Below are 72,089 nucleotides of genomic sequence, written 5' to 3' on the forward strand. Positions count from 1 at the left end.
TGAGATTAATACTCAAAAATACTTTTGTGTGGGTCAGTTTGAACTGGTCATTCAGAGTCAAAACATATGAATAATGCTAGGGGGAGGTTGCCCCTCACCCTTTGTAAGGATCAAATGAACTGACCTATAGCTTTCAAGGAACTGGAAAATCATTAACCCTGGACCAATGAAGACCTCACTAAGTGTTATCTGTACACTATATACAACCATGCTGGCTTTTTGTTCTACCTCTCATTGATCCTGGCAATGTGAGAGCATGGCTGCATTCATTGAACCTGGGTGAACCCTATAAGGAAGATTTAAAGTATTCTGTGTTTTTATACTTTCCTGCTTTATTTTAAACATCTTTAATGTTTAACAATGGCTTGCTGTAAAATCCTGCAATATTTTGCAATTAAATACATTGTGCGTTGGAACCACAACAATCGCATTGGACAATGTTTTATTGGTAAGCGATAAAATGACTTTAATAACATAGAAACCCTTGCTTTTGCACAGAGATCCTCTTTTGCATATAGATCGCCTTTTTTCACAGACATCCCTATACATTTGCACAGACACCCACTGGGGCCTGGTTGCAATTGTGATGACTGCAAGTTTGTTGCTGAAACAATGTGTTCTATTGTTTCTATGTTACATTACTGGATTGTAATGCATGCTATGCCTCAGGGTTGGTTATACTTGCCACAAGTTTATATTAAATTTAAATCTAAGCTTTGCCTAGGCATTTACAGGAAGTTAAATAAATGGTCACTGTCTACAACACATTCTTAATTTAAATGTCTCAGTGTTACCTTCAAGTCTGACATAACTGGGTGCCACTGTAATATGCTAATCAGTGATTGTGTCGATTATATTTCGAGACCTTGGAGTTTTATATGCAAATACTGCAGTTTAAAATAATGTCGGAAAGAATGTTGAAAAAGCTAGTGTAACTGATTTTGAAATGAAGATTTTTTTCCCGTGCAACAAAGAAAGATAATGAGAATTTCTGACCTAATGAGGCTAGAATGAAAGCTTGTTATAGCAAGTCCATTAGCAAGGTCTTGGAAATCAGAGACATTTGAACATAGTATCTGCAGTATATTTTGCTTCTTCTGACTAATTCACTAAACATATACTAAGGGTCAGTTTGTTTATTGCTGTGTCTGTTTTAATGTGGATTCTGCTGAATAACTTGGTCAAATATTATGTTAATGTTTTGTAACAGTAATTAAATGAGGGGAAAACGAAGACCATGTCTTGTAACCCTTGTACATTTTCACATTCTGCTTCTTTAAACAGCCATGAATATAGTATCATCTTTCAGTGATCTCCAAAACATAGTTTAGACTTTCTCTGAAAGAACAATTTTATGAAAAATAGTACACAATAAATTAATACTTTTTGCAGCAAAACAGTTATGATGTACTATGTAGATATCAGATATTACTTTAAAGTGCGCATAAAATGTGGGTGTAAGCATTTATATATGCTTGTATCATTTCATGTTGTCGGAGCGCAATGAGGACCCTTGCTGATATTTCCCAATAATAAAAAACTTAACCCAAGTGACATCAATCAGTGGCTTATTGTGACCAAATTCAGCAAGATAAGGTCATTTGGCACCCAATTTGAGTGGCCAGATAATTTTTGGATCATATGGAAGCCTGTTAGTGCAGTAGAAAGATGCTTTGTGTGCTTACAGGCATGCCCAATAATAATCTGACCTGCAATAGCGTATTGTATGTAGCAATCTTAAATGCTTACACTTATAAAAATACCGAGCTGGAGGTTCTAGTGTATTGGCTAGATAGAATCATCAGAATTGTGTCACTGAGGGAGGGATTTGCCTAAATATTTGTTGAGTATTCTCAAATCTTTTTAACAATGTTGAAAAATAAAGGAACGGTTGAGGTAATCCTTCCTAAATATAGAATATTCTGCATACCTGGAATAGAGTATAAAATAAATGATTAGGGACTCTAACAAAGATAAAGTGCTGTCAACAAATTCAATTGTAACCCAAAGTGTGGTTAAAAGCTTGATTAGCTAATCAGTATCGGCTAGCTAGGCTAGCTAGTGTTAGTGATCATCTTTATCTTCATTGTCGTGTTGCAATCATCACGGCATCACGTTGCAGTAGGTGTCTGCGCCTGCACCTGCAAGAGACACAGTTCCTGACAGATGTTTTATGCAAGTGTATTCAGGTGTGCATACGTGTCCACTCTCCCGAAGTGCCCGGGAGAGTGACGAATTCCGGGTAGGCCTCCTGAACTCCTGGGAGAACAGGCCATTCTCACACATCCTGCGGTGAATTGCATCAAAATGAAGAGATTCAGCATGCCCTCCCCCACCCCCTTCCAACCTCACACTTCACCTCCCCCCCAGGCATCTCCTGGAGGGATTGAGTGAGGAGTTGGCAACTAAGCCTTACTGTACTCGGTCTACACTCTACTGCCTCTCCCCTCCCTTTTTCCATCTCTCCAAGCATAAGGAGTCGGAAGTGTAAGATGCAACCAAATCTGCATACAGACGTATGAGTATGCATAGTTTGTGCACATGCACAGTATGGATTTGTACATTGTACATAAATAAAACAGACAAAAAAACTCTATATGAGCCCCTACATTTATACACGTACACATGCATTAACATGGAAACCACACAAATGTCTCCTATACAGTATACTTGTAGGGCCCGAGTCATTAAGGAGAGCAAAGCATAAAAAGAGAGTAGCTTTGAATCTGGGCAAAACCATGTTGCATTTGAGGGGGAGGTAATGTTAAAATGTAGGCACAGATTTATAATTGGGGTAGGGCATGTCCTAGTTCAACTTTAAATTTCAGTGTAAAATTAAAGTTATCAAGTATTTGTGTGCTAGATGAAAAAACAGCCAGTATTTATCTTATGTGCAAAATAATAAATTAATTTGCACCCCTTCCATTGTAACATGGTTTGTCCCGGAGAACATTTACTCCTTTTTCTTGCCTTACTTTCCTTAATGACTCAGGCCCGTAGAGTACATACTTAATTTACAGTACTGTATTAACACTGCTACATAGTACCATCTGTAACAGAGTTTTTAGTAAAAAACTTGATAACTTCTCCCTAATCGCTCTGTCACTTCAGCTGGTAAATGTAATTCTTTATGGAGCCAGCTGCAAAGGCTCTAGACATTCGCTGCCAAATCACAAAGATACAGTATATTGTTCTAGTTGCAATGAAGACTTGTCAGCAACAGAAATGCTTTTAAAATTCAAACTCAGCCTAAACTCACTTATATAGAGGCTGATAATGGCTCACTTATATAATGGCTGCAGTTATGTGTAGCATTTGTACCTATATTCATTTTTGTACTACTGACACTTTGCTGCAATGCAATGTACTCTGCCAGTGATCTCTCCAAGGTTGTCAACTATCACTCTCATCTACTACTGTGATCACAGGAAACAGAGAATTTAGACTCGCGTTGGAGGGAAAAGACCAGTGCACGCGTTGCATGTTCATTAAAGATCTGCAATGATTCCTCGTCAGGGCATGTAAAATTGCTGAGAGAATACAAAAATGGAGGAAACAGTGGAAATGCACTGCTCTTACTGCCAAATTTGCCTTAAAACATAGACCTCTTTGTTCCCAGTCTATTTATTTATTGGCTCTTCAAGTCAAGCATTTATGGAAAATATAGTTTTACCCATGTTCCTTTTTAGAGATGCTAGAGAAGTGCTTTCCCCCTTCCTATATGTGACATTTTCTTCCCCACCATTCTCCCCTTGTCCCCTGTGACAGAAGCCTCTCCCTCACACACTCCAGAGATTCCTACCTGCTGCCGTGTCTAGTGGAATTCAGCCATGGTCTTCACAGCTGCTTCTACCCATGCTGCTCCATTTGGGAAACAATTTTGTAGAGAACACTGCTGATTTCCACTGATGACATCATTGACGTTCTGCACAGACTGCCCATACCATGGACCAAACTGCTGCTGTGTAATACAGTGCAGTACTTTAATCACCTCCACTGCAAAGCGCAGCAGAGTAAGTACAGCTTCTAGGGGCTGGTTAGGAGAGCAGCGTGAAGTGTGTCATACCACCCAACTGTCTCAGAAATCGGTACACAATTCCTCAAAGTCATTACTGTTCTGCCAGCTGACTGCAAGGAACAGTCCCCAAAAATTGTGACTGTTGGCAGACTGTACTGCTCACCTACCTGTTATTGTAGCTTTGACTATATGCGGCTGCTGCTGAAATCTTAAGCTCTGTTGGTGCTTAGCCCGATACTGTAATGTTGTGGCCCTGTTTGAAAAACAGATATGTACTATTCATCTCCTGAAAAGCCAAATACTCCAGGCTTTCCTTCCCCAACCAGCCCCAACATTAAAGCAACACTATTTAATAAATAGACCTCCATCCTCCCAACTAGTATTGTCATAAAATTATTAGGTCCCACATTTGAAACAGAGGGAAAGCATACTGCATTATTAATCCTTAAAATATATAAATAGCCCCTATGAACTCTACATTACATTAATAGCCCAAACATTTAATGAACAGAGATTTCATATTAAATTAATATCCCCAATCTGCAGATAGATTAATGGAATAACTCTCACATTATAGAAATAACCCCCACTAAAAAAACCAGGAAGCACCCAGATAATATCCATGCAAACACACAGTGAACATAAAAACTCCACACAGTTAGAGCCCTAGTTGAAATCAAACACATGACTGTGAGGGAGCTAACCAAGGGCTGTGAGGCAGCAATGCTAACTGCTGTGCCACTGTGCTGCAGTAATTAACGATATTATATTACTACCATCTACATACACATATATTATATTAATGCCATGTCTACACTTACTTGATTTGCAGATGATTGTTGTACTCATTCACATGTACTAAAAAGTGTAGAGGGGACTTGTCTATGACAATTGGAGGGAGTGAATGAAATAGGAAGAGAAGGAAAGGAAAGTGAGACATAGGAGGGGAGGGATGAGAAGAAGAAGAAAATGAGAGGAAGAACAGGAAGGGAGCCAGTCAGTTCATCAAAGAGGGGTGGACCAGTCCCCTAGCCTAACTGGCTGTGCGCCATGTCTGTAAGCCTAAGCATCCAGTCCTAGAGTGTCAGACTGGGAGCTGTGCTGGCAAAAACTATACATCTAGTTACTAGAATATAGAAGTTGCATAGTACTCAAGTCAATAAAAAACATACTATATGGAGATGGAAAGGTGATGTTCTTGTTAAAAATTTGCAATCAAATATCACTATGTGACTTTGTTATTACATGACCTACAGACTAAAGGGCTCATGCTGAGTTGGGCGTTCGCTTGATTGCTTAGTGTAAAATACATAAATTTGCACTGCACATCTCCATAAACAAAAAGCGCACACCTACGTCTGTATGCAGATTTGGAGCTTGTATCTCTTTATGCATGGAGGGGTTGGGACAGCAAAGGAAAGTTGCAATTAAACGCAGACCGAGTACAGTAAGGGCATGTTTGTGTAATAGCAAAATGAGACAGACCCGCATGGAGAAGCATATATACACCTGTCAGTAGCCATATCAATTGTGGATACCTGAGGGCTGGGGCAAATACATGTTTCTAATAACCATCACAGTCGCCAGCACTAGATAATAACTTCTGATTGGCTAAGACCCCCATTGTTGTTGGGTTGAGATGCATTGAGATCTTGTTAGGATCAGTGACTTTTCCTACATGCAGATTTCTATGTATATAGGTAACTAAAGGTAGCTCATACAGCTTAGTTACCTTTGTCATTATATATTTTCATTTGCGCAAGTTCCTTAAAATGAATATGGAGTCCAATGTCTAAAACATTTTGTGTGTTAATCACAGTTGTAATTTATTTCTATGGAAGAAAATCACTCTTAGAAAAGATTTAAACAACTTAGAAATTCCTCTTCACCCTTGAAGTGCAGCAATGTCGTGCTATATTGCCATTGAATTATGTGACAGTGAGCAGTTTGTGTCCTTTACACTTGTTACCACTGCAGCGTCCACATCTAGATTAACTATCATCAACTCATGACAGGTAAATTTTTCGAACACTTTACCAAAGACTGTTAGCTTAAATCTTCAGGAGAGGCACGAATAGAGAGTAGCAGGCAGTCTTTGAAATTTATATACAGCCAGTGAAAAGGTTAGAAGGGTAAGGATATAAATTAGTTTTACTACAGAAAAAAATGCTAATAGGGCACCTAGCCAATAAAGCCATGGTTGGGGTCTAAATCTGTCCAAAACGTTGTATTGGAAAATGGTCTCTAGAGATGAATAAATATAAATAATAATAAACAATGGATACATAGCTCACATTCCTTACTTTATGTGTCAAAGCTTTAACTATTTATTATTTTCTAACTGAATACTATTAAAATTAAATTGTAATTAACAAAATAAATCTTTCCCTCTTGACATGTATTTACCTGAATAACTGTCTCCTGCAGTGTGTGTCACAAACATGATTACATTAAAGCATTTGTCATTGGTGTAGAAACATAGAGGCTTATTCTGAGTTGGATGCAAGCCCCAATTTTATGCTTAAAACAAACATATTCATACTACTACCTGTGCTGTCATCTGTATTATGATTTTTGAGTATCCCAGACTTTTGCCTCGTTACAGCTGGAAAGGCAGAACAGAGGAGTGTAGGGGTGTGTAAGTGTAGGCAGAGTATATTAAAGGTGTGTTCACGCAAAGTTATTAGAGATGGACATACCTGCAGATACACTTGTCAGTAAGTGTACCTGTTGTGGTGCTCGACCCCTGAAGCAAAGATCTGTACTGCTGCTGATGGCCATCAACATGGACATTTGCAATGTAATATGTAATATGTAATAAAAATGATTAAAGAATTAAAAATGGTACCCACCCCCTCAAAAGTGGTCAGTGCTGTTGGATGCTGCAATTGTAGGGAGACAAACTGCACTGGTTCCCCCTGCAAATAGAAGCATCCAGCACCAGTCTATCACAGACAGGGTTGGTCCTATTGGTGTAGGGACCCCCTGTCATACTGTAACACAGCCCAGCCTGGCCAACACAGTGCTTAATTTTCTGGGAGAATTGGGGCCACACAAAATAAAACACATCCCTTAAAAAATGGCCCTGGGGTTCCTCCCACCACCTGTATGCGGTTGGTGTTGGAGTAATAGTGTTAAATAGTGTGTGGGGGGGGGGAAGCATTTTTGTATATATGTGGAACTACTGGTCCCAGCAGCCCTGGCAGCCATAAACTGCTGGATGTGCTGGTTCTTATAGAACTACAAGTGATAACATACTCTTGAATACCAGAGCATACTGGCGCTTGTAGTTTTACCATTTAGACTGTAAGCTCCAATGAGACTGGAGCTGATGTAAATTCTCTGTGAAGCGCTATAGAGTTAATGGCACTATATAAATAGCTGATGATGAGGCCTGTAAGCACAAACCAAAACAAAGCGTCTTCACTCTAATTAAAGCACGAGAAAGCCACTCTGATTTGTTAGTTGTGGCCAAACATCATGCGAGGTCTCAATGAACTTCATTGTTGCAATAAGGTTGATTCATATCATTTTATCATTGCTACAATGAAGTCCTCTGAGACCCCAGTTGTGGGTAGTCACAACTAGCCAAACAGTGTGGCTTTCTCACATTATATGCAATTAGAGCAAAACTGCTATGGATTGATTAGTTGCGGTCAGGCCTCCCAGCCTGTTATTCACGTCAGGGATCCACAAGGAGCAATTCAGCATTGTTAACATGTATTTTTTTTTATTCCCTTTGGATTGCAAGAAAAAATAGGAAGATAGGAGAGGATCTCTTTGGATTGAATGTGCTATAATGTAGTGAATGAGGAACTGGGAGAATATTGAATTGGTGTCTGTCTTTCCAATATGACACTACAGGTCCAACAGCCTTCACTTTGTAGGGCATCTTTCATTACAGTAGCACTCAGATTTGTTGGGGCACATAGCATTATACTGGGGGCACTATCTACACTCTAAACTAATGTATTAGTAGACAAACACAGGGAGGGGACATCCTCAACCATACCTCCTCATTAATTCATTGATTTTTATGTCCACTTAGCTTTTTGTCCTCCAATAAGATCCTAATATGGTCACTATTGGTTAAACATATTTCCATATATCGATTTATCTCAATCCTTTCAAAGCACTTTCCCATATTCAGGTATAGTAGGTCTGGCAGGAGAATTTGGGAGATCCTGTTAAATCTACATCTGCCTTCCTGGAGTTCTCTTTTGAAAGCATTCAGTCATGGCTTCACATTCGCTTTGCTAAACCTCTGTGGTCACTAATAGTAGCAGAAGCCCTAGTAGATAATGTTTGGGGTTCCCAGTTTCTCATTTTAAAGGACAGGAAGAGTCTGCTTCTGAGCTTCCAGCTTACATTTAAATAAAGAAATGCAAGTGCCACAGAGACAATTTTGAACCAACCCAAGCAAAATATAAAAGTAACTAATATATTATCGGAGTATGCCCTAAATGTAAAGTGTTATCTTTTCCATAATTCAGTTGTTTAACCTTCTTGGAAACGAAACCATCCTTCAGTAATTCCAAACAATTGCCACATAAATGCTTACTAATTACAATGTAATACCTCATAAAAACAAGTGAAAACTTCATCACACATTTAAGTTGGTAGATAGGTCTTTCTCAAATTGCACTAGGCTTTAAGATGTATAGATAACTATTACATGAAATCTATTTTTCTGAATGTCATAAGCTCAATCTGTCTTATCTTCTATAAATGTGCATTATTTTTCTGATGATATGGACAGCTAAAATGAGGGCACTTTGCTTTTATTGCTATATAACTGTTTAGAGAGATCAAACTGTAGACAAAGAAATATAGCAAGCCGTGATGAGGCCACGAGTCTGTAAAATTTTTCTTTTTGGTTTAATAATGTCAGAATGGTCTTTTCTTTCAATACTTCATTTACCACCTAATGATGCCAATTCATCCTTTGTCAGAAAAAAAATGATCTATCATTGCAATTTTCCTTTCATACGCTCTAACAGTTCCCTGACAAAAGTTTTTTGTACCGGCTGAATATATGGATGGCACTTCTTCTCTTCAGGGAAGCACCCAGACCAAATGTCTTAGACAGCTGTACAGAATCTCTAAAGCTTTTAAATGCTGCTCTCTGACATTAAGAACTCTGGAGCTGGATTACCACGGGGAAAAGATGTAACTACTTATTAAGAATATGAGAAATGTCACTGGTATCGCAAATCTGGAAAACCCCTTCTTTAGTGGTTGTTTTATACTTTGTTGAAAAACACTGTTGAGATCATACAGAAAGTTTCATTTTCTTCACATGAACAGTTAAAGGCATTGTCATTTTTTATTATTTGCAGCGACTACACATAGCATAAGCAACAGCACTATCAACAGTTAGTTGGCAGCTTAAAAAATAAATGTCTAATTTCAGCTTTTTGAAGACAGGAAACTAAAACTAACTAATTAATTGAATCCACCATTTAGGTTACTGTTACTGAGATAAAAATGTATTGATTGATAATAATGTTTGGTTAGAAGCACTTCCCTTCACTTATTTGAACTCTTCTGTATTATTAATTAATTGTTCTTTTTCCCATTTGTAGTCTGTGTATACCTGATTAACATAGAGTTGGGGCTTTTTACTGTTTCAATCATGTTTATTAAATTGTATTATTGCATGTGCTTATTAAATTTACTTTTTTTGAAAGTATATTTACTGTGCGATGTGTTTCTTGGAAAATTTAATATTTTTGAGAAGGATGACGAGGGAAGTGGTTGATATATGCATGTGTGTGTTTATGCATGAATATATGAGCGTGTGTATAAACTTATCCCCTTTAGCTGTCGTTCCCTAATCAATGTAGACAACCTCTTTGAGTAGAGTAATAACATTTTTTTAAAGGACACTATCTTTGTAATTATGTATAATTTACATTCCTATTTTGCATACCTCCTTTTCAGGAGATGGGCAAGGTTGATTTGGATAGAAGTGGTGGGCATGACTTTTTGACGCAATTTGCATCATCAAGTGGCAGAGCAAGGCCTACTTTGCTTGAAGGCACGCTTTATGTCATCATGGCACCTTCCCGTTCACCATGCAGGGGAATTGCCTGCTCTCCTGGAAATCTGGGAGATAACATCCTAATTTGGGAGTCTGAAGGGGTAGACATATTTGACTTATATCTATGTTTTTGGGCAGCACAGTAGCCTAGTGGTTAGCACTTCTGCCTCACAGCACTGGGGTCATGAGTTTGATTCCCGACCATGGCCTTATCTGTGTGGAGTTTGTATGTTCTCCCTGTGTTTGCGTGGGTTTCCTCAGGGTGCTCCTGTTTCCTCCCACACTCCAAAAACATACTGGTAGGTTAATTGACTGATATCAAAATTGGCCCTAGTCTCTCCCTGTCTGTCTCCCTTCTCTGTCTTTCTCCCTCTCTGTCTGTCTGTGTCTGTGTGTGAGTGTGTGTCTACATTAGGGAATTTAGACTGTAAGCTCCAATGGGGCAGGGACTGATGTGAATGGGTTCTCTATACAGCGCTGCAGAATTAGTGGCGCTATATAAATAAATGGTGATGATGATATGTTTAAACTAGAGATGAACCAATTGTTTAAAACTGTTCCATGAGATATTCCCTTCATTCAGCATTTGGGTGAGAAAATTGACATGGAATTTGACCATAATCGTTTTTGTTCTACCTGGAATTCCCCTATCATTTTAGATTAACTCAGACATCTCCATTCTTGTCCCAGCTCTATTAATAAACTATAAATTATGTAAAGTGCAGAATTTGCAAATACAGTACAGAATGATATTTTATATTAAAAAATAAAATCCGAAGAATGCATCACCTTAACTTTGCATGCCTGTGAAATGGCCTGTTCCATTTGATCTGAGCAAAGATCTGCAGCAACTTCTATGGTTTAAGCCAAGCTTTAAATAATAATATATATTTTAAAATATTGTCTCCCAATATGTGGCTTCAGTGGGTTCTTTTTCCAACCTATATCCTTCTGCCACCTGATGGGCCTATGTCCCTGACATCACCACCCTTCAACAACCCCACTACTCTCTCACCCTACCATACTCAGTCACCCACTGGTCCTCTGTCCCCTCTCACCCTTCCATACTATGCCACCCCTATTGGGCCTCTATCATGTCTCACCCTTCTATACTCTGCTGCCCACTGGGCCTTTGTCACCTCTCACCCTTCCATACTCTGCCACCCCCCGGGCCTCTGTCTCCACCACTTCCATCCTTCAAAAACCCCACTATTCTTTCACCTACACTCTCACCCTAATACACTCTCCATCACCCATTCCTCTAAGACTAACCTCAGTCACAACTTCCAATAATGTTCACCCTGTCCCCCTCTTTCCACCTGTTCTGTACACTCTTGTGCCCCCAGCACTTCACCGTCAACAAGAACAAGACATCAGTCTACAGATCAACAAGGGATCACATACAGTGATCCAATGCAATGCATGGTTAAGCAAAATCTTTGTCTATTATAACTTTTTCTAGTTTTACTAGGTGGAGGAAACTGCGTTTTGTAGAGTATACACATATGGTGCCCCCCATACATAGCTAATGCCATTATTATACCTACTTTTGTTTTACTTTTCATTTTTGTTTTTGTTATCTGAGAAATATCACAGAGAAATATCACCAAGCGAGACCGAGTTGCTTTGTAAAGCAAGGTACAGCGAATCTGCACACAAAACAATTCCAAAGAGAGAGCAGGTCATTAATTTGAAATGATCTTTTGGAACAATAGTTACAGGACATTACCCTATATTTAAAAACCATAAAATATTAACAAATCATGACATTGTGGCACATAACCCAAAACATCAATGCATTCAAACATGACATTTTGACATCATTACAAATATTAAGCAATTCATAAGAATATTAATACAATTTCTTGGTCCCTTTTCAATAATTTTACTGAATTAGCAGGCTCAAATTGACATAATGTAAAAAGTTGATATCATAAGCTGGCTGAATTTTGCTGTACAAAAAATAGGCCTTTGTAAATCACTTCATTGGATATGAGCAAAATTGCCTAAATGCCTCTGTTCATTTTGCTGTAGTATGTCCAGCACAGAAACCTATTTAAATCTCTTCAGACTACTGTGCCCGCAAGTGTAACAAAACAGTTTTAAAATATTCCATATACAGAAAGAGTGGGTTGCAGTGTGTTGCTTTGTGACAGATTCATTTCTCACAGTTGTCAGCTGCTCCTCATGAACTAGAAGGATCATTAGTCTAAGCAAAATATTATTTTGGTATATTTGTAACAAATAACAACTACCACACAATGATGCTCAAGTATTTGAATGTCACCTTGCATAAATTACACTAAGAGTATATATCTTAATATCGGTGCATAATGCATTATGTGTACCCTGTAAAATGGATATAGTGAATGTAAATTAACCTGCCATTTTAGTTTAGTACCTATAGCTATTTAAATCGGAAACCAACTCTGAGGTCTTTGAGAAGATAGTTCATCTACATTTACAATGCATTTTTATAATAACATGTATCTAGCTGTAAGGAAAACAGACACCAGGGTTAAATACCTGTAAGTGATTTTCTCATCAAATAAAAGGATTTCATCTTATGCAATAACATTATAGCATCACAGTAAACACTTAAGTTATAGAGCAATTATTTTCTCCATAGCAAAGAGTGACAGGTGCTCTTCCAGGCTATTCAAATCCACGTCATTACTACCTGTGTTTGCCCAGAAGAGGCTCTATAAAATGATAAATAAATGGGTCAGTATGCTATTCTCAGTGTGAAACAATTCAGATGTGACAACTAATTGATTGCCAAGATACTTATTTAATGGACAAAAAAACAAGATTTTAGTCCAATAGATATAACTCAGTATAATTAATAAATACATTTTATCTGTATCAAAGACAGACAACGGGAGCAGGTGGGTAATGGGATCTACACTATGGCCCCCAGCCACTAAATGGGGGCTCCACCTATTCGTCCACTGGTGCTATAGAATACAAACCCAGCATTAGTCTGAGAGTTCTATCCAGCCCCCACTGATTAATATTATTGTTTATTTAAATATTGCCAATCATATTGTGCAGCACTGTACAGAGACTGTGCAGCCATTCACATCAGTCTCTGCCCCATTGGAGCTTACAATCTAAGTTCCCTAACACACACACACGCACACATGTCAATTTGGTCAGATGTCAATTAAACTATCAATATGGTTTGGACAGTGGGATGAAACAGAGCTACCCATAAGAAACCCACGCAAACACAGAGAGAACATACAGACCGATAGGGCCCTGCTTAGACTCAAGCTCATTAACCAAGTGCTATGAGGCAGTTATACTAACCACTGTGCTGCCCCATGTTGAGTGGGTGAGGAACGATCAGTGGAGACCAGCAATAACAGTTCAGGTCTGAGTGCACTCTGTGGCAAAATACAAAAGATGACAACAGCAAGAGATGTGACTTTTACTGTATATATCCATGTACCACAAATATACCCCTAAAACTATTATTCAAGCATCTCTTTGCTGTAAATTATATTATTGAGTATAATTGTTTGATACACACACCAGTTATATAAAAGTCCTCCAGGTCTCACAATTAAGTTTCCAAACATGTCCATTTCAGCCCCATGGTGTCCAAAGCACACAACAGATCTTTGCTTTGAGTGAGAATCTTTGCTTTCAAGATAATTACTTACAATATCCTTTATAGAATAGTCTTAATCCTAAATCTGACATGTTTTAAATGTCAACCCATCCCAAGCGTTAACTCTAGACCTAACAACAGCTCAAGCTCTTCAGTGATTTTTCCTTATTCAAAAGGTAACAGAAATCACTGATTTGACACTCTAGGTCCACTGATGTCAGGGGCAGGCTGGGCTGGGGGGCAGGGGGCATCTGCCATCCCATAGTTGACTACCTTGGCCTGGGTCACTGGGCCATCTGCATTTTTTTTTCTTTAAAATAGGCTCCTGAGTTGAGTCTTGCCCCCGGGGCAAAAATTTGCCAGCCCTCCCCTGGCTAATGTTATAAAAAAGCTATGTATATACATATATTAATGGGAGGCTATTTTATTTTCTGGAAAGGATCGAAAATGTGACAAAGAACAAAGATGATCTTTAACCCTGTCATGTTTTTAAGCAGTAGAGGAATTGTTAGCTTGGATGCAGTATGCACAGTCACTACTTGTCTAGGCTATGCTCAGCTAAATGTGCTTTGGGTTAAGAAATTAATCATTAAAGAGAAACTGTGAATCCTTGCTTTCATTTTATTATGTTCCATTTAGTAGCCCGATAGTTATATTAAATATTCACATACATTTACCAACCAGTTCAACAGGTTTATCTGCCTGCATTAAGTGACAGTATTTATGTACCATTAATTTCTGTCCATTAAGTTCATTAAGATGTGTGCAATAAATATACTGATTGAACTGTGTTTTATGTGCTATAAGATTTGCTGGGTGACCTCCTTGCACGCAAGGCATGCCCTGTCTCAGTCGACCTGCAAAATTCCCATTTCTTGCAGCAAATAATTTGCTGTCCTGAGCCTTATTATACATGATTTATGAAGGGAAAAATCAAGGGAGAGATGTATAAAGCAAAATACCATTTCTGAAAAAAAAAAAAACACACACAGCAAACTGTGAGAGCTTGTATACACAAGCAGGGAATTGCTGCTAAACAGTACAATAGCCAAGAAATTAGGTATACTATGATTTTAGACACACCAAATGTTTGCTATTTTTCATTTAAGTGCATAACAGCTTTTAATAGAACTTAAATTATCCAGCGTTTTAGAGATAAAAATAGTGTTCATAGACGATTAGCAAGTTTAAAACCTTCAATAGACTGTACTATATCTCACATAATATATCGTATCAAATGCGTCATATGAAATTCATTTTTAAAAATATATCCAAGCTTAACAAAATATTTTTCAGTGCATTAAAATCATTTCAATAGCACTTTAGTATGCTGACTTAATAACACATATTATTTCTGCTCAGTTAAGGTTACTGTTTTAGAATGCAAAAGTAGATGAATGTTTATTGCATCTGAAGTAGACTGGCCTTCAACTAATGATCCCATTTGCATTAAGCTACTAAAAATAGAAACATTTTTAATGTATTTATGAAGCATAAACTATTAGGCTTTCCATAGATAGCTGCAGACAAGGGAAGAATTTTCACACGTTGTCCTTATTGTTTTGATTCTGACTTCTCATAATTTCAATCCTTTTCTCCAGCCTCTCCATCCATTCATTACGAAGCCTAATAATGAAATAAAATATATATATTACAAAATTTGCAGCATAATGGTAAAAGTATTACTGGAGCTATTACACTGCTTTTTTTTCCCAGTTATGACTAAGTATACTGTTACAAAGAGTATAAGAAAATGAGTTCTTGGGCATGATGTACAGCAGATAAAATTCTGCACATGGGCAATCATAAGAAGGACTACAGGGGGTAAAAAATGGAGATGTTGTCTATAGCAGCCAATCAGATTCTAGTTATCATTTATTTAGTGAATTCTACAAAATGACAGCTAGAATCTAAATGGTTTCTATAGGCAACATCTCCACTTATTCAAACCCACAGCCTGATAAATTTACCCTCAGGTGTCTGGAAACTTATTCTTCCTACATCCTAGCCAGATGAATCGGCTACAAGTTTCCATCCGACAAATCTATATGCATTGTTGGTGGGCTCAAAGTAGGGGAAAACATTGATACACAGGTATATGCCTTTTATTACTCTTTGTAATTGACCATAAGTATATCCCAGAAGTTAAAGTAGTTTTTCTTAAGCTGTTGATGGCATTGTCAAAATGAGATATATAATACATTTCTGGAAACTGTACACGCTACTTAAAGTATTCAATAATTCGTTTGAATAATACATACAAAGAAGAACAAGTCAATATTTGGGTAGTATTTATTGTAGCACTAATCAAATCAATATATTCATAAAATCACTCAGGATGCTAATCACTCAATACACATAAACATATATACTACCAAGCAGACTAAGGGCTAGATTTACTAAAGGGCAGTTTGCTCAAACCAACACTCTTTGGCTATTTTTCCGACGGTTTTCTACTAAAGCCCAAACCGCCGTAAAAATGGCCAGAAATTACATTTTTCAAAACCATCACTTTACAAACCGCAATCCCGATTTCAACAATGATGAACATACAAACCATCGCATTAACTAAGCTGGGGTTTTCAAAACAGCCATCCAAACGGCCAAAATGAAAGAGGTGGTTGTGAATGGCGAGATTGCTCAAGGGAAAGCAACATTGACATTTTAATTATGTTGGCAATCATTATTTATTGATTAAGGGACAAAATTAATTTAATATTAACTTGTGAGAGAATTTTGTTTTTTATACTTTTTTAAGGGGACAGTATTATAACATTATATTATGTGGGAAGTGTGAATATATAATATTATTAACTGATTGTTAATGGTGGATATAATTATTTATGTTGCACAATTTGTCATTACATATTGTCCGAATAATATAATTAAATAATTTTATCCCCTTAATATAATTAAACTTTTTCCCCCTTATAAGTTAATATTTAATTAATTTTGCTCCTTAATCAATAAATAATTATTGCCAACATAATTTAAATGTCATTAGTGCTTTTTCTTATGTTCTGAATGACAAAATAGTTCAAACAACATGTTTGAACTATCAAGCCATACTGAAGCAGGTATTAAAACTGTCCTGTCCTGCCTTTTGGATGGCGGTTTCATCCAAATCGCCAGTGGTTTGGACAAAACCTCCGGCGGTTTAGCTTTTTGAATCCGCCATACATCGCCAGTCATTTTAAATTGAAGCCTCGAGCCGCCCTAAAGCAAATGTGGCGGTTTGGACCACTAAACCGCCGGCGATGGGTGGCAGTTTCAAACCGCCACCAAACTCGATTCTTAGTAAATCTAACCCTCAATCTCTCATCTCTTCTCCAATTAGTCTTCAGATAATAGTCTTCCCAGATTCCAGATATCAGGTGATTCCAATATCAAACATCTAATATAAAGTAATACGGCTCTTGGTATAATATTTTTTTTACATTTACTTAGGGTTCAGGTTGCGTAAACAAGAAATGTTTAATGACAAAAAGGAAACTTAACTGATTCCTTTATCTCTACTTATAATATTATTTTATTAAACGATAGGCACATGTTGGTCTATAAGGCAATCTTCCTAGAGGTATTTTTGTTGTCAAAAATACAACTCACAAAACGGTAAAAACATATTAAAACTATGAAGCTCGTTTAAAAGGTTGATATTCAGCTAGGACACTTGGATAAGTATTATTTCCATAGTTGAACAAATTTCACATGTGTCAACATTTGCATAAAATACCGTAAATGTGAGAACAATGTAATGCATTTGTTGTTTGTTTTAGCAGTGGTAAGATAATACTGTAAAAAAAAAAAAAACTCTCACTTTCCGTTCTATGTATATTTGAAAGTTACCACTTCTTAAGGTAACTTTTGTCCTATGGGAGCAATGCTTTGTTTTTTCCAGTCATAAAAGTGCAGTATTCCAAAGCTGTGAATCACTCCCTTTGTGGCAAGGAGAAGAGCTGCATACATTTGAACGTGCTTTGTGAGACTGTGTAACAAGCAATGAGCAAGCTGCTCAAATATCATTTTATCAAAAGTTTTATTTCAATTGTGGAAAACTTGAAGTGAGGACAAGAAAGAGAGATAAATGGGGGAAATGCAATGTTTGCATTTCAATTTAATTATTTCCCCCCCCCCTATGCTTTATTTGATCTGGTAGAGGTGGTTGGGGAAGGGATTAGGGGGTATATTTACTAAACTGCGGGTTTGAAAAAGTGGAGATATTGCCTATACCAATCAGATACTAGCTGTCATTTTGTAGAATGGTGTTATCAGGGTCAAGATTGACCACATATATCTATGTAGGGTTGGACTGGCCCACCGGAGAGTCAAGCTATTCCACAGTGGCCCCAATGCCAGATGGATCCGCCCTCTTCATTGGTAGGGTGGAGCAGGGTACTAAAAACAACTTACCTGATCGCAACACCGGTGTCCCTTCGCACTAAATGTCGGACGTGCCAGCAAGCAAGCAAATAGACAGAAGACAAGAAGAGAAGAAAAGAAAACAGAATAAAGCAGCCAATTGGAAGATGGGGGTGAGCAGAATGACACAGAGTGATGATGGGGCGGAACAGTATGGCACAGAGTGATGAAGGGGCGGAGCAGAATGGCACAGACTGATGCAGGGAAGGAGCAGAATGGCACAGAGTGATGAAGGGGAAGCAGAATGGCACAGAGTGATGAAGGAGGGGCAGAATGGCACAGAGTGGTAAGAGAGGTAGCATAATGGCACAGAGTGATGAAGAGGGGGAGCAGGATGGCTCAGAGTGATGAAAGGGGGGAGTAGGATGGCATAAAGTGATGAAGGTGGAGGAGCAGAATGGCACAGAGTGATGAATGGGGGAAAGAAGCATGGCACAGTGTGATGAAGGGGGGAGCAAGAGCAGCATGGCACAGTGTGATGAAGGGGGAAGCAAGAGCAGCATGGCACAGTGTGATGAAGGGGGGCCAGGAGAAGGGGGGAGCAAAAGCAGCATTGCACAGTGTGATTAAGGGGGGCCAGGTGAAGGGAGGGGGGCAAAAGCAGCATGGAGGGCGCAGTGTGAACATAACAGGGCACATTGTGGTGATGAAAGTGCACAGTAATTTGTGTGTGATGGCACAGAGGGCTTGTGGCACTGTAATGTGTGTCTGATGGCACAGGGGGCTTGTGGCAATGTAATGTGTGTGTGATGGCACAGTGGGCTTGTGGCAATGGAATGCTTGTGTGATCGCATCGGGGGCTTGTGGCAATGTAGTGTGTGTGAGGTAGGTGGTGGCTACTTAATGGGTGCTATTTTGTTTGTGGAGTGTTGGTGGGGCAATTTAATTTAATTGTGGGGACTATTACATTAAGATGGGGTGGCTTGGGGGCTATTAATTGAATGTCAGGGTGAGTTTGGGGAGAAATGTGGTCTATTTATTAAATGTGAATATGAAATATTTAATGACAGTGACGGTTGCGGGAAATAGGTATATTTATTAAATGTAAATACTATTAATTTATTGCTGGGGCTGTTTGGAGGAAGGGAAATCGGTTTATTTATTAAATGTAAATACTAAATCTAAAATCTAAATTACTTTAATGTTGGGGTTGGTTGGAGGGATATAGATCTATTTAATAAATGGGAATAATATTATTTTAATGTTGGGGCTGGAGGAAGGCCTAATTATTAATTGTGGATGCTATTGATTTAACTTCGGGGCTAATTGTAAATTTCTATTTCCCATTATTTTCCAAATAGGGTCCCCAACACTCCAGAATCTAGATAAGCCACAACTAAAGAAACCAGCAGCCACAGGTGGCGAAAGTGACAAGAACAGATAGGAGAGAGCAGGACAGTCTGTAAAATGCTCTGATTCTAGTGGGACAATCCCGATTTTTGGTGACTTTTCTTGGCTTGCCCAATCTAAGAGGCAGGTCAAGACTGTGTACTCTTTACAGATACACTGCAATCTTTATATACTACACTATGGTGCTAACTGTCCTTCGTGGGCTTACCACACCACCTCTACGGGTTTGGTTACGCCTCTCTAGTGGCTGGCCATGCCCCCTCTGGTGGGCCTCTACCATTGTATTTCCCCTTTGGCACAGCTTTACAAATGCAATCGAGCTTCACATGCAGTGGGTACAGGGTGCTTGTACTTACAGCAGTGGAGTTCAATGGAAGACATTTCATTGACCCTTATGTGTTCATTTGCAGTGAACATAAGGAAATGAAATAAGCCACAACTCAAATGCTTCTGACTGCAAATGCAAACCAATAGGTTCCATTCCCATACCAATGCTTTACCTTGGAAAGGAATGCATTTGATGCCAGTTGGTAAGGGGCTTTACAATAAAGAACCTCTTATTATGCAGATGATGAAACCATCACTCTTCCAATCGTAAATGTTCTCTACCTGGACCTTGGTACAAAACCGTTAAATACACAAATATTTTGATTGTCCTTCAGTGTATTTACTCAAATTAATTACTCTAATGTGTAACTTTTGTTCAGAATTTTAGCTGTGCATTCTCTTAAGTAATGAATTTGCCCTCTGAAGTTCTTCAATGTCTAAAAGATAGGTGCTCACTCCTGTACCCTATAGCATGATGTGGTCTAACAAGTGACTTAAACAATGGTAATAGTATTTGTATTATGTGCATTTATCCCACTTTTCATAAATCACAGTTTTTCCTTTACAGGCAATGCCTGGTACTGTGAGTTGTTACTGAACTTTCTGACAACTTGGATTTCTAAGTCCAATTCCATCTCAGTGTTTCCCAATTATATTCCATATAATGGGTAAGTGTCATAGTTATCACCAAGATTATGATGTGTACAAACTTACATTATCTATTTTGTCAGGATACCAGAGGGTTTAGAGCCTGAGCTCACTAAATACCCCTGACACCTTAAGGTTCTTTGGATCACACAGGCAAGAAGAGAAGGGTGATACTACTGTATCTTTATTACAGAAGTTAAACACAACTGTAAACAATAGCTAATACTACAACAACAAGAATAGATAATCACCAGCACCAAACTCAAAAGAACCCCCACAGCATCCCAGAGTCAATATTACAATAACTGTCATATAAATCAAGATAATTTATGTCACTTTACCTAGTTATAAAGATCCCTGGCCAAGTTGTAGCTTTTAATGTGGTCCTGATGTAGTTGTTGGGACAACCAGAAGGTGGATACATCAGTGAGCTCAGAATTCAGTGATGTTCCTTCCAAGTAGAACAATCCAATAAAGTAACAGTTAAACAGTGTCTGGCCAAGCTGTAGCTATGAAGTTTACCTTTCAAGTTTTATGTTAGAAATTTCAGGCCAAGCTGTAAGCCCTGTAAACTTTTATTGATAACTCCTCGGCAAGCTGATGATTCTGCCCTTGCGTTGGGCTGGTCCTGGCCATTTGGCCACAAGTTCTCTACCAACGTTGTAGGAGTATGGACCCCAGTCCCTCTACTCCAGTAGACACACCGGTTGTGCAGGCTCACAAGCAGCTCCCGCTTGTGCAGAGCTTGCCCGCTGCAAGATGTCTGGTCAAGGATGAGACTTAGATGCAGGATTGCAGGCTGAACTTATGAGGAAGCTGGTAGCAGAACTCCAACACCAACCTCAGAGTATCCAAGAACACATAGAATTTCCATTGCAGGTGTCTTTTAACCAGTCTAAAATTTCTACAAGGGAAAACACACCCTACAAGTTTATCCTAAGGTCAGTGTCAGTGTTTGGATTGGCTTGATGAGATCTAGGGGTTGGGTTTGGGGGGTAAAAAAGAGCAACCCCACCTGCGGTTCTTCCCTGCTGTTTTGGTGCCCAGGTATTTAACAGAGTCTTGGGAAGAACAATGGTAAATCAAATCAGTTGACGAGTGAGTAAATTGTCACACTCCATTCCTTGGGTCTCTACCCAAGCCTCTAAACACTGACTTTCACTTTAAATCTCTCTTCTTAGTACAGGCTGTCAGCTATGCCTTGTACCTGTGATTATCTCATCTGCATGTTAGTCAGTTCTGCTATTGGTCAGCCTCCCTTTATAAGGCCCCTCCTTTCATCCTTTCATTGCTGGTTTTTCAAGTCATACCTGACCTGATTCTGATGCCCCCCTGTGTTCCACATCTCTGTGGTAGCTGTGCTTCATCACTCCTGTGTGTCTGGACTCCATTGAACTATGTGCACCTGTACAGCTTACCTGTGGTAATCACTGTGATTAACATCCACTGCCTACTCGGTCTGCACCACTGACTACTGCTGCCGTGTTCCACATCTCTGTGGTAAGCTGTCTTCATCACTGCTGTGTGTCTGGACTCCACTGACCTCTGCGCACTTGTTCCACTACTGTGGTAATCGTTATGATCAACGCCCACTATTCATCCTGTCTGCACCGCTGACTACTGCTGTTTCGTTCCACATCCCTGTGGTAAGCTGTGGCTCATCGTTGCTGTATATATCTGGACTTTGCTATCTCTGTGCACCAGTTCCACTACCGCGGTAATCATTATGATCAACGCCCTCTATTCATCCTGTCTGCACCGCTGACTACTGCTGTTTCATTCCACATCCCTGTGGTAAGCTGTGGTTCATCGTTGCTGTAAATATCTGGACTCTGCTGATCTCTGTGCACCAGTTCCACTACTTGTGGTAATCACTGTGATTAACACCCGCTACCTATTCGGTCTGCACTATTGACTAATTGCTGCCTTGTTCCATATTCTTGTGGTAAGCTGTGGCCCATCGTTGCTGTATATATTTGGACTATGCTGATCCTTGTGCACCAGTTACATTATAGTGGCAATCGCTAAGATCAACGCTTGTCATCTATCCTGGCTACACTGCTGACTACTGCTGTTTCGTTCCAAATCCTTGTGGTAAGCTGTGGCTAATCGTTGCTGTATATACCTGACTCTGCTGACCTCAGTGTATCTGCCACGGGAACAACGCTTGCTATCTACACTATCAACATTGTTGTCTAGTGCTGGCTCATTTTACATCTCCGTAGTGGGCAGTGATTCATCGCTGCTGCATATCTGGATTTCATTGATCTGTTCATCTCCAGTAACTTCATTGAATTTTGTATTATGTTGCACTCCTTAGTGGTATAAGTGGTGACCTTGCTAATTAAGCATTCAGTCTGCATTATTAAACTTTACTGATGGTTCCTACTCTCTGTATATTATCGTGATCATCATCTACAGTTTACTCAACCTTCAGTGAACTTTGTATTATATTTTATAATAAAGTGGTGATCCTTATTATCACCATTTGATGTTCCGAATTGGATTTCTTCTACTATTCAATCTGTTCTCTATTTGTCTCACTGGGAACTTCCCTGCAGGGCCGCGACCTGCAGGATGGAACCGCTGAAGCTCAAATTCCCTTGCGGGAGTCTCTAGTGAATACCTTCCACCTTGTTAGACTCCACGCCTCTAGGGAAGTCTAGACGATACCAGTCGAGACAGCAGGATCTCACTCATCTATTCCTGAGCTAACCTCACATAAATCCTGGGTGATTAAGAGAGTCTCCCTTTTTTAACCACTTTCATGCTTTTGTGGAAGGGGCTCCAGCTGACTCAGACTTCCTGTTTTTATGTTGGGAGGGAACATCTAGCCAGGAAACAGGAATGTCATCTGATTACAATCTAGGATAAACATGTGTACAATCTAGTATAAACATGTGGAAACCATCTGACTCCATTTAAGTATAAGACTGCTTCTATTAATCCAGACTTGAGAGATGGGATCTCAGCTCCAGACACATTCTTTCCAATAGAGGGACTGGGGGCTACCAAGTCCTTAATATTGATTATATACTGCCAGGCTAGCAGGAGCCCAACAAAGTGGATCCCTACATGCAGTGCTATGATCTGCATAGGTTTTAAATCCCCCTCCCCCGAGTAATACATAATACAGTCTTTCAATGTTATTGGCATGACTCATCTGGGCATGTATGATGTGTGTGTGTGAAAGGGTTAATAACAACAAAACCACCCAGTCTGTCTAAAATGATTTAAATATGCCAAAATTATATCTCACACTCACTATTACATACCCATTTCTGCCACCACTTAGAAAGTATTCAGTTACTCCCTGAGTTATCCCAAACAACATGTCAGAAAATATGCGGTGTGTGACTGAAAATGACAGTCTTTATTTTAAAAATCAATTGATCAGGAAGAAACAGTATATGCAGAGTATCAGATGCAGGATATCCTATGCAGACTATCAGGTTCAGAACCGTTAATAAACACTGGGTTAGGAAACTTGCTTTTTTAAACAAAACCTAGATCGGAACACAGGTTTCCACAAGAAACAATGAAAAGAGTTTGAAATTTTGAAATTTTTGGGTAAAGCAAGCTTATCTTCTTGATTTTTTGTGAGGACCAATATATCTAGTTTCATGGTTTGGTTTACCTTTCTGTCTGCCTATTGGACAGTGGGTGATATGAAGACGATAAACTAAACTTGATGCCCAACTAACTACAGAATGACCTCTAAAGTCAGGCCACAAACTTCACTCCATGATCAGACACAATATCCTCAAGTATGCCATGAATTTTCACAATATGCTGAACAAATAATGAAGCCAATACTTCTGCAGAAGGGAATTGGGGCAAAAGAATAAAATGGACAATCTTGCTTAATCTATCTACTACTATCTAAATTACAGTACGTCCCTTGGACTCAGGTAACTTTCTCACAAAATCCATGTATATGTGCCTCCAAGGCCTCTTAGAAATGGTAAGCAGCTGCAGCAGACCATCCAGGACATAATGGAACACCTTCTCCAGTTTGGCCATTTTCCTAATGCCTGGTAACAAGCAAATCTGTGATCATGTAGTTCAGATAGTGCCTTCTGTCTATAGGTTTTGGGAACAAACAAAAATAACCCCAGGAACATCAAGTGGCCTAGAAACTTTGCATTGCTGTCACAGTTTAGACAGATCAGGAGACAATGCACCCAATATAACAGAGGCAGGGATAATAGGTGAGTCATTAACAATACACTCTTGTCTTCTATCAAAACTTCTGGAAAGTGCATCTTCCTTCTACATACCTGGTGAAATGAAATAATAAAATTAAATCTAGTAAAGAACAGTCCATCTCCCATGTCGAGGTGTAAGTCTCTTGGCAGTACTAATATGTTCCATTTTTATGGTCTGTGATGATGGTTACCTTATGCTTTGTTGCACATTGTAGTTTTGTTCAGCAGTGGAAAACTTTCTAGAAAAATATGGACAGGAATGTATTTTAAAAACTAATGGATCGTGATTGCATTGCTCCCCAGACAATGACTACTAAGGCAGAAAATAATTTTAAAGAGGGGACTAACTGTTTTCAAAGGAAGGGTCCCCGAAGTTAATTGGAGCAAGAATGAGCATAACAAAACCCCACCAACAACCTGGGCTCCTTATTGTTTTCTGCAGTGTAGGGTATTACTGTCTATTGATCACTCATAATCACCAAACAATACCTATTAAGAAGCCATATCATTTGCAAAAAGGGACTTTTTATTCATTTCAAATAAGGGTACCCCTATATGTATTAAAGCCAGGTTGGTGGAGATCCTCCCCATCCTTGGACTTCTTAACTATTTCTGTAGTGTAGGGTTTATTCCCTGCTGATCACACATGATTACCAGAGAATAACTTCTCAGGGGTCATATATTTTGAAAGAGGACACTGCTCCTGAGCATCTTCATGCCAGTATGAAATGATATGGCACTCTTAGTTCCCTCCTCACCATTGCTTGGCTCTTCAAAGTTTACTGTAGTGCAGTGAATGGTAAGTGGTGGAGCTTGAGAATGTCATTGTGATAATGCAATGCTGTCATCAAATCTCACCTCTTTCCCTGACCCTCACTGGCATTTACTTCATTAGATTTACTTATAGGTAAGTTAACCAAATAATTATGTGCCTTAAATGTAGCATTATAACCAAGCTTTTCTGACACATGAATCCTTTAAGAACACAAAGACAGAACATTACTAAATGGAGTTTAATAAGACAAAAAGACCCAACGGTTATTATATAGAAAGGAAAATACATTGACACACATAAATACAATTGCTAAACAGTTTCTTAAAATAAAGAGGAATAAAAAGAGAAACAGACAACTTACATACTTTTCGGGTCCTGCTGCCTTGGGAAGGCTAGAAAATGGACAGCTTCTCAGTAGAAGACTGACCCCCAAAAACTGACAATATTCAACATTAATTTCATGGAAACCAATTTTTCACTCTCAACCCCCCTTCTTTATGTGGTCACTGAGAGGGGAGAGTTAATCTATTTAATAACTATTTTTGATTGCCTGGTTCGTTACACATATTTTATTAATTCTGTAACTGAGATATTAAAGTAAATTATTTAGGAAGATCTCTATATTCTTCTGATAAAGCTGGAACCCATGTTGGACACATTATGTAGCTGAAGTCTCTGAGTAAGAATGTCCAAAGAATTGCATAAAGATCACCTCCATTTACAATATAGGGTAGCAGTTATCTAAAAAAGACATTGCTATCAGTGTGAAACTCATTGTGATAGCCAAATTATGTAACAGATGTTACTTGATAATTGCTTATCAAATACACTGTTTTAGATAGGTCTTCCAGAACCGTATTATAGAAGGTGTTGTAGCCAATTTCCAAACCACTTCTGTAATGGCACTGGGTTAAAGTGAAGCATTAATAACATTTTTGTGAGTGTGGTTAAATCAGGCATGGATATAAATACTCAACCTAGGCCATGCCTGCTTTTATTAAACAAAACTACTATGCCACTAGCAAATGGTTGTTAGCCTTATCAACCTTAAGGGTTTTACATCAGAAAAAAATAGTTTGGATGCACCAGAGCTTTGCCTGTTGAAAGGTTGTGTTAGTGTCAGAATGTATTTTATCATTCTACTGATATCTCCCCACTGATAATTCTTTCAGCCAAGAGCAAACACCTGTCATGAGAAATACCCTAATTACGGTAATGTTAAGGACAGTGAAGAACTATGGTTAGTATATATTCTTTTGCTTCTGGAACTATTTCCAGGTTTCTGGTTTCTATAATTAGAAACACTATTGGGCTTTGACACAAATGGAATAGTTAGAAATAATTGGCGCTTTAATTAACAGTGACATTGCAGTCTTAAATAACTACAGTCTTACCATAGGCTGATGAAACCTATTGTATGCAGCAATTTATTTTTGTGAATTCTGATTTAGGAAAATAATACTTTTGTTTTCTTCATTAAACCTGTTGTCACAAATACATCATCACATTTAATATGACTCAGGATTTAGATCAGAATAAAATGGCTTGGAGCGTCTGCTGATGTTGACCAAGAAAACTTCAAACGGGCTGGTCTATTTGTTGTTAATTATTTCAGCTTGTTCTGTCCTGACTAAAACAGCAACTGCTAATCTATATTTAGCAGACATGTTTTCCATTTCACCATGTAATGTTAAAGACACCTTCTATGTTCTCCCAAATACATTAAATATTCTTGTATTTTATTAGTATTATTGCCCAATAAAATTTGTATGGTGTATCAACAAATCAGTTTGCTGATTTATGAATTTTGCAATTAAATGTACGTACATCAAAAATTTAATTTGAAGGATTTGCTTATCAGTTGCCTGGGACACAAGAGACATTAGAGGGGACATTTTATAGCCAAATAGGTCATCACAAGTTGTCCATCTTACGTACCCCTGTTTACACTCTAGCATGGGAGACCCATGCTTGTTGTCTCTCTACTCTAATGCCGTCTGAGGAAATTGGGGTGTTACACAAGTTGTTTTTCAAATGTATTTATTTGCAAGCTATGTTTCTTCCATTTATTACAATAGCCCATTTATTTCAATGTTTCTACACACTGGAAAGCCCACTGAAATTAATGGGCAAAGCTCTGTGCAGTTTGCAATTGGACATACAACCAAATGCATGCAAGCGTGTTCATCAAACATTAACTGTGCGTAAACCGCTTGTGAACCACACATCAAATGCATTGGCACACATATAGTGCTTATATGTGTTTTTGGATGTGGTTTGCATCTGAGTTTTTTTTATGCAGTTACAACACCTGTAGGTAAATGGCATAAGTCATTTCACCTGACAATATGTAATTATCTTTGAAAATATATTGCTATTAACACTATTAACATTAGCACTGGCTGTTGTTTTCCTTTTGTGTTCTTTTTTTTGGAAAATCTAGATAGAAAACAAATGTTTGTATGAAGAGCCACTCCCACTACTGGCTATTGGCTTATGAGGAATAAATCAATGTATCTGTTGATTAGTATTTTTTGATGCACAGTTGAATGTATGCTCATTTGTGTGAATTCCCTCTGCGCATGCCCACAAAAAATCTGCAAGTACTGACTTCTATGCAGACGCATCCAGACTTGCGCCTGTTTGTGTCTGAAGGAACGTGACCAGAGGGGGAAAGAGTGTTGTAACTTAGGCCTAGCATGGAAAGAGTATGTTCACGGAATTGCAAGCCAATGCAGACCCAGTTATGCTTTTTACATTTGTATTATTAAGTAGTAGTAGTAATAGTTGTAGTAGTAGTAAAAGTAACCACTTCTGATTAGCTGATTGCGAATTCACCGTTGACTGTATATGGTAGGATTTGTATGTATGTGTGTATTTAAAAAAAATACTTTCATTCATATGCAAAGAGTTACATCTGATATGTTGTAAATTACGCCCAAGTTACGTTCAACTCTACCCTGGGTCTCTACTTTTTAGTTGGCAAAGTAAAGATTTCTAATATGCATGAACAAAAACTACAAAGCAATCTGAATTATTTTAAGCACTTTGGTTGTAATTGCTGGTGCAGATAGTTGCAATTTTAAATGACGATGTAGTTGGTTACAATAGTTTGTTTGTATCTAACATCTTCAAGATTTCGAACATGAAATACAAAGTACTATCTTTTACAATCTAGTGGTACTGTGGACATTTCTATTTTTTACAGATGAGGCTTTAGAGATAACTGAAACTCAAAAAAATCAACTACAGATTAACAAATGATAACAAGAAATAACAAACATACTGAGTAACATTAAACATACTTGATACTGAGAATGGTTTTACTATTTAGATTTGATTGTAATGTAGCACATGTTTGTATGCATTTAGCAATGCAGATAAGAAATGTTTTGCTGGATATTTCATTACTTAAGTTGGATGAATTCTCTGGCAGTTCTAATAAAATATAAAATTATTTAAATTTTTATTTTTGCAACGTATAGTTGTTATTTTGTTTTGACATATATTTTGCAGGAAGGTAATGTAAATAAATATATGTACTTTATCAATGACATGAAAATTGTGCTTCCAGCACTTATGAAAAATAAATAAAAATTAAGTTGCTTTCAAAAGAATGCAAGAACAATAAGTTTTCATCCAAGAAAGAAACTGACATAAAGTACTAATGTACAGTCTTCAGCTATTGTTTTAACATACAGCAACAACATTTTCAGTACATATAATTGTCACAAAATGCAGAATACAGTTGGTGCTAATACTATTCATATATGTGGTAGGAAAGCATACATAATTATATACTAAAGGTGAGAGTATTTTTCTCAGTTTGGATTATTGTCTCCCAGGGAAACAGTGGGCACATGTTTATGATGGAGGGGTGTTTTTCAAGAGAGGGTATTTATGCATTGCTATATATTGAACTTGTATAGAGGATAGCTGTATGTAAGATTTAAAATAGCAGGAGTTAAATAATGAGGTTTGTTTGTTTGTGAATGTTGCTGTTGAGAATGTTAAGACGAAATGCACTAAGCCTAGCAGATGCATGCTGACCTGTTGTCTTGAAGCAATCAATGCTGTGTAACACTGAGCTAAAATTAGAGGAATTTGTTGGGGATCTATCTTACATAATAGACTAATCCAAGCCTGGTCAACCTGTGGCTCTCCAGGTGTTGTGGAACTACAAGTCCCAGCTATCAACTGGCCATCTGCTGGTAAAGCACGCTGGGGCTTGTAGTTTCACAACACCTGGAGAGCCACAGGTTGGCCAGGCCTGGACTAAGTGTTTAGAAGACACAACCATCGCATATTCAGATTCTCAAGATATGCTTAAAGTATATTGTGATGTGCTTATACGTATCTTAATGCGCATACATTTTGACACACTGGTTCTGATTAATTGAGGAGTGTAATTGCTGATAGCACTATTTTGCCTAAAATTGCACTGTACATGCCCAGAAACAGACTATACGCAGTGAACGCAAGTGTATACAATTTATCTTCGAAAGTAAAGTACACTGCAACTTCTTTGGCGGAATGGGGGAGGGGAATGCGCATACGCACATAGTCAATGTGCAGAAAGGGGCGTTAAAGGTTGAGCGCACACAGATCTGTCTGATTTAAGCTCTGGGGATCACTGAGGTACGTTAGTTTCATGAGTGTGACCAGCTAGAGGGCAGGTATAAGTGCTGAGTGATAGTGATGACGAATGCGTATGCATGCTATAACATGTGTTTGCAATCAAGAGTAACTATAAAAATAAATTTTATGTACAGTAGGCATTAAATGTATTTCATGTGAAACAAAATTTTTTTTTATATATTTATTTATTGATTGTTATATTATTAACAGGTGGTGATATATTTAACAATTTAACATTTTTTTCTGTTCGCTCCGAAGGGACTTTATATATACATATATATTGTGCGTATACTGCAGTGTGTGGTGTTTGCATCATAGTATTCAACTAGAAACGTTTCTTGAACTCCTCTTCTGAATACAGCCGTACCTGCTTGCAATTTCCATCAGTTTAAAAAAAAAAAGAAGCAAATTGCTTTCAACGCATCAATCCCGCTATGTTTAGTTGCGTCTATTTTAAGACACATTCAACTCAACATAACTGCAAAAAAGTGCAATTTTTGCAGCCTGCATTTACGTGTACGTTCACCTTGCAAAGCGCGCTCAACTCATGCATGAGCCCCTAAAAACTTACGATTGATGCTCATGTTTCTCAACCCTTCTTTGGGTCTTTTGGCAAGTAAGCAACTGATTGCAAGGAAATTGCCTTTTGCTTGTATGTAACACCTTGCGTTTGCCCTCATCAACTCAAGTTCTTCTTTGGTGTATGTTTGGGCAATTCCTAAAACCAGGCACAAATGTAGAAAAATAGGTGTAAATAGTTTTTATGTTATGGAATGGCATTTGTCTCCTTTATGGAAAACATTTTAGTCCACATCCTGCAGTGCCCCCAATGATGTGATAACTGTTTCTTTAACTAGTACTAATTGATGAACCAGTCAAGGTAACTACTCCAATACAGACTGCTCCACCAGTTTAATATTAGTTTTGAGTCAACAATGAGTCTCTAAATACTTCTGCTGAACCCTTCATATACAACTCTGTTGTCTGCTGTAGCCAGAGTGAAATGTTTTTCCTCTGGGGAAAGCACTGATTTAAGTCTGAGTAATAATAACTTAGTGCCTTTGATCATTTGTTCTCATGGCTGCATTCTTGGGATGATATACAGTGGTTGTAATGAATACTCTGTGATCTCACTGAGTTTTTGTCCCATTAATGCCCTCTACTAAATCTCCCATCCCACCTTAAAATGAGGATTAACAGCATGACTTTCAATTTGCACCATGACATTCATAGTAAACAGAGTCTGATGTTTAGCCTAATTACTGTGGTTGTAATGTTTATTTTAAGCAGAGAGTACTGCCTTAAATATTTCGCTAATGAGGCTATAAAAACATTGTTGCTACCATAGATAGGATTTTGGTTTATATTCAGGACTCAAGAACACCTGGGACAAATCTGTTGTTTTTCTCATGGGGTGGCATCCTCAGCCAGGTGCTCTGTACCTTCAGTCACTTCTGTGGACCAACAGGTTTAAATATTTAGGTATCTGGATTACAGCCCATGCATCGGAATATGTTGCTCTAAATATTGACCCAATAACAGAATATTTAAAAGCCAAAAGCCATACATGGCGTAAGCTGCCTCTCACGGTCAATGGTAGGATCAACCTAATAAAAATGGTGATTCAACCGAAGTACTTATACCATCTCCCAGGGCCATCTTTCCCATTGGGCACAATGGGCAGGTGCCTGGGGGCCCAGGGGGAAAGGGGGCCCTGGCAGGTTTGCTGTAAAAAAAATCCTGTAAAGAAAAAAAAAAAAGAAACTTACCTTTTGCGGTCACCTGACCGTTCGATCTGGCTCACTCCCTGGTCCTCTCTTCCGTGATGCGCTCGCAGGGAATGTCGGGCGTGATGACGTCATCACGCCCAACATTCACTGCGAGCACAGCATGGAGGAGCACAGCGCCGAAGTACAGAAGAGGATTCAACGCATCGAGATTGAAAGGTAAGTTAAGATATATATATATATATATATATTTATTTATTTTTACTAATATATTTATATATAGGGGCCCCGGTGCACTGCTGTGTCCGGGGGCCCATATTGTTGTTAAGGTGGCCCTGCCCCCTCCTGCACTCACCGGTGTATCTACCATTGAAGGTTTTCCAAAACATTAATAAGCATCTCATTTCCCTGATCTGGAGTGGTAAGAGAGCTAGGTTGTGCTTTAACACATTATGTAGAACCAAAACTTCAAGAGGACTGGCCCTGCTCAATCTTAGAATTTATTATCTTGCTTCTCAGCTTACACATTTAGTCTCCTGGTTAGGCATTGCACAGAACACCAATCTCAGACACTTCTTGGACGAGTAGACAGACACCTCCCTTGGAGCTTTGCAGGTTTTGTTATCTAAGCACAGACCTAGCAAGGTGGCCCCTATAATACGACAGGCATCAATTATTTGAGCAATATCACATGCTCTTTTGGGAGGTGAAGGGTTAGACCCCGACACTCCCTTATTCAATACTAGTTTCAGGAAACTGGTTGGGTTGGAGGGTTCAGTGCTGTGGAAGGTTGCAGGAATTCACACAATTGGTCAAATATATATAGACAATCAATTAGCTATACATGAACTAATGAGAACGATCTTCTCATTATCCAAAAATCAGTTCTGCCCGTAGCTGCAGCTGAGACATGCACTGAATGTCCAGTTTCATGAGGCTTCATATGTCAGATTCTCCGATTAAAAATATATTTCGATCTGTAGGGTCATATAAAACTATTTCTGTGCCTTATGCCTTATTATTGCCTCAGGTGTCTGCGAGAGGATTAGATCTGCTCAGAATTAAATGGGAAGCTGATCTAGGGGTTCTTTCTAATGAGGAGTGGAATATAGTGGTGTTAAATACTAGACATGCCACATCTTGTCTTAAGTTTCAGCACCATTTTTATAGGGTACATAGAGTACACTTAACACCATCCAAGATGCACGCAATGGGATTGCGCACCTCTTCAGAGTGCGGTATCACTAAGGGCACTTTTTGGCATCTTTTATGGTCATGCCCAGTTGTCCACTTCTTCTGGAGCCAAATATGGGACTGCATTTCCTCCACACTACCTATGACCCCTTTGTTATGTCCTAAGATCTGCATGTGTGGCACTACACTAAAAGAAAATTTAAGTAACCCACTCTTCAAATATATATTTGCCTTAGACTCCCTAGCTAAGATTATTATAGCTAGGGGATGGATGGCGAATGAACCCCCTAATGTACCTCACTGGATCAATCTAGTTACTGAAGTATGGAGGCATGAACGGTTCATATATGAAAGTAGAAAAGCCATACATAAATACCATAAGATATGGCACTACTGGTATAAACCTAGTTATGTTATCCACCCTCATCAGGATGATATGATAGATTTAGGGAATAACCAGGTGGATGGTTAGCTCTCATCCCTATGCAGCTTTAATAAATTTAACCTGGAGTGCAATAAAAATACTATGATGGTTTCATCGGCCTAAAAGTTCACAAGATATCACTGTATAATGTTTCTAGAGACATAGGCAGGGAGAGATGGTTATTTAAATTGGATGATAGATATGTTATTTGTATGTTATATCTAGAGATGTGAGACTGACCCAGTGTTTTGGTTTTGGTTTTGGATCTGGATTAAGTTGATGCTTTGGTTTTGGTTTTGGCAAAACCGCCCTTGCATGTTTTGGTTTTGGATCTGTATTTTTTAGAAAAATAGCTAAAATATGCTAAAATCCCATAAATCACCCTAATGTCCAGTCATTTCCAGTCAATTTTGACCACCTCACAGGTCACAATATTATTTTCATCCACTTTCGGACAAAGACTGCAGCAACCTGGCTGGATGCTAAGCGACAGAGCAACGACACAAACACACAGCAGATCATAACACATCTAGGAAACATTGCCACGCAACAGTGGCAGAAAAGAAAAGTGGTGCAAGATTGAATTTGTCCTTGGGCCCACCTACCCACATTTATGGAAGATATTGTAAAGGACATGTACATTTTAACAAAGCAAGCACTCCAGCGACAAGGAGTGACACTTTTGTGGCTGAAGAGCTTGATTTGTTTGGGCCCCCACAAAACAAGCCAATAGCTTAGATGTCTTAAGCCCAACAATACTGTCAATTAACTCTACATTATTATACCATGGCTGCTCGTGCTGCACCTTTAATCCTCTCATCCCTGAAGAACTGCCAAACTCATGTAGACACAGGAATGGATATTACAACTGGAGTAGCATTATATCTGCTTTAGACAGACTGTTAATGGAACATGTGGACAGCATGGAATCCGTCATGTTGGAATACGCTGCATTAGAGAATTAAACCAATATATAGATGCAGTTGAGGAGACCATACTTAAATAAAATGTGACCCCAGATTTAAGAGTGCTTGTACACGAAAGATACACTGCACTTCAGAAGAATAATACAGAGGCGGTCCTGAGGCAGGATAATCAATATGTCCAGTTTAAAGAGCAGAAAACAAATGGGTGTGTCACCGATCCCTGCAGATGAAGATTTGTAAGATGAAGACGAGGAGATCGCCGTCACCCAGAGCACTCATATAACACAGGTAGAGATGGTGAACCCAGTGAAAAGCAAAGTATGTAGTCACACGTACGAGAGAAACGCAATTGAAAGGATGATTGAAAACAAACTTTAACACTTATAGCACATGTAGGTAACATTGGCACACAGCGGCACACAGCAGTAGCTGAAAGGAAAAGTGGTGCAAGATGGAATTGTCCTTGGGACCCTCCCTGACCAACAGCACTGAGACTGGAGAGTGACAAGGACACTGCCACCCCTCCTGTTTCTGTATGAGCTATGGCACAGTAGAATGTCGACAAGAAACTTTTAAGAACACTGCCAGCCCTATTATTTGAATTTCAGTTTCAGCACTAAACACTGCCATCGCTCCTATTTCTGGGTGAGCTATAGCACAGTAGAATGTTACTGGATACTTTTAAAAACACTGACAGTCCTATTATTTCTATTTCAGCAATGACAATTAGCAATGGAGCAATGGCATGTAGACTGTCGACTGGCAAGAACACTGACACTTCTTCTGTTTCTGTGTGAGCTCTAATAACACAGTACAATGTGACTGCAGATTTTGAAGAACACTGACAGCCCTATTATTTATATTTCAGCAATGACAATTAGCAATGGAGCAATGGCATGAACACTGTACACTGGCAACAACACTGGGATCTCTCATGTTTCTGTGTGAGCTATAACTCAGTAGAATGTCACGTGAGATTTTTAAGAAAACTGCCACCCCTTCTCTTTCTGTTTTAGATATGACGCTGCCCAACTGCACTAGAGACTGCCAAGAAACATGCTGCCCCTTCTGTGTCTCTCTGTGAAATGGTGTCAGATCTCCATGAAGGGCAGTATTTATAGAATCCAAAACTTGTGAGATCCAACGATGCAACAATGAAGTTTTGCCTCGTTGTCACTTCCGAATACATTTGAAAATACCGAGCCATCTCGGCTCGGTACTCGGATCAGCAAAGTTCGAGTGGGCTTGGATCTCGGAAAACCGAGCCCGAGCATCTCTAGTTATAACTAAAAAATTTTTAAAAAATACTTTATTTAAAAGAGTATGACACTTTCAGACAGAGTTGTAGTGGTTGCAGAGAGACAGGGCAGATTCACTGGGTGAGTAAGTGGCCCACTCACTTTGTAGAAATTTGGGTTCTAAAATGCCATGGTTGTGGGCAAAAAGCTGTGATCTGAATGCATTTAAAGATTGTATTTTGATGCTTAGGTATATCCTGGATGGTGAGAAGGAGTGAAGTGAATTTTGGGCTTAGCAGAAAAGCTGGAGTTTGGGACAGCTCCACAAGATTTGCAAGTAGGACCATTTCTGACCTCATTCTTTCCAACACAGATCAGATGCTTTTAGGAACATACTTCGTATGCATGCTTTCACAACTACTGAATCCATTTTCAGTTTCATCTGAGTTTCACCCCCTTTGTCATTCCTTCTTCCCCTCCCTCCTTCATCTGCCACATTCCCCCTTGCCTTTTTGCCTTACCCCCACCCATTTATCCTGTCTCCATTTCCTCACCTTTTTCGCCTCTGCTCATATTAATTAAAAATTGATTACATCCATTTAACTTTCCTTATATCACCATCACCAAAAGCCTTATTAGATGACTGATCCTTGTATAATTGTGTTTAGTGTAATAATATATTTTGCAATGTTTTATGGATCATTGCTCTGTGTATTGTATGCCACTGTAAATTCCATGTACAGCGCAGCAGACCTTTTGCAGGGCCTTGTAAATAAAAGATAATAATAACTGATATACAGGACTGCCAAGAGGAAATTAGGGTAGCGGTACAGCAACTTCATTAGATGGCCCTTATAGTTGTGCACGGTGGCGCAAAAGTTGGAGTGATCGTGCGATTGGAGGCGTGGCTGTGCATTATTGCGGCGTAGCTAGCAGGTGAAAAGCGCTAGACCACCCTCCTACAGAAAAAACCTGCATTGCTCTGTACACCATTGGCACAAAGGACATTTAGCACCATAGTGTAGTATATAAAGAATTCAGTGTGTATATAAAGAGTACACAGTATTCTGGGCAGAACAGTCACCAAAATTTGGGATTGTCCCACTAGAATCACAACATTTCACAGATTCTCCTGCTCTCTTCTACCTGTTCTTATCACTTTCACCACCTGTGGCTGCGGTTTCTTTAGTTGCGGCTTGTCTGGGTCCTGGAATGTTGGGGGCCCTATATGGAAAATAAATGGGTACATATAGAAATTTCCAACCAGCTCTAGCGTTAAATCAGTAGCGCCCATGATTAATAATTAGGCCTTCCTCCAGCACCAACATTAAAATAATAGTATTCCCATTTAATAAATAAACAAACCTATTTCCCTCCCTCAAAACAGCCCCAGCAATAACTTAATAGTATTTACATTTCATAAATATATACCTATTTCTTGCAACCATCACTGCCATTAAATAATTCATTGTCATATTTAATAAAGAGATCTCATTGCCCTCACATGACCTGCATGCTGCTTTCCCCCCCTTCACCTGGTTTAATTAATCACACTGTGCCATGCTGCTACCCCCCTTCATCACCCTGTACTATGCTAATCCCCCCTCCTCTTCATCACTGTTCCATGCTGGCTACCCTCTTCAACACAGTGTGCCATGCTCCCCCCTTCTTCATCACACTGTGCCATGCTGCTCCCTTCCTTCATCCTCAAATTCTGCCATGCTGCTCCCCCTTCTTCATCACACTCTGCCATGCTGCTCCCCCTTCTTCATCACACTGTGCTATGCTGCTCCACCTTTTCTTCATCATATTGTGTCATGCTGCCCCCCCTCTCCTTCATCACACTGTGCCATGTTGCTCCCCCCTTTCTTTATCACACTGTGTCATGCTGCTCCCCCCTTCTTCATCACACTGTGCCATGCTGCTCCCTCCTCCACACTTCTTCATCTCACTGTACCCGCCCCCCCTCCACCACTTCTTCATCATACTGTGCCTTTCTCCCCCCTTTTTTCATCACACTGGGCCTTTCTTCTTTCCTCCCCTTGCCTCCATTCCTTTACTTACCCTTGTATTGGCTTCTTTCATCTCTTTTCTTTTCTTCTCTTCTGTCTTCTTGCCGGGTCCGCTCTACGCCGCTCGTCACGGAATGTGAGGGCCGGGCCCCCTGGCATGTAATAACCGCCCACCCCTCTTGGCAGCCCTACTGATATGGAATACGTAAGCTATCACTGTGTATATTTGTATCCTGTACTTGATGCTCCTATTAAGCACTATTAATTAAAAAGTAAGTGTCTGGTTGCTAGAATTTAATGTAATTTTGAACCTAAAAGCAATGTTAATAAATGAGGCCTTTAGTGAGCGATATAACAATAACACTAGTTAGTCCCCTCTTTGCTCTACTTAGAATGTGTAGGGGCTGTTGCATGTACAGTGGAGCCAGGAGAGAGCTGGCAAATTTTAGCCCAGGGAGCAAGACTCGACTCAGCAGCCTTTTTTAAAGGAAAAAAAATGCAGACGGAACATTGACCCAGTCCAAGGTAGCCCTCTATGGGACCGGCCCAAAGGGACAGATGCCTCCCTGCCCCCCAGCCCTGGCGAGCCTCTGACTGGAGCCCGGTTTGGGCTTTACTATGACAGTTGAACTTAAAGCCCAAATGAGGCTCCAGCTTATTGAATGTATCCTGAACTAAAGAAAAAATAGTGATCTCTGATCTGACGACATAACACATTGTTAGTAGCTACTGATGGATGACAAACATTGAATTATTTTTCTTATTGTTGCTTGTCATTCAGTTAAAACAATAACAGTTAGAATAGATAGTGCATTCTCTGTAGGTTTAATGTCCCCTATTTTTACAAAAGTTCCAGCTACACATACCATAGGGTGAATGCAATGCAGGGCAACATAGCACAGGTGCAGCTTGTATAGATTTCATACAGTACAGAGTGCCTACTCTCGCTTTATTGCATTAATACTGAAAAGTGAATTCCACTAGAGGTATTTAGCACTTGTTTGCAGTGAGTTACATTGTCATATTGTGCTACTGGTCACTTACCTCTTTAAGGCACTCCTTTGCTGCCTAGCTGCTTCAATTTGCCGTTCTTCATTTTGCTTTTGAATTCTCTCTTCCCAAGCATTTTTAAGTTCACAGGTTTCCAGAGCAAAAATCTCTACACGTATGTACTGGTTGTTCATGTTCTGTTGATAAATCAATATATCAGTGTGAAAATCTATACATTCAGACCATTCACTGTAATATATCTTTTTCGAAATTACTGATATATATTAACTGATTTAAAAGAAGATATTCTTAAGCTATGGAGTCGAAGTGTTAAAACAAGTGAAACGTTCAGATATCTGTCAGATTGGTAGGTCTTGGGTACGAATTTCCTACGCTGAATCTGCTGACAGTCTGTCAACACCAAAATATCAACAGTCTACCTGTCGACAGATTCATTCTGTCTACATGCTTAAAATATATACCCTTTCATTGTCTACAGTTTTTTTTACAAACATTAGGACATTGAGTTTTTTAATTTATGCGTTAGGTCATTTTCCTGCTGGAATATTAATCTTCCAAGCCTTAGGCCTGTTGTAGACTGCAGCTGACTTTGCTCCAAGCTATGTCTATATATTGTTCTATCCATGCAGCCCTCTATTTTGATACGTTTTCCAGTAACAGAAGCAGAGAATCATCCTCATAGCATAATGCTTCACTATACTTCTTGATAGGGGTAATGTTCTTGGGATAATGTGCATGTTAGTACCTAGCATTGAGGCCAAATAGTTCACTATTGGTCTAACCATACCATACCAGTATCTCATGGACCAGTCCTGGGTCCTGTTTTGTTTAATGTTTAATGTATTCATTAGACACATAGGACCTCATTCAGAGTCAGACGCAAAGTCCGTTTAAGAAGTGCAAGAGTGGGAGTGTGCCGCAGCTTGGTAGGATATTATGAGTGACAAGCAACCCCAGTTGCGTCCCACTCTTAATACCCTATCGAGCTGTAAGCAGTTCCTGCAGCTAGCAAACCGTTTGCGCCACCTAATTCCTGCCGCACAGCTATAGCCCTGTTTTGACGTGTGTTGCGTCTGCGCCTCACTGTGACTAGGATGTATTTCCATGGTCACGCCTTCACAATTCCGCGTTCCTCACATTCTCTCGTAGTGAGTCGCAAGCTGTCGCAAGTGTTAATTGCGTCCAAGATGCAGGTGGATTTGATGCTTTCTGCACATGCGTGATAGTGTTTTTTGTTGGATGTGCCTAAAACAGACTTTGCGTTCGACTCTAAATGGAGTCCATTATATGTATCTAACTGAGTTGATAACTCAAAGTACAAATACATAGTTAAGGAAAATAGAGGAATGGGATCAGTGTGAAATACATAGACTAAGTGTATATTAATGTATGTGGGAAACATAAATCTTAAAGCAGTGTACAGAATTAATTTTGATGTAATGTTAACCACACAGTAAAAAGACCCTGGCATTATTATTTCAGATGATATAAATGTAAGAAAACAGGGTATAGCATGTACGCCTGTTTTCAAGTACAAGCGGTTCTCACGGAACATTTCCATTTTAATCTGGGTATAGGTACACTCTGGCTATACATTACTTGCCATATGCACACAGACAGAACAGACTGCAGGATACGCACATGCATATATGCAATATCAAGTCCTATCATAATGCACGCAAAAAATAAAATTTGGTATTAAATAAATTAAAAACTCTTAATACCATAATCATTAATATAAAATATATATTACCTTTTTTTACATGTATCTCTTTACATGATATACATAAATCATGATGTTCTTAATGCATACTGTACATATAATGCATTTTTATTTTATTTTTTCTCTTACTTGCATGCATACGTGTCAGTCATCACTATCAGTTAGCACTTAAAAATTTCAGGCAAGGGCTAGTGCAATGAAGCATGATATGCATAGCAAAAGTTATCAGGATAGACTCAACGAGCTGAACACGTGCAGATTATAGGAGAGAAAGGACACAGGTGATTTGATAGAAACATTTAAATATATCAAAAATATTAATAGTTCAGGAAGGCAGTATTTGTAAAAATAAGTGGATTTCAAGATAAAGGAGGAACACTTTGAAATTGAAGTAATGAAGACTGAAACATAAGGAAGAATATTTTTAAAGAAATATAAATTATATCTTAGACAGACATTAAAAAGTCTCCCAGCGGTTGCGGAGGTGGTGATGGGAATTTATACAACAAAATAATGCAATACAACATGGAACAAAAATATTGTAATGACCTGATTAGCAAATGTTAAGGAACCACAAACAAAAAATAATTCTCACCAACATAACTGAACTCCCAAGCACACACAAAATACACATGCAAAGGACAGACTAGGTGGGCCTGTAAGGAATTTTTTGCCATCAAATCTTATGTTTCTATGGTATGCTTCTAAGTTATACATATATTCAGTACTTCTATACTTTTTCCAATAGAGCAGCATTTTTCTGTTTCCATTCACCGACAGCAGCTATGCACACAGACCACTACTCTGCTACCTTAAGGCTGCTTCAGGTAATTCAAAAAATGAGTCTTCACAGTAATGGTAATAAAAATAAGTAGACTACACTAAACATCATTTTCAATTATTCAGAACTATATGTGTCCTATTGTCCAGCCACTAGGGGGTGATGACAGACCCGAAGAGGTGATTATGATACGTTGGACTCATCAAGAAAATAACTAAATTAGGGTGGATATGCATGCCAGACAACTGCCTCCGAGTGCCAGTATTCTTCCAAAGATGAACTGAGAAAGGTTTGTTAATTGTATGGCTACTACTTTTAAATGTGATATATTAAAAGGATGGATGTGTTATATTGAATACTTGACTAAACAATGTAAATGTCCCTTAGGTGAATATTCAAACCTGTAAAAAACAACACTAAGACGTGTGATCTACAAATTGTGCAAATATCATCAGGGATTACAATGCTTCACATTATATCCTGTTTACTTGCCCAGTGTCTAATTAACACCCTTGTATTTTACTATATTAGTGTCATCAGGTTATATTTTTGGGATGTAATTGATGTGAGTAGTGAAGTTATATAATAAAGACGAATGCATATGGGAGCCTTGCAGCTTGGGGGATTACAAACTTGAGCAATGTATCTGAATGTAGTTATACAGATATGTCCACTACCACATTCCACCATAGGACATTTATTTAAAAGATTACTCGCAATACTTCCCCTAGGGAGACACTGTGGATGTTGCTGTAATACTGTCACTTTAGCTACTCTTAAAGTTATATCACTTTAATATATTGCAGAGGGTAAATTATTAAACCCAAGGTGCTACCCAAAGAGATTACATTTAAACTTTCATTCACAATAACATAAATGTACAAGAGCTGAATCCAATACTTTTGTTGCATTTACTTTAGTGTATGATCACGTATCTAACAGCTGGACCGAAGTGTATACTATCCCTCTAACTCGAGATAAACTCAGTTAGCCTCTCTAGCTAGGTTTCCGAGTGGTACTTTTTCCCTAATTTGACCCTGTGCATCAAATTTAAGAGTAAGCTAAGAAAGAAGGTGTAATTTTTCACCTTGGCAAATCAATGCTGTGCTATGGGGATGTCAAATTTAAAATGTGTGGACAAATTTAAAGTTGGAAGTGGACGCATACTATATCAACTCTAAATCCCTGTGTACAATTAAAGCTGCCGAATATGTGTATGCTATCTGTAAAAGCAGCCCATATTTTTTCCTGCACTGCATTGCAACATGGTTTGTCCAAGTGCAAATATGTACCCTGAAGTTGGACTTGCATACACTTGTGTATCAGCGTTTCATTATCCTAATCAACCATGTGTTTGTTTTAGACACATGAAAAAACAGTCAGTATTTAACTTATATGCAAAACAGAATACTAGTTTGCACCCCTTGCATTATAACATGGTTTTGTCCAGGAGACTTAAATAAGAAGTTTCTTAAGTTAAGATCCTTAATGAATCAGGCCCATAGAGATTAAAATTTCAATGCAAATACTTCTATAAAATATCACAAAAAACGTATAATTTACATCTATGAAGCGTGACAATAGTTCTTACCAGCGTTGTTTATCAGAACATAACACATGCTAACACACTTCAATCTCTCTCTCTCACTTTAACAATTATCTTAATGGTAAGTAAATGTATGAACGCCTATTGATTTAACTCAAACTTAAGCATGTATTTCCCGAAATAAAGCCACTTAATATGTTGTTTGAACACCACCATCTAGAATGTTTGCATTTCAAAGTGTAGCTCCTAATGTTTAGTTAAAGGAGTTATTCTATATCTGTGCTTTGTTGATGAGGAAGTGTTTATCATTGCCACTGCCTCTGGTCATCATGTTAACAGAAATCCATGGAGCAGGGTGGCACTGAGCAACAGATTCTCAATGCATCCCTTTAGGGTGAGATTCTCGTTGCAGAAAACATTTAACTTCTCCTCTCACAGATTGATCAGCTTAGAGGGAACATTTTCACTATAAGTAATTTCTTAAACAATTTGCTTTAAAGGTTCTTAGAAAAAATAGTTTCTTTAAAAATCATGGCTACACATGGTAAAGATAACATTTAACTTACAGTTCTATGTTATATATCACTTTCAGGTTATAATGGTAGACAAGGCTTTGATTTCTAATACAATAACAATGTTACTAGGTGACTTTTTACTAGAGATGGGCGGGCTCGGTTCCCCCGAGATCCGAATCCATCCGAATTTCGCCTATCTGAGTACCGAGCCGAGCAGGCACAGTACTCTCCCGCCCATTCGGAATCGAGGCAAAACGTCATTGTGACGTATTCGTATTTCTGAGCTCGGTTCTCGCGAGATTTGAAAAGCATAAATACCAGCCTCCACAGCAATCCATCGTTATATGACAGAGGGAGAGACCAGGGTTAAGTCAGAGACTGTATCAGCGCAGGGACAGAGCAATAATTGTACACCTTATTGTTTCTATTATTCTTTCATTTGGAATCTATTTAATTTTATTACTAAATCAAATTCTATTTGCAATTGTTAGAGCAGCAAGACAGGAGGATAGAGGAGGTTTATTTTTCAATTTGTTTGCACTGCAAGTGCTTTGGGGTTTCCCATATTCCCCAGTGTTTTAGACTAATTTTTCTGGCTATAAAAAGGTGATATTTGTCAGCAGTATTTCTAAAATTTGTTTGCACTACAAGTGCTTTGGGGTGTCCCATATTACCCAGTGTTTAACACGAATTTTTCTGGCTGTCAAAGAAAGTCATATTTGTCAGCAGTATCTATATAAGACAATATTTTGCACTACAAGTGATTTGGGGTGTCCAATATTCCCCAGTGTTTTACACTAATTTTTCTGGCTGTCAAAAAAGTCATATTTGTCAGCAGTATCTATATAAGACAATATTTTGTACTACAAGTGATTTGGGGTGTCTAATATTCCCCAGTGTTTTACACTAATTTTTCTGGCTGTCAAAAAAAGTGATATTTGTCAGCAGTATTACTAAAATTTGTTTGCACTACAAGTGCTTTGGGGTCTCCCATATTCCCCAGTGTTTTAGACTAATTTTTCTGGTTGTCAAAAGTGATATTTGTCAGCAGTATTTCTAATTTTTTTTTGCATTACACGTGCTTTGGGGTCTCCCATATTCCCCAGTGTTTAACACTAATTTTTCTGGCTGTCAAAAAAAGTCATATTTGTCAGCAGTATCTATATAAGACAATATTTTGCACTACAAGTGCTTTGGGCTCATTAAAATGGATTCAAAGCAGTCCACATATGAGCAGAATCAGCAACCAGGTTCTGTCACAAGTCCTGATGATAGTGTTCCCAGTACGTCATCTCTATTAGTGGCAGATCAAAAAATGTTACTGAGCCTTCTTGTACGGTCACTCGTGACCAAGCAAGACCAAGTAATTTGGAGTCTAAAAGTGGTGCACAACTACTGTTACGTGTGAAAGCCGAGCTGTAAGAAAACAGTAAGGCATTAGAGGATAATGTATGCTCTGAATCAGAAATGACACCAATCCCTGTGGAGAGTCCATCCACCAGTGGTATGTCTAATCGTGAGCATTCTGTTAGTGACAGTGTACCCATAAAGAAGGGTCCTTTCAGCAGTTCTGCTGTGTGCCTTAAGAGCCCGAGTGTAGCCGGTGATACACCAATTGAGGATGCCACTTTGGAATTAGAAGAGGATGAGGGGGAGATTTGTGTAGGCGATGAGGGCACTAATGATGATGTTGATGATTATGATGCAGACAGATACCAAATTCCCTTCTCAATTTCTATTTATATTCTAGACTCTATAACGGCTGAATAGTTTTCTATTTTACTCCTAGTGGAGAGGGGGTCTGATGCAGACAGATACCAAACTGCCTTTCTCCATTTCTTTTTATATTCTAATTCTACAGTCTATGCAGGCTGCTTTTTTTCTATTCAACTACAAGTTGAGGGCGGGGGGGGGGGGGGTTGGGTCATAGACAGCCACCAAACTACCTAGGTCCATTTATTTTTTATATTGTTCAGTCTATGCAGGCTGCTTTTTTTCTATTTAACTACAAGTGGAGGGGGGGGGGGGGGGCTATAAAGACAGAAACCATACTGCCTTTGTCCATTTCTTTATATATTTAACTATAAGTGTATGGTGTAATATACACCCAAAGACGATGGCTGCATTGCCAATAGGCTAAGATGGAGAGGAAGACAATCAGGTTTGTGTGCAGAGTTTTGGACGGCCTACCAGGGATTAAACTGTTTTCTTCCTAATTTATTAGCTTTAGAATTACTTTACTTATCCAAGAAACAGGTGGAGAACTAAATTATTTTATTTTATGCCCAAAACCATTAATTTTTAAAGAAAATTGCAAAACAAAACCAAAGAAAACCAAAACCAAAACCAAAACACGCAAGGGCGGTTTGGCAAAACCAAAACCAAAACACGACGGTAATCCAGATCCAAAACCAAAACCAAAAACCAAAACACAGAGGTCAGTGAGCATCTCTACTTTTTACTACTACCTTTTCAGGACACATCTACCTTATGCCTGGATCATTCAGGAATCTACAATCCATCTGTCACCAGACTAATCAAAGACTCCATTATCAGACCAAACCTGTTTTGGTGAATAAAGTATACATTATTAAGTGTGTTTACAAATCTTTCACCATGGGGCATAAGATCTGGGCTCATACAACACATGTGAGAAGTGATTTGTAGCTGGACACGGTAGTATTATTTTGATAATTGCAGTGTATTGTGGTTTCTGGTATCAAAGCACTATAACTTGCCGTAATCAACGCCTCATATTTTTAGCTAGTGAAGGACCAATATATATATATATATATATATATATATATATATATATATACAGTATATATATATATACATATACATATATATATATATATATATATAGATTAAAAAATATGAGGCATTGTATCTCAGAATGTTGTGTAAGAGGTTGAAAGATATTGTTTACCATTATCTCCATTTTCTGCAAAAGGAGGCCTACAGAGACTGGCTGCATAGTCTTGCAATAAGATCACTAATAGAAAGTCTGCTGTGCATAGAAAATAAATTAGTTTCTTGCACATCATAGTTTTCTAATCTTTGTCATGAATGCAACAATCACGTTCATGATTTGGATGTAACTGCAGGGGGTACAACAGGGTTTCAGCGCTTAATCTAACCCTCTCCTACCACATAGGCTACAGATTTTGCTGAAAAATACCCCAAAACAAGTATCTCACATCCATAAACACTTAATTACATCCATACACACCTAATTATAGCCACCACCTTTTATAGGACAACTCATTTACACAAATGTACACACTGCCACACTATGGCAGAGGTGCTCAAACTCAGTCCTCAAGAGCTACCAATAGGTCATGTTTTCAGGATTTATGTTGTAGAAACATGTAGCATGATTACAGACCCAGAAATAAAGATTAACTCACCTATGCATAATTGAAAACATGAACTGTTGGTAACTCTTGAGGACTGAGTTTGAGAACATTTGCACTATGGCCCTTGTTAGCAAAGGGTTAACAGTTCACATACCAGCATTCAAAGTTTTAACATATAACACCCTAGCATTCAAAGGGTTAACACTGTATACCCTAGAACATGACCAAGCAATACTTCTCCTTAAAAAACTTATGGATTAAAAGAACAGACCTATTTAATTTTAGATTTAATATAACAAGATACAGGGCATTGGATTTAATTAAAACATTGTATAGTAGGTTGCTGTGGCTAACTAGCAAAAGCAAACATGCCTCCTCGGAGCTCTCACCAGAAACAGCCTATATCAGTGATGACTAACCTGTGACACTCCAGGTATTGTGTAACTAAAAGTCTCAGCATGCTTTGCCAGTAGATAACTAGCTCATAGTTGGCAGAGCATGCAGGGACTCGCAGTTTCACAACACCTGAAGTGTCACAGGTTAGCCATCACTGGCCTATATCAGGACTAATTGGGGTCCCCTTTCCCAAAATTGCTGTGACACTTGTGTTGTGGTGTCCTTCCATGGGGGGCACCGACATATCTGCAAAGCCTGCTCGGACAGTTATCAGGAACTTTGGCTTATCTGCTGGGAACTGCGACATGTAGAGGACATGGAAGGCTCGGATCCTAGAACCTGTTTACAGTCTAGTGCTCGGATCTGTTGGAAGGATCTTCTGACTATCCCTGACCAGTTCGCTGCATCAATCGAAGCCGCGACCATACCTGGTTCCAGCATATACCTGTCGGACTGTCTCTCGCACTGCAGCCACATCGGAAATCCCCCCACTTGTTGACTTACCCAGTCCATCGGCTCACTCATAACAATGCTTGCTATCAGTGTGGAGCCATATAGCTGACCCCACTATCCACCTGCGTGGGCTCTACCACATTGAACTGCAGTCCTGTACTGACTTAGGGACCATCATCTGCCGGGCAGTGAGGCCATGATTTGCTGTTACTGCTGGATCCCAGCATCCTGATTGAAATAACTGGTCCCTGCTTTGGAACCCTCTGGGACTTCCTCCCATTGTTCACCTAACGGGCCTACAGCTCATATGCCCGAAGTGTTCCTGTAACAGATGTATACATAGCCCTTAGCACCTCATATCTGTAAAAGGGCAGTGTGTAACCGTCACATTTCCTGACTCTTTCCTTGATAATTGGAGACCCTCTCTGTACCTATTGCTGTATTGTGTCTCCTGCTCACACTATGCTGAGAGACTTGTCAAACACCACCTTTGTAACTCTCCCTGTCTCTGCGCCCACCCTGGTTCGGCAGTTATTACAGCCATGGCCTGGAGTTTTCAAGAGCTTCCTAATCAACACCTGAAGATGCCCTCTGCACTCCCAGCTTGTGTGCCACTGATCCTGTGCTGATAACCCCCTCTGAGAACCATTTAAGCAAACTACCATATGAGGTCCTGCCGGTCAGACTCTCTTTCAAGGGGCTTGTTTGTTTCCCCTTCCCCCCACTACCAGGGTACTACTTAGGCCATCTACTGTGTGTCCTTTTTTAGTTTCTTCCATTGCCCGGAGTCTAGCCACCTCCAAATCTACAATTAAATACTGATGTGAACTTTCTTTCTTCAATATAAATTCAAAGAATATAAGACAGAACACCTTAGATGCATCCAACTTCTCTACAAAGAACAAGATAAACAGTCTGCTTCTAAGCCATGAGTCCTAGGCACTCTACGAGCTCAGATCAGGTCTAACTAATGAGAGTCTCTTCCTGTAGGGGTCCGGACCCTCACAAACCATCTTGTTCTAGACATTAAAACAACATTTCCAGCCGAACTCTGTCAAGTTGTGCAGTAATTCTGCTCTGATTTATCTGAGCTTAGCACAAGGACGGACACTTTAGAGACTAAAAGAGATGATATCTGTAAAGCACTCTCTACTGTAGGACAAGATGTAACCTCTCTTTATTCTGATGTCACTGTTATGTTTAATAAAACTGAGGATATCGAGAATAAAGTGAAACTGCCACGAAGTCCGGGTTTGAAATAGACCTCGAAGCATGCTCAGGATAGACTTACCCCCCGAGAGATGCAGAGTCTAACGGTAGAGAAGTATTCACCAGGGATTCCGGCAAGGGAATATGTGCTTAACTTCTCTCTAGCCGCAGGTCACAGTCCTCTGGAGGATCCAGGAGGACTAAATACTAGACAAGAATAGGTATACGGCAGTAAAAAGAAGTGTTGAGGTCCTTTCTAGCCTGAGTACCCAGTGATTGGATCAGTGATTACGCATATGTCCTGTAGAGGACCCTCAGTCCTAGACTGTGGAAGCGGAGACACAGGAGAGACAATGAGGAAGTACTACTGCAGGCTGGAGTACTGAGATCACAGTGGGTGGCTGAGGCTAGATGCAGGATCGATGATGAAGCGCGAGGTACTGCAGAGTAACACATATTGATCGAGAAACAGGTAACACAGAATACCAACAGAGAGGTGATGAGCTGCAGAGGACTGAACAGCAAGTTGCTTGGAAATGGGACAGGAGAAGAAGCGCAAGTCAGATAGGACAGAGTCCTCATAGGTAAGGACACCTGAATATCTGACAATAGGAGATAGGAGGACGTGCCTTAAATAGTGTACTGACTGGCGAACGGCCAATGTGAAGTCCCGCGGTTGCACATGAGCTGTAGGACCAGCACAATGATGACAGAAAGTGAAGAAACTAACAAAGACTGAGATAACCGCACTAGGCAATATTATAATACATCCCCTTATATTGAAATATTATCATCCAATTATATTCAAAATATCAATATTGTTTATTAATAAAAGGGTGCACTTGAACACATATTACTAAAGGGCCAGGAAAAAGAAGTGTACATCAAGGCACTCCAGGATGTATTGAAAATGTAAAATTATTATAATTTTATTGGTTTACATTAAAAGGTATTAGTAACAACCTGGTATAATGGAAAGTAGCGAAATAAGGTTAAAAACAAACATGGTGTATGTATAGTGTTGACATTACAAGTGATATAAAATTGCAGTGTAACACTGCAATTGTTTCATTGATAAAGTGTAATAAAGCCTTTTATTTGTGCAAAATTATTGACTCCATTTTTTTTTAATTGTCCATTTAAGGTACTCCAAATCTTTATTAAAATATGTAAGTTATACCTCCAGAATGAGAGTCTTTAGCTTCTTAATTAATCAGCAGAAGTAGACTCACATAGCTTTCATAAGGGAGCACAGTATCTATTAATATAATATAGATTATGGAAGAATAGCATTGAGCCCCATTTAATAATAGAGTTAGCAACAAAAAACGAATGCAGCGCTCAAATCTAACTATCTCCCAGTAGAACTAGTAAAGCATAAATAGCAGATCACGAGTGGTCAAAAGTATAAAATAGTATTTAATATCACAATAAAATCATACATATATTACCTATTGATGCTTAAATGATGGTAAAACAAAATGGAGTTTCCATCCTCATCCGTCACCCAGTTCCTTTAACTGTTGAGCATTGCTACTCTGAGCCTGAAGATACATTTTTATTGTGGTAGATTCCTTGGGTAATCTCCAACTCTCCCTGGTCTCTGCCTGTGCCCCTAACACCGGCCAGCTCTCTTATCTTGCTTTGCTGCTTAAACAAATAGATATCCATGCTAAAGATCACTTGGTCCTATGAGGAGATTGTAATTTAATTTTGGATCCCCTGTTAAATATATTTTGTCACTCTGGTTCTATAACCAAACCATGTTCCAGAAATTTGCTGCAATCCTTATTGAATGGATGCTTGTTGATACTTGGCAACTCTCCAATTGTGTGGCCAAGGGGTTCACCTTTTATTCTGCTCCTCATAGTGTTTATTCCTGTATCCAAATTTTCCCAAAAGGTTATACATAATGATATTGTACTGTTTCCATGTACGGACCATGCGGCCAATCTAATTTTTCTACACTACACAAATCATATTCTCCCCTTTCTTGTTCCTCTTGGAGGCTAGAAGACACTATATTACTTAACCCATCTGTGTGCTTCGAAATAATTGAGGCTTTTACTGAGTATTTTACCATTAACTGTACCCTTGACATTTCCTCTTCTATCCTTTTAGAAGCCCATTAGGCTACCATCTGGGACAAGCTTATAAGTATCTTGGCAGCTAAATGCCTTAAGGAACGGGAGTTGATTCAAAATTTGGAATCCCAAATCCGCAGCAGAATCTTTACAGCTCCTGATGTCCCTCAGGGGTCAACTTAATGTGATTTTGTATACCAAAGCCGCTAAGACCCTTAAGTGCGTGAACCAAAGGTTTTATGACTATAGCCTAATTCATAGGTAGGCATGTAGGGTTCTGAGCTGGTCATTAATTATTGTCTCAATCTCTTCTATAGTTTCTCTTCATAATCTTCTGCAGAGATTACTCATTTGCTTATTTAGAGTTATTACAATTACATTCTAAATATTGATTAGTCTGTTCATGATTCTGGAGCTAGTCTAACCACAGAGAGTTGATTAATGTGATTAACGTTGTTGAAGTAATAGAATGCTAACACCTTTGTCCATCAGAGTTCCTACATGTGCAGGATGGACAGGCTGATAACTATATGACCTCAATCTCATACATAAGATATGAATATTATTTTTAATACTATATAGATTAAAAAAATTATAAACTGATGATAAACTATACAAACATGATAAATTATTTATATATTTGCCTGGCAAATGCATATGATCCTCAGGAGAAAAGGATATGTAAAAGCTTAAGTATTTGATCCTGTTACTTATAGATAAATGCTGGCAAAACCCTGCCAGTGAGAACTGGGTAATAAAATTCTATTCAAGAAATTGTCTATTTTCATGTCGGCACAGAGACTAGGAAAACTGCCATCCCCATGGACAAACACAAGATTTTCTAGAGGGGAGTTTCCAAATGTTTGTTTTTGGAAAAAAACAAAACAAAATAAACATGTTGCAATAATAAAAGTCTTAGAAATGTATATAAATTGTAATAACATATATTAAACAAAAAGAAACAAAAAAGAATGAGACATAAAGTAAGCTGTACATGAATTTAAAAATCCCACATTTATATTAATTTCCTATAAATAAATTCATTTTGACCAAGTCAATATACCTTGTAAATTAGTGCAACTATAAAATGGTAATACAAATCTCCCCTCATGTCTAATTGAAATAATTGAAAAAATTTACAATTAGTGTTACAGCTACTCACCCGTGCTTCACATCCCACTCAGCAGCCAAGAAATTGAAGAGGAGTAAAGGTTAATTACTTTTACTGCATTTCCTTTTTTCCTAAAGTCACAGAAAAACACTAGAGCCAAAACATTGAAACAATACACTAGAGCCAAAGAATGAGTAAGAAGAATAACTAAGAAGTGACTAAGAAAGTCTTTATTAGAATGTAAAGTTTTGTAAATTACAATTGTTTGTATATTGCTCGTTGATGTGCTCTCAATGGGAAGATACATTTTTTTATTTTGTTTATGAACCTTAATCCTAATGTCTATATCAAAAAGTAAACCTACCCTAATTTCCCATATGAACAATCAAGTATGCCATTGTTATCTTCATCTGCTTAAAAAAAAAACAGTATAATAAACAATGTAACTAAGACTTAGCACCATATTCTATTATCATTATTGCCCACTGTACACATGGCATAAAATAATTAATAAACATTAATTATAATAAAAGACAAGTGGCACAATTTTCTATAATTTCTATTGAACTAGGTAATTCATATTAATTTTCATTATTTTTTAGCCAATATATGCCAGTGTCTTGTAAAGATGTCTTTATTTGCATGATCCTTCTCTATTGCATTTTGGTCTTCCAATGGTCTTTATGCTAATACGTTTAGAGAAGACACTTTAGTGCCGCATGAAAATAATTCAAAATAAGAGCTTTTCACATTTAAATAATCAGTGCTATATTCACAGACAGGAAGGATGCACTATTAAGATTTTAGCTTCCCTGTACTTGAAGAATGATTTTCATAGACAGATCAGCATGAATAAAACTTAACATGATTATGTTGGTAGGTCATCAAGCGTGATTACTGTGCAATGTGACATCTCTCTGTTCTACTGTATCTGACAGCAATCACTCTCCTGCTGAGTAATGCTAAAAGAATCAGGAATGAAGGGCCATTATGATGGTTTAATTTGTTCTGAGGCAGGTTCCCATCATTTTGTGATTACTCATTATGTATTTCTTTATTGATTGGGTGTTTAAAGGTTTCTTTTGATAAAAGAGACTTTGACTCAGGAATAAGTAGGAGATATCTCTTATAAAAGCAGAAAATGTTATTTATTAAAAGTGATAATAAAATGTAGCTGTATTTTAAATGTTAAATTACAGGAAATGTTGTTATGTTCTAACAACCAATATAAACATACGTTTATGTATTACTTTCTAATGCTCATAGACAACTTGGAAGAGGGAAGGCTAAGGCCTTGATGTGTAACCCTAATCTCTTAAGTTCCTGCACATCCTGAATCCTGGCTGCCTCCAGTGTGTGTAAATGAGAGGCACATTGATGTCCACTACTCCGACATGGAGAAGGGCTACAAAGAAAATCTGAAATTATGAAAAACCGATTGGAATAGAAACAGACTTACTTTCAAGCCGACACTGGAGATCTCCGATGTTGACAGCAAGCGATTTCTATTGGAGAAGTGTTCGGCAGGGGGACGTCATCGCGACATCTGTCAATAGCAATTTAAAGCAGCAATGTCAGATTAAATGTTTAAACACTTAACCTTAGGGGTTCCCACTTTAAGTTTCTATTGACAGACGTCACGATGATGTCAGCCTGCAGTGCCGAACACTTCTCCAATTAACCTACCAGTATGTTTTTTGGAGTGTGGGAGGAAACCGGGGCACCTGGAGGAAACCCACGCAGACACAGGGAGGACATACAAACTCCACACAGATAAGGCCATGGTTAGGAATTGAACTCATGACCCCAGTGCTGTAAGGCAGAAGTGCTATCCACTTAGCCATCGTGATGATGGAGTTAAGGGACTCTATAGTGTAAGCAATGGCAATTGAGTTTGGATAATATGCTAGTCACAGTCATTTGGGCTCTATTGCATGGATCTGTATAAAGTGCTCATCATTGAGGATTATAGCATGATAGTCAATGGGACTATATAACTTGCTAGTGATTTTATCTGTTTATTAAGCTATTAATGATTTTTGGGGCTGTATAACTTGCTGCTTTCTTCTGGCTTTATAGTAGGCTGACTGCTGGGGACTGTTTGTTATGTATTTCATTAGAAGTGTATAATATGTTTTCTGGGGTAATATAATGATGATGATAAAATTTGGAACATATTTTAGCTAAACTAATAATATTATGCCAAGTCTGTGAAAATGGAGGTTTGTTAAATAGTTTTGATTATGAGGGGCGTATTCAATTGTGAGCGCTAACGCTGAAAAACGAGCGCTCGAAAAATATTACCGTTTATACGGTAATATTGCGCGCGAAAAGCGTTAATACGGTAGTTTACTCGCGGAATTTCAGCTCGCAGCTCAAGGAGCAGCGAGCTGAAATTCTGCGAGCAATTACCGTATTAACGCTAAGATTTTTCGAGCGCTCGTTTGTTAGCGTTAAAGCTAACAATTGAATACGCCCCTTAAAGTTATATTATACTGCAAAAATATATATTTGTTTATATATACTTTTTCTTTTACACTAAAGAAAAGAATCATATGACTTAGAGATTTATTGATGATAATGTAAGGTCTTGTTGTAACTATGGTACATTTACAGCAATCAGTGACCCCAATATAGCATGTTATTGTTATTCAGTGCATTGCCATATTGTGCTTGTGAGGGGGGTAGTTTCTCCCCTCAGTGGTGCTAAATGTTAACCCATACAGTCTGTCTGTGCTGTAGTTGTTCTACCCTTAGAGTTAGTTGACAAGGCTGTCACTCACTTCTTACACACAGTATATAAATGAACTTAGTAAACTTAGCACAAGATTCTTTCACAAGTTCTCTAAATGGTTTTCTCTATTATTCTTTTTAAATTGTTACAAAAAGTTATATGTTTTTGCTCTGGTTGTGACATTGTGATTTCTCTTAGGAACAAGTGCAGAGCTGTGTACAGTTCATCATTAGTCAAAGTGATGTTGTCCTTGGTGCATTCATTGGGAAAATACATCATTGCACACACCGGGCCCAGATCATATGCTCACATCAGCCTATAAATATTTCAGCAGCCGGATGGTGTACAACTCATTACAGTTAACACTGACAAGATTAAAGTAAATTGACTGTAAAATTTTATACTGAAAACATAGTGGTACACTGTAAATCTAAAGGCATATGGAGAACAGTGGACATGAATTCTGTAAGAGTTACCTTATTACCTACCATATGTTATTCTAAAAACTTTGTAAGAGGCTCTACCCTGGGAAGAATGGGCAGGTTTTTGTTTATTGCATCCATATGTAAACAATTAAGTTCTTTAATGATTTTTTTTAACACGTAAAAATTGATAGCTAGAGACACATTTCTCTGTTTTATATTTGAAACACAGATTTTAACCTTCCATAATGATGGAAATATCACAGTACTGGACTGTAAGCATGTTACAGAGACTCCGTGGCATATTTAATTCAATACCTGATATGTGCTGTATTTTTGTTTTTTTGCTAATGCTCAAAGTTAATGGAGTCATGCTGGAGATCAGCAGATTGCTGAGTCATCTGCTACAAATAAGTGCTGAGTAACAAACAAAATCAAGATTTCTGGACTTAGGAACTAATGCAAAATAGAGTCCAGATTGTGCTGGACAAATAAGAGGAAACAACACTTTAAGAAGAGATGTCACTAGAAAATAACTCTTCTCTATTAAATTAATTCATATATTTATTTTAAAGTTCAGGTTGTTCAATTAAAAAACAAAACAAAAATAACAAAACAAAACAAAAACTATCCCACCCCCATGTAGCGATAATGGGTTTCAAGCCAGTTGCAATTTGACTGCCCTCAACTAATCCGTGGTGTATATGTATATATGCTTGTATTGCCAGCTTCCTAGACACTTGCCACTGTCTGGCATCTGTCACACACATAAAATAAAAAGACAAGTTTAAATAGCTTACACTCCTCCCACAACCCTAGCTTGAGGGACAGATGACATCCCCATCTTGCCTTTAAAAATGTGTAACCTGCAGGGGTTCTGTTTTGATTAGCCTCATGCACTCCCACTCTGTCAGCCTGGTGCTAGCTGAGCAAAAAGATGTTTTAAACCACTTCAACATATGTAAAATCAGACTTTTTCTATTATTTTGATACACATAGGTCCTCCACCTGTATCTCTTTAACTTATGTGCACTACTGTACACATGTGTTACTTTATAGCCTTTCTCTGCAGCTTGCCAGCTAAATACCTAGCTCCTCTTCTAGAAGACTGTGGCGAAGTACTCCCTTTGTCACATATCCTTTTCCCTAGCGTCACCAAGTAGCTGGGACATGGACTTCACGAAGATCGCAAATTTTCGAGATAGTGCATCTGCATTTTTACGCAGAATCCCGGGTTAATGTTCTACTGAGAACCTGAAAGGTTGCATTGCCAAGAACCAGCAAGTTACCTTTTACCTTACGGTTGTTCTGCATCCACCGCAATAGTGTATGGTCTGTTATTAATGAGAATTCTCTGCCTAGGAGATAATAGCCCATTTTATGGCAAGACATTCCATCTCCATGATTGCATACTTTTGTTCCCTCGCTAACAACTTCTGACTCATATACAAAATAGGATTTTTTACTCCATTCTTCTCCTGAGATAAGACTGCACCTAAGCCAACACTTGAAGCATCAGTTTGAAGGAAGAATCTACGGATAAAGTCAGGTGCTTGTAGAACTGAGAGGAACAGAGGGCTAAGCGAAGATCTGACCTAGCAGCCTCTGCAGAGTCAGACCAGACCAATCTGTGAGGACAACTTTTTTTGTAACATGTCCATAAGTGGAGCAGCTCTTGTGGCAAAATGGCTTACGACTCTCCTGTAGTAACCTACTAAGCCTAGGAAGGTTCTTAACTGGTTCCGTTTTTGCGACTTTGAAATATTGATAGAATCCATCTTGAAAATACCAAAGCTGTAAGCTGTTAGCAAAGCTGTTAACTCAAATCTGAAGTTCCATTTTCAAACTCCTATTCACAGCTCACAATTAAAAGACATTATCATGAACTATGAAATGTTGACTTTTCTTTCTGATCGGGATTACATGGCTATATTTAGGAATATTTCACTTTCTTTATTTTGAAGAGTGAACATCACTAGTCAAATCTGTTTAATCTCAGTAATGAGTTAAATAAATACACTTAAATCAAAGAAGAGAAACCTATATGTAATAACATATTAGCAGCTATTTTAATGCAAGCTATACCAAACAAATCTGAAAATCAATCAGAAAGGAGCTGTGGGGCCACAGTTAAAGGCTCAGAGGGTCACCTGTTGTCCATCACTGCTTTACTCTATAAGGTATGCATAAATTGTTTAGCCCAAATTATTATTAATATATATATGCATATATATATATATATATATATATATATATATATATATATATATATATACATTTGTATATAAATACATATATATATATATATAGATATAGATACATGTATATAGATACATATATGTATATATATATATATATATATATATATATATATATATATATATTAGTGCAGAGGAACAGGAGTGTTAATAAAGTATATTAAAAAACTAATAGCTGACAATCATCGTATTGAATAATCTTCATTTAGAAAATATCGTCCATTTTAAACAAAGAAAAACTACTGACAGAACCTTATCATGTCATGTCCTGTACAAAGTTTCATTATCACCCAAAGTCAGAGTATAGCTGAGCCCTGAGTCAGTAATCCAATATTAACTACTCAATATTTTCTTGATGAATTCTCATTTTCTCTATGCATAAAATCAAAACTGAGCTCACTGGCAATTGATTTTGCTCAAAGAAATATGCTTTCAGCATTGAAACTAATTAGAATTCTTGATTAAAACATCAACTCAAACAGAACAGTCTTGAGAGGTAAATCTTATACACAATTTCTCCAATCTGTACAACCTCACACTAACATAAGCAGGACTGTAACTAATATCATATTCTAGGGACATAAGTGGTAAGAGATAGAAACAAGTATAGTGAAGGTTGTAATGCCACAATTTTTCGTGTACCTATTTGACCACTTTTTGAAAATGTTTGCATATTAAACAATGGATAAAATAGAACAATTGTGAATGGTACAAAGGTAAGATCAGTTTATGTAGAGATGCAGAAATGTCTCTTAAATGTGGTTTAACTAATGTGATTGGCTACAGATACTTCTAATGGATGTCTTGTAAAACAAATCACTTAACATTGACAAATGAAGAAAATATTTCACACTAACTTAAAAAAATTCTCCTATGTGTGTTTATAACACATTCATAAATCATTGCTTTGGGCTTGAAGAAAAATGGATAAAAAATGTCCTTCAGGTTTCATAAGCTGCAGAGTTTTTATAGGCACAAAAAAATGATTTGAATGCAACAGAATCAATGCACCACTTTTCAGTTAAAAATAACAACCCTTTAATTATTTTCCATTTAAGAATTAAATAATGCAAATAAAACACATAGCACACTGAAAAATGTTATAATTAGTGATAATGAATTAGACACAGTAAAAACTAACAACGTTTCAAAGAAATAGTCTATACTTTATTTTGGATTGTGTTATAGCTTAAAATAGTACAGTATTTCATTTAAGAGTAAGCATGGCATGGACTGTTCTTACCTTTACTATTTAGGTTCACTCAGGACCCCTGAGCTGCTCCAATGTTTTAGATAGTTTTCTGTTCTGCCTCTGCAGAAGGCTCAGTCCCTTCAACCTATTGGATGTTATATAGCAAACGAAGATATCAATGGCAAGACTTGGAATCACATAACAAATACCTGCATGATCTCTTTATTCCATGTCCGTTAAGGTTACTCCCTCACTGCACAAGCTGGTTGACAACCTTTTTGTGAACACTTTTCATTTTCTATAATGTATGCACTGTGTAAACACAGGTCTAGTATGCTTTAATGAGACACATGTAACTGCACTTAATATAAGCCGAGAAGTATTCTTTAAAACCTAGCATAGGTATTTGACTCCATTTTGTACTGTGGATTGTATATTTGGCAATGTGATCCTGCAATGAACAGAAAGCCTGGAATGTTGTCCGATCACAGCTGGCTATTGTGTTACACGTGACATCAGAAAATCTGCTGTTCTTTAGAACTGTTAATCTAGAGATACGTTCTTCATTATCACACAACAAACTGTCCTGTCGACAGGAAACAGTAATGTTAATGACCTATGTCAAAATATATTTGCTTGAGTGAGATTGATGACGATTAAATTAACAGAAGTGTTGTTGTCTGGAATGTTTAATAAGTCTAAGAAGTTAGATGCCCAACACTAACAAAAACAACAAAATTTAAGCATAGGTTTTTTTTTTATTTGTATCAATTACATAGGATATAAATTCTATGGAGGGGGTCATTAGTTTTGTACTATTTTAAAGTCATCTAAAGAACATTTGTTGTTTTGATTGCAAAGTAATTATAACAAACTAATTAATCAACCAAATAAACACTAGGATCTTCTGTATATGCAGAAATGTGACTTATTTGACAAAAGATGATAAATATTATTTTCTCATTAGATCTTTATAATTAAGACATTTACATTCAGTATTATATTAAGTTTGGTTTTAGCTTTAAAATGTAAAACCACCTAGGTTGGAACCACTTAATTGTAATTAGTTTAGAAAATAAATGCAATCTGTTTAAGGGAATACCGTGTTCAATTACTTTATGTCTCCAGTCCACTACTTGCATTGACCTTGGTAGTAGACCCAAAGATCAGGATTGTGCCTCCTGTTTAATAGATACAAAGGAGTAAACAATTGGTGTCAGTTAAATCTGTTAGGGCAAACATATATATTTTATAATATAACATGGAGCCTGTTACCTTTTCTGCAAAATTTAAACACTAATGTATTGAGGCAGACTACAGGCACCTTGAAGATGATATCACAAAAGAGAGACAAAAACTGTTGCATACTTCCAACTTTGGATCGCCAGGAATTGGGACAGGGGACATGGCCAGGACACAAAGGAGGCATGGCCATGTCATGACGAGAGTGTGACCACATGCCAGGGGTATGCCTATGGCTTTTTAAATATTATGCTACCCCTTTCCCTGCTCCCTTCCCTCCAATCACCCATTCATTGCCACATGCACCAGTGACAGGTCCGCACAGCACCTTTTCTATGCTGCTCTGTTACGCAGCAGTGGTTAACAGATGATATCTCCCAACCTCCAGGCCCATGGGGCAAAGCTGACCAAGTCAGGATGGCAGGACAGAGTGTCAAATTATTATTATTATTATTAATTTTTATTTATAGAGCGCCACTAGGCATCCGTAGCGTCGTACAGGGACAAACAAAGTTACAATACAAGGTGAGACAGCACAGTACAGTAAACAATAAGCACAGTAATTCTGTGAGCTCAAAGCACAGCTAGAGGGGCGGGGGAGGGGAGAGGGGAAAGCCCTGCATACGGCTGTGCCCGAGAGGGAGGGCCCGGATGACAGGGAAACCCCCAGAGGGGAGAGGAAGGAGCGAGAGGGGACAGGGGGGGGGGGGGAACGAGAGGGTCCTCGAGGAGGAGGGCTAGGTAGCTGGAGAGCCGAGTTAAGAGTGGTGAGGACAGGAGGAGAGATGACCCTGCTCAGAGGAGCGTACAATCTAAGGGGTGGGGTAGACAGACAGAGAGACACAGGGGAGAGAGGGAGAGATAAGGATAAGGGAAGGGGAATGAAGGGGAAGAGGTAGAAGAAAAGGTAGGAAATTAAGTGGGAGACTGTTAGGCTTTAAGAAAAAGGTGGGTTTTTAGAGCCCGTTTGAAACTGGACAGATTAGGGGAAGTTCTGATAAATCATTACTCTACCGCCTAAATCAGGACAACTGGGAAGTATGCTGGTACAAAGCATGCAATGAATGATAGCAGGTGTACTTTACTGCCACAATCATTATACACAGTGCTATGATGTCATTACATGTTGCTTTTCCCCCAACAGGGCTGCATTTTGAAAGAGTTAAAGCCATAATTACTAACTACCAATTGTCACTCACCGGACTGTGAGTGCCGTTACTCGTGTGTTTAGGAACCGAGGCCGTCCACCATCCTGAGGGTCTGCGCATGTGCAGCCCTTTCAAACCTTCAGTACCTGTTGCTTTTAGTTAATTGGCTGATCAGGCAACACTCCCTATTTAAAGCACCTGTGGTCAATACCTCGTTGCCTGATCTTGGAGTCTCATTCCCCATGAGCCTCTGAAGGTGTTCCTGTGTTTCCTCGTGTATTCAGCTCCTGCTGATTCCTGTTGTTTGTTTGTGGTTTCCAGACCACTTCAACTCTCCTGTGTTCATTGTGACTGCACCAGCTGATTCCTATCCGCTGCCTCCGTGCTTCTACAGTATCCTGTTCACTTCAACTCTCCTGTGTTCATCGTGACAGCACCAGCTGATTTCTATCCGCTGCCTCCGTGCTTCTACAGAGTCCTGCTCACCTCAACTCTCCAGTGTTCATCGTGTCTGCAGCCAGCTGATTCCTATCCGCTGTCTCCGTGCTTCTACAGTGTTCCTGCTCATTTCAACTCCCCTGTCTTCATCGGGTCAGCGCTCCGCTGCTTTCATCTCAGCTACTGGTTATCAGACCGCCTCAACTCTCCCGTGTTCTCCAGGTGTCCAGTTCCATATACTACTGCTTCCTGAGTATTGCCTTGTTCCTGCTGGTCTACCTACCGTGCGCTGCACCAACTTGGTTACCGCTTCCATCTTCCAGTGGTCTCTCCTCCTGCCGGCCTTCAGCTGCTCAGGTATCCCTGCACGTCTCTCTGACAGCCTGCTCTCCTGAACCGCGGTATGCATACTTCTCATTGACTGTGCTTGTGTATTGCATATCTAGCTGGACTGAGTTTGTTCTCCTCCGGAGTTTCTATCCACTGAGACTATTGCTATCATTTGACTGTGTTTCCTATTTGCCTGGATAGTTATTGTGACTCTGTATATTTGTGCAGTGCTGCTCAGTTATTATTATATTGTGCATATCATCGTGGGATCAAGTTCTGTGTGCCCGTGTATACTCTGCATTGCATTCATCTCCTCGTGCTCCTCCTCACATATATATTGCAGTGGTACAACTTGCTAGATGCAGACCACTGTCTCCTGTTCCCTGTGACACCAGTTTCAAGTATCCTCACTTAGCAGTGGTACAACTTGCTAACGCAGACCACTGACTCCCCTGATACCTTCACCTGGATTCCATTCCTTCACCTAGACAGCGGTACAACTTGCTATACGCAGACCGCTGACTCTCACCACCTCCTCGTTACTCCTGGACATTCTTCCTCACTATAGCAGTGGTACAAATTGCTATCCGCAGACCACTGACTACCCTCACGTTTCCTTGTCCATCTAGTTCCTCGTGTACAGTTATCTACCTATTACCAGTGCTGCTAGTCAAGACTTTTCTCGAGCATTCTCTTACCATCTGCTGTCTCCTGTTCCGTGGTTACCCCGTTGCCAGAGTACCATATTACCAACTATACTGCTCTGGTAAGTCCATCATCTGGTGATACCTGGGTAAAGACTTCTAGTGCCCGTGACATCAATATTTTGATTAAGTGCTAGGCCAAGCGAAGTGGGTTGTCTTCCTGTTTGGAAAAAAAAAAAGGAGAAATAAACTGCGCATGAGCAGAAAGTCCTTGTCCATTGGTCCAGTAAAACCTAGTCCTGATTGGTTGGCTCAGTGTGGTCACATCACCAGTATTTTAAGTTCCTATTTTAATATATGGCATGGGTGGGTGAGTACATAGTGTTGCTTTTGTATTAACATCTTTACTACTTTTAAATGCCAATAAGAGGATATAAAGTTCTTATATTATGTCTTATAAGGAATTTTCCTCTGTAGAAGCCATATCTCGTTTTGTGGGGAAATGCGTTAGATCCGTTTATGTGCTAGGTAAGATAAGAACTTTATATCCTCTTATTATCATTGAATTTAGCTGGCTTGTGACTTGACTAGCAGCACGGTGGCTAAGTGGTTAGCACATCTGCCTCACAGCACTGGGGTCATGAGTTCAGTTCCCAACCATGGCCATATCTGTGTGGAGTTTGTATATTCTCCCCGTGTTTGCGAGGGTTTCCTCCAGGTGCTCCGGTTTCCTCCCACACTCCAAAAACATACTGGTAGGATAATTGGCTGCTATCAAAAATTGACCCTAGTCTGTGTGTCTGTGTGTGTGTGTGTGTGTGTGTATGTTAGGGAATCTAGACTGTGAGCTCCAATGGAGCAGGGACTGATGTGAATGAATCAGTGGCACTATATAAATAAATGGTGATGAATATACTAAATGTGCCTCTCTTTTCTACTTATTTGGCAAGTTACAATTGTAACTATTGAAAGATTTGTACAAAATCAAACAGAGCGGCTCAGTGTCTCTTTTTCTGTGCTGATTTTACATCTATGAGATTGAGCTGTTACTTTTGCATCAAAGCCAAAAACATTATCAGTGACTGAGTGACTTATTCCTCGCAAAAAAAACCCACTTATTTGTTCTGAAGGGAAGCTGAGTGTGGAAATAAATTGCATGTTACAACTGAAAGTTTGGTTGAGGTGTGACATGGCATATACTTGATACACATGAAAAAAAAAAAATGGTATTTCTATAAGCGTAAATGTCATTGGCAGTCTACTTAAACCATGCTGCATGCTAGTGTGAGTCCTTAGGAATATTTGGATTCATCCTTTACCTTCTATTGGGTCTGCTGGTCTTAAGCGAAGGAGGAGTGGAGCATTGGGTCCTTGTTATTCTCCTCTAGTCTACTGATCACAGTATTAACAGGTTTTTACTAACAAGGAGAGGCTAGGGGGTAAATGTAACAAGCTGAGAGTTTTCCGGCGGGTTTGAAAAGTGGAGATGTAGCATATATAGCAACCAATCAGATTCTAACTGTCATTTTATAGAATGTGCTAAATAAATGACAGCTAGAATCTGATTGGATTTTCAAACCCGCGGGGAAACTCTCAGCTTGATACATTTACCCCTCGATCTTCTACATATATTTTTCTTAACCTACATTTCACTATGCTAACTGACTAGTCATTTTCATGAATTTTGTTTTAATGCCCATGCATTTATTATTCCTTATGATGTTTTATATGAAATGTTATTAAAAAATGATGAATAATGTTTGATTGGGTGTTGTCTGTGAATTATGTTTAGAATTTAGTAGTATGCTTGAAAATTTGGGTATTGTGCTGATAAAATACAAGACTTGCTTTTTAAAGAATAATTTTTCTTGAGAGGTATTGCATTTTCTCTCTGTTATCAGCTTCATTACAGATTTGTCAAGGTGCCTCTTTCACTTATTTAAATCCCACGGTTAACGCTGTATTTGTGTCTTTTTTTCTGCATTGTAATGATGCCTAAACCTACTGTATTCCTGTGTCCTACAGATAAGAGCTTGCACTCCTATCCATCCCCTAGTTGTCCTTTGTTGAACTTAAGTATCCTGAGCCAATGTTCCGCAAGCTACCCAGCAGTCCTAACCCAAAATAAGCAGCAAGTAGAATCAAGCCAGAGTAAAGAGCAAAGAGGAGCTGCAGCAGATACGTACTCCACCCTGAAGCAAGTAGTTCTAGGTGCCAATGAAGTGGTGGCAGTGACTTCTACAACAGGGGACACCATGGTGGGGTGCAGTTGACACAGTAAGTGAGTCGCTGGAGACAGAGCAGCGCTTGTAGTAGAGATCAGAAATGGCAGATTAATGGCGGTATGTGAAACAGCAAGTCTGTAAAACCAACCCTCCTACAGGTTCCCTCTGTAAAACCAACCCTCCTGAACTCAATGGATGAATCTGTATGGGTAATTCATGAACAGCTTAGTTCCTTGCAGTTTATTTCTTATCATGTCCTACAAAACAATATTTTTGGGTTTGTGCTCATTATGAAATGTATTTTAGCTTCTATCCTATATTCCCTAAGATAAGCCACATTCTGCCCTTGTCTACTCAGCTCTGCTCATTATGATAACTAAATGTAATATGGTTAAAAGTTACGTGACACACAATAAAAATAAGTTTAAATAACATTGCCTCATTTAACACTATTTTGTCATACTTCATCATCATCATCATCATTTAGTTATATAGCGCCACTAATTCCGCAGCGCTGTACAGAAAACTCACTCACATCAGTCCCTGCTCCATTGGAGATTACAGTCTAAATTCCCTAATATAGACACACACTCACACACAGACACAGACAGACAGAGAGGGAGAGACTAGGGTCAATTTTGATAGCAGCCAATTAACCTACCAGTATGTTTTTGGAGTGTGGGAGGAAACCCACGCAACACAGGGAGTACATACAAACTCCTCACAGATAAAGCCATGGTCGGGAATCAAACTCATGACCCCAGCGCTGTGAGGCAGAAGTGCTAACCACTAGGCCACTGTGCATAACAAGAAAAAAAGGTGTGCAATGTCACAAAACAGAACGACTCAGATTTTGCGCTTTGCACCCCCCCCCCCCCCTTCGTTATTTCTAAATGAACCTTAATGCTGTAATTGGATGCAAAAATTCTAGAATACCAATTCTCTTTTACAATGCAACAGATTATTTGAGTCTGAACAGCTTGCAAAAAGATAAACATCAACAGATAAAAAACATCTGTAAAAAAAAATACCATCAGATCATTGTTGGATATTACGATCACCTTGGGTACACCCTCATGTGGATATTAGGAGAATTTGTGAAAAGAAAAATGTGTGTGGCCAAACTAACAATTTTTAATAAAATGAGATAAGACATAGGTGATGCATCTGTTAATGATTATTTTAATACGTTTAACTTTGCTGCAAAAATTAACATTTTAATCATCTCATATAAATACAAAAACCATTGTACAAATAGTAAAAAAAATATTGGCCTTGATAACAGCTACACAATGTGCTGACATGGGGTGTACATGTTGTGCAATCCATTCATATGGCCTTTTATACAGAGCCATACATACAATTTACTCAGCTCCATGGCAACATATAAAAGCCCCCTCCCCCCTTACATGGGTCCAGCACAACTACTTCACCTACATCCCAAAAAAGATGGAACCTCCAATAGAGGCATCGGCAACCATCTGAACCAGATTGGAGTAAACATGTGCAACAGTCAGGTTTGATATTAGGTGGTGCAAAAGGTAAAATCCTTGTTTAGCATATTCTAGTGTCCCACACTTAATACAACACATAAACCAACGTGGAATCGATTAGATCAGAGCATTGTTTGGAATGGTTGGGAAATATAAAGCTTCCGGCTATGTCTGAAAGGGATTTTCTCATTTGTGATACTAGATATAATTATTTCTGATATTTACCTAACTTAGAGTAGGGTTTCTAGGGCTGCCTGTAAGTTGAGTGATTTAGATCCACTAGCCAAAGAAGGCTGAATCGGAACACTGATCTAGATGCTAGTGATTGTAGGATTAGTGAAGTTTATTTCTATTGCTTATGAAGAGTATCAGCATAGTGTAAAAATATTAGCATAAATAGAAATAGGCTGGCGCCTGTGCATTGGATCTGGTGCTTTTACTGGCATGCCGAGTCTAACCTTCCAGAGATAGATTTGGCAAAACTAAAGTGACAGCACATGGGCAACACTATATCCACAGACCAGCACTAAAATACAGGAATCTTTCTATTTTAACTTTTGTTAAATAAAAATTATATCTACGTACTACCACATAGGGCACCTTTATTCTGCTTTAAGGAGTTCTCATGAATAGCAGGAGATCCCTGCTTCCAAGCGAGTTTGAAAACCTCATATTCAGATTTACTTCAAAGTACACTACTTTTATTCATCTAACCAGTTATTGGCTTTCCAAAATGCTGCACTATTTGCACTCTACTTCTGTGTGTCACCTTTGTCTATAGACTGATCCTTTGCAGTCTGAGGAACTTGGAAATGAGCAGCATAATCTATTGAATTAAGTTTATATGACTTTTTGTAAATAAACTTTAGTGGTGAGTCTTTATCATCATCATCATCATCATCATCAACATCAACATTTATTTATATAGCACCAGCAGATTCCGTAGCGCTTTACAATTTGGAGCAAACAGTAATAAAACAATACTGGGTAATACATACATACGTAGAGGTAAGAAGGCCCTGCTCTCAAGCCTGCACACTAAGTTCAGTTTAATGCTCTTAACTTCAAAGGCTGAAGCCTTATTGCGATGTCGCTCAACTCCAGAGGACAAATATATATATATATATATATATATATATATATATATATATATATATACACAGGGTGAGTCAAAAGTCGCAGTACACCCTTTTATTTCAAAAATGTATATAGGAATTGGGAAACCTGAATACTCCAGTAAGGTATGGGTGACGTGGTCTATCTTTTACGGTATGTACCAAACATGGGCGCCATCTTGAAATCGGCCTATCGGCCCAATTCCTGTAAAGTTTTTGAAATAAAAGGGTGTACTGCGACTTTTGACTCACCCTGTATATACACATACATATGTTCACACTGTGGCAAAACACAGTGTGTGAACTCTTTGGAATTACATGGATTTCTGCATGAATTTTTCATAAAATGTGATCTCATAAGTCACAAGAGTAGACAAACACAGTCTGCTTAAACTAATAGCACACAAATCACAGTACTTTTCTTGTCCATATTGAATACATGTTTTTAACATTCAAAGTATAATTTGGAAAAAGTTTGTGAAGGCTAACTACTTGTAAATAGCTAACTTGTTTCACGCGTTAGCTAACCTGTAGTCCAGTCAATGAGACTAGATTGGAGCTGCCCTACCCTATAAAACCACATGACAAATTTGAAGTTTGCTACTCACAGTAAACAATGCCTGATATGAATCATGTCTTGAACAAATTAGATTTCAGAAGAGATAGGATTAAGAATTGACTGGAGTAAAGTTGAAAAAGGTTACAAAATATCTGTAAAATCCTTAATGTTCATCAGTCCATGGCAAGACAAATTGTCTATAAATGGCGAAAGCTCAGCACTGTTGCCAGTCTCCCTAGGAGTGGCTGACCTGCAAAGATAACTGCAATAGCACAGTGAAGAATGCTCAAAGAGGTTAAGAATAATCTTAGAGTTCAGCTAAAGACTTACTGAAATCTCTGCAACTTGCAAACATATCTGTTCACAAGTCTACAATACGTAAAACACTGAACAAGAAATGTGTTCATGGGAGGACACCACAGAAGAAGCCACTGCTGTCCAAAAGAAATATTGCTGCATGTCTGAATTTCGCCAAAGGGCATTTGGATATTTCACAGTGCTACTGTTGTGTGGACAGATATAATGAAAGTTGAGTTGAAGGAACTACACTATGTGGGGAGAAAAAAAAGAGCACAGCACACCAGCATCAAAACCTCATCTCAACTGTAAAGCATGGTGAAGGAAGAATCATGGCTTGAGGCTGCTTTGCTGCCTCAAGGCCTGGATCGCTTGCTGCAATTGATGGAAAAATGAGTTCCAATGTTTTGCAGGAGAACGTAAGGCTAGCTGTCCACCAATTGAAACTCAACAGAAATTGGGTGATACAACAGGACAAAGACCTAAAACACAGAAGTAAGTCAACAATTTAATGTAAAAGATCAATTGTGCAGATATTGTAGTTATATGGTAAATATCTCATTCTACCACTGCTCAAGCTATCTGTAAAAGATCAACTGTGCAGATATTGTAGTTATATGGTAAATATCTCATTCTACCACTTCTCAAGCTATCTGTAAAAGATCAACTGTGCAGATATTGTAGTTATATGGTAAATAGCTCATTCTACCATTGCTCAAGCTATCTGTAAAAGATCAATTGTGCAGATATTGTAGTTTTATGATATGGTTACCATCTATTTGTTTGTTTAAGAATTTTGTTACTTTGTTTGTAGTGTGTGATTAGTGGGGATTAACTCATGAAAGTGGTCACATTGCTATTTGAATCTATTTAAACAGCAGTGTTAGGCTGTTTAAGCCTATGAGGCTGTTAGCTAGTGAAGATTCTTCTAAGTGAGATTCTTACAAGTGTATTAACTAATTTAGTTAGTACAGTTAGAGATATACAAGAGAGGAACAAGAGGAGAACAGGAGGGGAACCTTTAACCTGCAAACACTGCTACATGAAGACAACATTCAACAATCAGCCCTGAGCTCTGAAATTTTTCACCACCTGGATTGCTAACTGCCTAGACACTCCCTGCTGAACTGTTTCTCACACTTATTCAGGCCTCCTGCAGTATAATGACTTGGTGATTCCTCTTATGCTGCTTGGATTCCCACTTTTAATCCACATTGTTGCTCCAATTAGCTTGATCTTTGAACTGCCTTCCTTTTGTCCTGTGGACTTGTATAACCAGCTCAGTGCACCCTGTATTATGCCTTATGTTATACTATTGCCTGATGTCACTGTCTCATCTGTTTTTTCTAAACACACCCATCTGGTATCTCTGCTGTACTTTCTGCTTCATATTCCCTGACTCATACTTTACATCTCTTGTTCCTCTTTTCTCTCCTTCTACCTTTGCACTCTTTCATTTTACTCACCTCTTGTGCTCTCACCATTTCCTCACTACACTTGTAAGCCCTTACCATTCTTGATTTCTGAATTCTTTCAACTGTCTATTCCACACCTTCTCTAGCTTTATCATGATTTGCTCCTCTTTTACTTCAGGCCTCTCCCTCTATCCCCCTGCTTCCGATGTCCAACCTTTCCATATTCTTCCTCCTCCTCACTCCCCCCTCTCACTTCCCATCCCCCTCCCTATTTCACTCCTCTCTTCTCTTCTGTGCCTCTGGGCCCCTGATCTAACATGCTGCCCCTCTTCCATCTTTTCCTCTTTCCTCCCTTTCCCCACTCTCACCCTTTCCCTCTTGTCCACTTCGCTGCTCTTCTCTCAGCATCAGTTTGCTCCTGCCTACCACCTCGGTCTCTTCCCCCCAGGTAATCTACTCCCTCACGTCACTCCTACCTTCTGCCTCTCCCATTCATAAACCCCCTTATCTACCCCATCTCCACTCCTCCTCCACCTCTTGCTCCCCTGCCCCTCGTCTCCTGTCTGCTGACAAATCCCCTCTTATTTCTGCTTCTCGTCCAATTCCAACCCTCTCTTCCTGTCATTCCCCTCGCTCCATATCATACTCACCCTTGCAGATGAGTAACCCCAACAATCTCATCCACATCTCTCCTCTTCCCTTTCTTCCACTATCCTGTGGTCTCTGAAATGCCAAATCAGTCTGTAACAAATTGACCTCTATCCATGATCTCTTTATCTCTAGATCCTTCAACCTGCTTGCCATCACTGAAACCTGGCTTTCCCCTGAGGACACTACCTCTCCAGCTGCTCTCTCTTTCAGGGGCTTGTCCTTCTCCCACACACCCAGACCTGGGGAACGGCAAGGTGGTGGCGTTGGCATACTTCTCTCCTCCTGCTGTTCTTTTCGGGTTCTTCCCCCTGAACCCTCCCTCTATTTTTCCTCCTTTGAGGTACACTCTATCCGCCTATTTCACCCAGTCCACCTGCGGTTATATACCGTCCTACCGGTCCTGTCTCCCAATTTCTTGATCACTTTGCCACCTGGCTTCCTCACTTTCTCTCCTCTGACCTTCCCTCCCTCATCTTGGGGGATGTTAATATCCCTATAGACAATCCCTTCAGACCCTGCTGCCTCCAAACTTCTCTCCCTCTCCTCCTCCCTTGGTCTCTCTCAATGGACCACTTCTCCCTCGCACCGCAGTGGCCACTACCTAGATCTGTTTTTTTCACACCTCTGACCTCATTAATTCACCTTTTCCTCTCTCGGACCACCCTCTCCTCTCTTTTATCATCTCTCCACCCCTCTCATCGTCCCCGTCCCCCAAGGTTACTCTCACCAGGCGTAATCTTGACACAGTTGACCCTACCAGTTTCTCCTCCTCCCTGGGCTCGCTCCTTTCCCCCATCACCACTCTTTCTTGCCCCGATAAGGATGTTTCCTTTTACAATCGCACTCTTACCGCTGCACTTGACTCTGTCGCCCCGGCTGTCACCGTCAAGCTTCGTCGGTCCCCGTCGCAACCATGGCACACTAAACTTACCCGCTATCTTCAAAAATGCTCACGCAGTGCAGAATGGCTTTGGAGAAAGTCCCGCACTCATGCTGACTTCCTCCACTTCAAGTTCATGCTTGCATCTTACAGTTCGGCCCTATCCCTCTCTAAACAATCTTTCTTTAAAGCTCTCATTTCTTCCCAATCCTCCAACCCCCGTCGGCTTTTTGCCACCTTCAACTCCCTCCTCTCCCCTCCCCCTCTCCCACTCCCATCCACGCTCTCTGCTTGTCAGACGCCGTCTCCGTGCTATGCCTGCCGCACAGAGACGGACGTCTGCTTCTGTGACTGAGCGCTCGGTTGCCAGGCAACCGAGCGTACTTCCGGGTCAGCGGTCGCGCGTTCCGTTGCTAGGCAACGGAACGCTTCCTAGTAACTCCGGCGGTGGTGTTTAGCGTCACCACCGCCAGTGATTGGTCTGCACCTGTATAAAAACCTCACTCTGGCACATGGAGAGTGCCAGAGTATTAGGTCTCATCCTAGCTCCAGCGTTCCTGTGTACCGTTTCCAGCGCTTCCTGTGTATTACCCGGCTTGTTACTGACTACCCCTGTTCTGTGCTCCCTGTGAACTGGACCTCGGCTTGATATTTGACTCTTCCTCCTGTGCTTCTGACCTCGACCCGGCTTCCCTGACTACGGCTTTGAACTATACCTTGGACACCTCCTGAATTCACGGTTTGGACTGGGCCTGTACGACACCGCTTTCATCTACTGCTTCACTGATTGCTCCCTTAGAGGACCGCGACCTGCGTGTTCCCGCAGCTAAGACCACACTTCCTTGCGGGGGTCCCTGGTGAAAACCAGGAACACGTTAGACTCCGCACCTCTTGGGTGAGTAGTGCAAAAATCAGTAAGCAAATACCCTAAATCTGTGACAGTATACTCTGGCCATGACGTCAGATGGAAAAGGTGAACCCACAACTCGGGACCTCATTATCCACCTGGGCCGCCGAGTGGAACAGCAGGAGGCGGACCAGGCTCGTTTACTCCAGTGTGTGCAGGGAATCCTATCTCGCCTGGACTCTCTACGGACAGGACAAACCCCTCCTACGGAACCATCTGCGGCTCCTTCTCGCTCTGCAGTGTCCCCTGCGGCTCCTGCTGCCCCTCCAGCCGCCACTACTGGACTAAGAATATCTTCCCCCGATAAGTTTGATGGGGATCCAAAAAGATGTAGAGGGTTCCTTAACCAGTGTGCCATTCACTTCGAGTGTAACTCTACAGCATTCTC

General features: G+C 39.1%; 1 protein-coding gene across 1 annotated transcript; it reads right to left on the reverse strand.

Moving 5' to 3' along the window:
- Positions 1–15,004: 15,004 nt before the first annotated feature.
- Positions 15,005–58,709, reverse strand: LOC142108256 (protein FAM240B-like). Its single transcript, XM_075191889.1, has 3 exons — positions 58,409–58,709; positions 38,608–38,750; positions 15,005–15,303 (listed from the first exon to the last, which is right to left on the reverse strand). The coding sequence occupies exons 2-3, from the start codon at positions 38,745–38,747 to the stop codon at positions 15,219–15,221; spliced, it is 225 nt and encodes a 74-aa protein (XP_075047990.1). The 5' UTR covers positions 38,748–38,750; positions 58,409–58,709; the 3' UTR covers positions 15,005–15,218.
- Positions 58,710–72,089: the final 13,380 nt, after the last annotated feature.

This window comes from Mixophyes fleayi, chromosome 1 (genome assembly GCF_038048845.1).
Source record: "Mixophyes fleayi isolate aMixFle1 chromosome 1, aMixFle1.hap1, whole genome shotgun sequence".
Lineage (NCBI taxonomy): Eukaryota > Metazoa > Chordata > Amphibia > Anura > Limnodynastidae > Mixophyes > Mixophyes fleayi.

Coding starts and splice junctions, on each gene's coding strand:
- LOC142108256 (XM_075191889.1), bottom strand. CDS start 38,747: ATGAACAACCAGTACATACGTGTAGAGATTTTTGCTCTGGAAACCTGT. Junction 15,304..38,607: donor CAAAGGAGTGCCTTAAAGAG/GTAAGTGACCAG, acceptor TTTCATTATTAG/GCTTCGTAATGAATGGATGG.